Raw genomic sequence first — 71,586 nt, forward strand, 5'->3', positions numbered from 1 at the left:
TGGTGACTGAACAGCTGCGATGTAACTAACTTTCATTTTATAGCATTAATAATATAACATTATAATGTAAGATAATATTACTAGCTTTGATGGATTAATATCGCAATACTAACACTATGGGATCATATCCAAGATTCCCATAGGCCATGACATGAGTTTTCAAAATAATAATTTGTAAGCAGTAACAGTGAACCTCAGCCGGTCTGTAGCCCCACCACATCCATTTGCAATTTCTTTCATTTTTAATTTACAGTTTTATGTAGTTTAGTACTTTTATTTCATAGATTTCCCTCCCTCTAATTACAAAGAACGTTTGGAATTGTCTTGTAAGGCATAACAGACCATTAGGATTACTAAATTCAAAATGAATAACAGTTAAATCCCCTGTGATATTTCACAATAGCTCTCAGACACACAATGTTGCACAAACAAATCACACTAAATAGGGCAAGAAAGGGAAGAAAACAGCAAAGCCAGTTGGATAGGTTTTGTAGCGTAGGGCGGACAGACTGACTGGACGACAAAATGCTGGAGACAATACATGCTGTGTGTTATATGAACACACTCCATGCTTAGGCTAGAATTCTCCAGCCACCTCCCCTCTGTGCCCTAATTGGTGCAGAGTGCACATGGGCGTGCTTTAAGTTCCTCTCATGCCTGTCAGTCCCTGGTAAAGTCGCTGGGCCTTGGCATGGGTCAGCAGATGCGGGTATTAAAAAGGCTGTCAGTGAAGTAAAGGGCAGTGAAGGTTCTTCTGTGACAGAGTGTGTCTTAAAAAACAATTCAGACCAGCAGAGCCCAACCTGTTTACAAATCTGCAGTGTCCCCTGTGTGGCACTGACTCATGGGGAGCAGATTGTTGTCCACAAAACATCAGAGTGGCTGAGGAAGAGCTCCCACTCTTCCTCAGCCACTCTTCACACACACACACACACACACACACACACACACACATATATATATATATATACAGCCACTGTAGTGAAAGAGAATAAATAGTGGCACATTGAATGCCTCCCACCGGCATAACAGTGGTGCCCAACGTTCATTCAAGCCAGAAGGGAGCGGTTACTTTGGTGTGTGGCACAGAGCAATTGACGCGCCACAGTGGCCAGTTAACCTTCTATCACATAACACAGTCCATGCTCTGGCCAATGTCCTTATAGGATACCCTGGGTCCAGACATTCATGTGGACACCAGTCTGACACATGCCACCTACCTAAACATTGTTGCAAACCAAGGACACTCCAAACGCAACGGCTATGCCCTCGGGAATGTTTTGAGGTACTTGACAAACAAGATATTTAAAGTGCTGCCATGGCCTACAAGAAACAAGATGGCCATGTTTTAGGTGTTGAGCCAAAAAAAAAGAACTGCCTAAGATCCAAAGCATACCACCTCATCTGTAAAACATGGTGGTGGGGGTTGTTATGGCCTGGGCCTGTATGGCTGTCACTGGTACCGGTTTCATCTTCATCTTTGTTAATGATGTCATTACTAATGGCAGTAGCAAAAGGAATTCTGAGGTTCTGCGTAGGATCATCGGCTTAATTCAGGAAGCTCAGGCTCAAACAGTGCTTCATTTTACAGTAAGACAATGATAAAAGAAACTACAGTGACACTGAAGGTTTCACAATTAAAACTGAACAACGGAATCTGAACCCTGAATCCTGATCAATATGCCTTTCATATGCTGAAGAAAAAACAAGGAGGGGACTTGCCTCCAATACAAGCAGGAGCTGAAGATGATTGCAGTACAAGCCTGGCCTGATCCTCCTACAATTATTTATGAAGCATGACTAATTTTCTGTACATACTACAGCTATGTCCCATGCGCCATGATGCCTACATGTAATATATATATATATATATATATATATATATATATATATATATATATATATATATATTATCTCTCCTTGTCTCTCTCTACTCCCCCCCCCCCTCTCTCTCTATGGATGTAATTAGTCTGGTTGCTATGGGATACCTGGAGGTTCGAGGATTCTGTCGAGTTATAAAAAGCACACTTTGCATCAGCTAATCAGCCTGAAATTTCCTCTTTATCATGAAGACGGAACAGAGCAAAGGAGGTGTTGAGAGGAGAACAATGTGGAGAGGAAGGTGCGAACGGGTTTGGTTTGTGATGTTTCTTATAAAAAGTTTTGAACGCTTTGACCGTCAGAACACTCATCTGTCCTCAGCCTCTCTCTTAGAATCGCTGCATCTCTTCCAGCAAGGAAAGACATGACTACAACAACAAACACAGTCCTTACACAAGAGCACCCCTGAGTAATGTAATTCTGTATGAGGCACAGTCGTCACCACCACCCTCCGATGACTACTAAAGAAATGCTTCCAGGTAAAGCGTCCAGGGAACTGTGCAGGTGTGTCCAGGGAACTCTTTTTTCGTTTCCTGTTTATCCCTCTTTCCACTCCAGCTCCCCACAAGGACTCAGTTGGAAATTAGAGTGTTAGAAAGGAGGAGAGAGAGTAGAACAAACAAAGCATAAATAGAGAGAGGGATTAAGATAAGGAGGGAGAAAAGCATGAGAGAAAGACAATCTGAGAAAAGAGGTGGAGACAAAAAGAGCCTGTTTAAACTTGGCTTTAACGGCACTTTTGGTGATCGGGTCATATTTGGATTTCACTTGTCTGTATGAAACACCAGGTGTAGAAAAAAAAAGCCAGGTGTCTGCCAAAAAAATGTTGATATGAGTAATAGTCACTGTGGATCTTGGCTTTTATCTTCCTTGCTCTCTCTTTGCGTGTGTGCTCTCGTATTTGTGTGAACACATGCTTACAGGTAGATGAGAGCAGCATTTCCGGGCCTGTTTATATCTGACTTGGACCTACTTCAGAGCAGTGGTGGCTCAGCGGTTAGAGCTCCGGGCTGTTGATGACAGGGTTGTGGGTTCGATACCCAGGCTTGGCAAGCTGCCACTGTTGGGCCCTTGAGCAAGGCCCTTCACCCTCTTTGCTCCCCTGGGCGCCACAGCAATAGTTGCCCATTGCTCCAGGCACATGTGCTGACTGTCCACTGTGTGTGTTTCACTGGTGTGTATGTGTGTGTTCAGTGCACGGATGGGATAAAAGCAGAAGCCAAATGTTCATCTCTTCATAGAAATGCATTCTAATTATAAACACTGATATTTTTAAACAAACTCTGCTCTGGAGACTATGTTTTCTGCCATTTTCATCTGTGGGTAACTTAGGGCTGCAAAGTATAGATCAGTATAGATCAGAAATCACTCCGAATGCAAGAGTTGTCTCTACACAGTTTGCATACCGAACTGAAGTTTTTGACGAGCATGCAGATTGGCCAAGGGATGCTGTGACCCGCTGTGGTGGTGTCTGCTAACTCACCCTCCCTACTCCGCTCTGGCAGCTAGTGGATGATCTGCCTCAAAACAAGAGCCAGCGGCATCAGCTACAGTCCAGACATCCTGAGCGTTTTGTCTTAACACATAACATTTATATTATATATAGATAGAACAGTGGAGCAGGTGTGTGGCTGGCTAGATAACCTAAGCTAATGCACTCTGAACCACCCTCCTGCCGGAGGACCAGAGACTGTATACATATAAGACCTTTAATAGGACACGACTGTCACATTCAAATGCCCAACTAGCTTTAGCTCTTTAGCATTTTGTGATCATCTACTGGGTACCTGATCTGGTAGTGACAAAGGTTCTTTACTTTGGGATGACCTTCTATGACCTAACTCGGCTGCATCATAGGCATTGGGATACAGCTAGAGAGTGAAGAAGAGGAAAAGAAAAGAGAGAGAAAGCGAGAGACAAAAGAATTGGGGGAGAGACAGGCAAAGGAGGAAGGTTAGAGGGTAAAACATAAAGAGAGTGAAGAGGACAAAATAAAGCAAAAGAGAGAGAGAAATCTAAAGTATGTAAAAAAGAGAAGAGAAAGAGAGAGAAAAGGAAATGTTAGGATGTGAACCCTCCCTCACACAGTCTGTTGCTGCAGTGTACAATTACGCTACATGCTGACTCACTATCAGTGCTACTTCTTGCATAAAATCATATAAACTCATTTTAATATTCTCACTGAAGTCACACTCACACACATAGACTGTACTCATGCTTAGGCCACAATGTTTTTGTGTGTGTGTGTGAGTGAGTGAGTGAGCGAGAGAGAGCGAAAGAGAGAAGAAACAGAGAGAAAGGGCGCTGTGGCCACGGGCAGTAATCAGAGTAGATCGATACTAAAACGCATTACTGATGTTTTGCACTCAGCACTCAGACTCTTCTATGCAGCTTTTAATGAAACCTGTCTGTCTGCGCTCTGACCGCAGATACACACGACTGGAGTGTATCAGACTTTCAGCTGCAGTATCAAATATACACCCACAAGCTGAAGCTCTTTTGTTATGAGTGCAAACATTACACACTATTTGTCCAAAAGTACACTCTACAGACAAAAGTTTTGGGACACCTGCTCATTCATTGTCTCTTCTGATATCAAGGGTATTAACATAAATAATATCCTGCTTTTGCTGGAGTAACTGTCTATGTCACTGTCTGTCCGTCGAAGGCTTTCTACTAGATTGTGGAGCATGGCTGTGAGGATTAGACTTCATTCAGCAACAAGAGTGTTAGTGAGGTCAGGATGTTGAATGATCACCACTCCACCTCATCCCCAACCCCAAAAGTACTGGATGGAGCACCAACTATCATTCCAGAGAACACAGTTCCACTGCTTCACAGCTCAATGCTGGGGGGCTTTATACCCCTCTAGCCCATGCTTGGCATTAGGCATGGTTCCAATAGCTCTCTACAAGGACTAGACAAGCTCAGTGTGTGTGCATTTGCACATCTATGTGTGATGGGTGGGGGGTAAAATAGCTGAATGTATTAGAGGGGGGTCTACAAACATTTGGACATACAGTGTATGTCATTCTGATTCTGGGTGTACCCATTGCTGACACAGGCATTCAGTTGTACACACAAAGCTTGCATACTCTCCCCAGATCTGCATTTCCAATAGATTGGGATGCTCTGGAGCAGCTATGCAAAAGCCTAAAGTCACAATTAGCAATCCCAAACATCGCCTAGAGGAGTATATAGCCCCTCAGTATTGGGCTGTGGAGCAGGGGACCTGCATTCTCCATCAAAATCACCTGACCATACTGATGTTATTGTGGCTACATGTACTCAAATTCTCACAGCAATGTTCCACCATGTCAAGCCTTTCCTGAAGAGTAGAGGCAATTACCTCAGCACAGGAGAACAAACTCGATGAATGCTCTTGATTTAGGCAGAAATGTATGGGCAGGTGTCCACAAAATTATGAACATACAGTCCTGGCCAAAAATATTGCCACCCTTTTGTTTTTAGAAAATGCACTACTTTTCCCAGAAATGTGTTGCACATACAGAAACTTTGGTAATCACATTTCTTTCATTTGGAACAACACAAATCGGGTATCTTTCCACACAGAACCTCAGAAATCTACTGGTAAAACTGTCATCATCATGTGATGCTTCACATGTTCAACCAGTTTAAATGGAGAACATTTGAGTGGTCAGAAATCTAAAGTCCACATCTAACACCTGTTAAGAGATCTCAGCAGTTGGGATAAAGACACCCTCTAAATCTGAGACCTGGAGCAGTTGGCAAAAGAAGAGTGGTCCAAAATTCCAGTATAGAGGTGTAAGAAACGCATTAATGGTTACAGAAGCGATTGATTTCAGTTGTTTCCTAAGGACATGCTACTAAATGTTCATTTGAGAGTGCCAGTAATTTCATCCAGTCCATTTCTGGAGCTCGGTGTGGAACGCTATCAAATCTGGCTTGTTTTTCTCAGCCTAAATGCAAACAAAAAAATAATTAACACACGAATACCACAGCTTTTGTAATTGCAACAATGTCCTAGGATAAGTGGTGCATGTTCTGAAAGAAGTGCTGGGGTGCCAGTATTTTTGGCCATGGCTGTATAGTATGTTTGCTTAGCCTGCTTCTCCAAGACAAGCACATTTACCAAATAGGGTAATCTGAGCTGTTGCCCTGTGAAGAACAACAGGATAACTTCATTTAGTGCGGCTGCATGGGAAAGGACTGGAGAGAGACAAGTAGAGCAAAAATGAATTGTGTAAGGCCTGCTCCAAAAATACCCCCCTGCTGCCAACCCCCACCAGCAGGCAGTGCAGTGAGTCATCCTACCCCCTCACTCTCATCTCCAATATCACCGAGACAGGCTGGAGCACTCTGCTACTCAGCTGTGTTACAGTCATGCTCATGGCAAAAAGAGAGCACTTTCACAGCTGCATTAATGCACACATATCAATAGATAAATATCTATAGATTGGTTGGTCAAATAGAAAGATTCATCTGAGAGCTACACCATTCTGTCCTAATAACTGTTCCTCTTTAGGATCACTTTGAATATTTTGTCCTGTACAATTACTGTTGCAGAACTCCAGAACCATTTTTAGTTCCATAATCATTTTTCTGAAGATATGTGAGATCCCTCTACCACCATGTGCTATTTTCACATCTCAAACAATGCAGTACTGGATTCATAACACTGGAATCTTTTTGCGTAGACCTGAATCCTTCCTGCTTAGAGAGAATACTGGTTTTCACCATTATATCAAGGACCAGGCTGCATTTCCGCTCAGATTCACCACCCACGAGTGATCAATTCTGAATGCAATTATTGGCTCGAGGTGACCTTTCTGTGTTCTGCCCCCACACCTAGCTCACAAATGACCATGTCCCCTAGGAACAACCATCAAGAGGCAAATATAACTGGTGGAAACCTCTAAGGATTAACTGTTCCAATGGTTGCATTCTAGCACAGAATGAAGCACAGGAACATCCTAATATGGAATCTTGACATCTTCGATCCACCAGGTGCCCGATTGTAAAATGACACAAACAAAATTGTTGACAGTCACCAAATGTATACGCTTGCTTGAACGTATATGAGTTAGATAGAGAAGTACAACGGGAAACATGCCTTCAGGCATCCTTTGAACGTTCAGCTGAGGACTAGCAGTCTTTAAGCCAAGCTTCAACCCCTTACCTTTGTCCAAAGCCAAATGTTAAAGGGCAGAACAGATGGGATGAAGCATTGTCGTTACTATTTATGTTTCTTAAAATGGCCTGTAGCTGTTTAGAACAGGGGAATTCTGAACAGTTTGTGTCTTATCAGGTAGTCCATGGTGGAGTTTAAGATATGGTTTGGGTAATTATCCTGTAGAAGCTATCCGCTCTTTAGCTTCAGCCTTTTGACAAAGTGTTTGATATTTAAGGATTTGCTGGTATTCTGTTCACATGCAATACTGCCAGTGTCACTGGCTGCAACACAACGCCAAAGTATGATAGATCCAGCCCCAGGCTTCACAGTTGGCAAATGTTCTTTTCATGAAAATTTTCCAAATGTACCTTTGCTGACAATGGCCAAAAGGATCTATTTTAACTTCATTAGTCCACAGCACTTGTTCCCAAAACTCATCTGGCTTGTGGCATCTTTTGTCGCAATGCTACTTAAAATTGTGATTTTAATGTAATCATAATTAAGGTTTCTATATTATGACTCTTCCATGTAAATTATGTTTGGAACAGTGCACCACCACTCCTGACTTAACTTTCTGTAGTTTGTTGGTAATCATATGGAGATTTTGCCTGTCTTACCGGCATAGGTGCATTTTTCTTGGTCTTCTATGTTTCACATGACCTCTACAGTTCCTCTGAACCACAAATAATTAAACCGCATTAAATCTCCTTATATCCTTCAACTGCCTGGTGGCCATTGATTACTTTCATTTTCCCACTGCCATTTAGCAGTTCCTAGGTAAAATTTTTGAAGACCTGTCTAGACCTGATTTGCTAATTAAGAGACCTTATCTGAGACCTTGTCAAAAAAATGTATGACCCTTTGCAGCACTTAGTTGTTTAAACCTTTGCACTGGTCACATTGGTGATCTTAGGTTGGTGTGTTAGGATTTGCTGAAGTGTTGTGCTTTATGTTTGATTATCTTCAAAGGTTGTTTAGTATTTCTGAATAAAAAATAAAGTAACGTGTATTTTTGGCCAAGGGTGCCCAAACTTTTGCATACGACAGTATATTGAATTGCCAGTGATATTCTGACATGTGAAGTGTCTTTTAACTAGATTAAAAAAAGCACACCTGCTACATATCCCCATATTCAGCACCTGCACTACAAGCACTCTCTGGACTGGGAAGAAGAAGTCAGGCAAAGCTGAAGGAAGGGAGCATTCAAGGACTCAGTTAAGATCAGGACAGAACCCTCAGAGCCGGGGTAACTAATGCAAACAAGAAATTGAACCTTGTCTTTTTGGATAAAATGAGATGTAATTTGAAGAGTCTGCCAGAGACAGCAGAATGCAGCGTGTTGCCACTGGCAGGTGCAGACACTTGCTAAGATGGTGTGCCTTGATTCGACACTGCTTGAAAACCACTCATGTGACTCATCAGCATCAAAGTCACACAGAGCTGATTGTAAACATGACTCACTCTCTGCCTACTGATCCGACTATCACAAGTTCATCAAGACCAGAATTTATTACATCCTTTTTCTGCTACAACAAAACTTTACATTATGTTTTGTGATATAATGGGCATATACAGTATTCAATATTATTTAACCCCCTTTGGAAATTAATTGTTTTATGAAAATGGCCTGTAGATGTTTAGAACTGGGGATCGTGAGGGCCCTTCTGAAAAGTTCAGTTTTCAGGCAGTCCATGGTGGGGTTTAAGATATGGTTTGGGTAATTATCCTGTTGTAGAAGCCATTCTCGCTTCAGCCTTTTCACAGACGGTTAGACATTTAAATCCAGGATTTGCTGGTATTCTGTCCACATGCAATACTGCCAGTGTCACTGGCTGCAACACAACACTAAAGTAAGATAGATCCAGGCCCATGCTTCACAGTTGGCAAATGTTCTTTTCATTAAAATTCAGTTTCCAATTCTCCAAATGTACCTTTGCTGATTGTGGCCAGAAGGTTCTATTTTGCCTTCATCAGTCTGCAGCACTTGTTTCCAAAACTCATCTGGCTTGTCTAGATCTAGAACTGTGATTGGTGATAAGATCACAGTTATGGTTTCGATATTATGGCTTGATATTATGTTTGTGCAAGCAATGCTGCGCAGCGGAACAGTGAACCACCACGTAGAGAGTTAATTTTCCATTGGATTTTCTTTTATTAGCAAAATGTACAAACGTAGCTGTTATAAACCAATAAAACAAGAACCATTCAACCTCTCAACACAACTAATATAAACCACATTCAACACAAAATGCCACTTTTAATGATTACTGCAGCCTCAATCAACCCCTTCATGATGTGCATAAAAATGTCTTTTTCATTAATATACAGAACCTTGTATCTCCAAAATAGCAACTTTACAGGAGAAGAAAAAACCTTTCTTAACTTTCATTGAAAGTCAATGTAAAATTATTTACTCATTTAGGAACCTTTCAATTGGTCCATTCTCCATGAAATCTTCACACAATGTAAATAACTTCCAGATTCAAATTATATCAAACAGTGAAAAATGACAAAAATAGACATACAAGTTATTAAACTATTAATAGGAGCAATTATAATTTCTATGTGTAATAACTAAATAGTAGGCTCAAGAGGTTAAGGTGAAAAGATGTGGGTCTGCAAACACATTAAATCATCTTCGATGGAGGAGGCAGGTTAGCACCTGATCTAAAAAAAAACTTTCACATTCACACCCTTCTCCTGCAGAGAGAGAGCAGGGCTGAGGACAGTGCTTTGCAGCGCATTTCAGCAATGCAACAAAGGAGCCAGCGGGTCATAAGAGAACTCTGTCAGTGAGAGCAGTGAGAGAGCAGAGTGTGAACCCACAGCACTGTGGTCAAGTACTCCCACCACCCTTCACCACTTTGTCCAGCCTCATGAGCTAAGAGGTACTGACTTCAAGCACTGACCTTTTTAGTTCTAACCAGCCAAGAGACCACGGATGAGCAGGAGGCCATGTCTTCTCTCCATACGTCTTCACTACCTGCAGAGAGACAGCAGTCTACATTACTTCATATATACCTTTCATGCAAGTGTGCATGATCAGGTAACCAGTATTACCACATTAAGATCTTTACATTTTTTATTTTTGACTTTGATGTTTGAGTCAGTTGAGTCTTACAGACCTAAACTTTACATGTTACTGTCTGGGTACTAGCCTTGGACCTTGGACCTCCCTTCTACATCCCTAACCAACCTTTCCATCCAAAGTCCAACCACACTTTCACACACTTTCCTCACCCTCCACTAACAGAGATAAATCCTAGGCAAGAGGCCTATTATACCCCTATTATGTTCTGAGACATCCTGTCACGCATGTGCATAACCCGCCATTATCCACCCATAACCAGCCGTACTCGAGTTTCTGCAAATGTCGTTCATGAGACCTTTAGGAAGATGCATACATGCTTATAAATTCTAGCATATTAAAAAGCCAACCTGGTACGCATTTGCCTAGAAGGATTTTCAGTGCTTATTTGTGTTGGCCCCCATGTTGCAGACTTCAGTCAGCACTACAGAGTGAACCTCACAGCTCTGTGCATAGCTGTTGTATTCCTTCCTGACGCTTACTGCTCACACATCTCTCTTCTCATGTAGAGACATTTGCAGCTGACGCGGACATTCTGTTACAGACATGTGAAGGACACCCCATATGGAAGGCCCCTTCTATGAATGACAGCATTCAGCTACTTTAAGTTGCACCCATTGCTGACACAGATGTGCAAATGCACACACACAGCTTGTCTGGTCCCTATGAAGAAGTACTGCCAATAGAATATGACTCTCTGGAGCCTATTGGCACTATTCCTAATGACAGATATGAACTAGAGGGGTATAAAGCCCCCCAGCATTGAGCTGTGGAGCAGTAAAACTGTCTTCTCTGGAATGATGGTGAAGCTCTATCCAATACTTCTGGGATGAGTTGGGGAGTTGGGAATGAGGTGGGGTGGTGGTCATCCCATACCCTGTCCTCACTAACACTCTCGTTGCTGAATGCAAATAAATCCTCACAGCAATGCTCTGATATCTAATAGAAAACTCTATTTCCCTGGACAGTAGAGACAGTTACTTCAACAAAAGCAGGATAAACTCTTTTTTAATACCCTTGATTTCCAAAGAAACAATAAATGAGCAGGTGTCCCAATACTTTTGTACATATAGTGTATGTACATAAACTATTTTCTCATTTCAAAACCTGTATCTCATTTGTTATTTTAGCACTATCAAATACCTCATAACGAAGAAATAATTATGTACATATACTATTTTCTCAGTTATCACAGGAATCCTTTGGAGATCTTGTGGAGTCCATACTGCGTCAGTGTATATTTCCTCATGTACTAACTGTATGGCAGTTTATGTAATGCATTATGAAATTTCAATATATATCAACCTACAAATTCAAAATATTCTATACAGAGACAAGAGCTTATATGTAAAAGAAGAAAACTGCAATTCTCACATTAGATCACAAGCTTTACATCACAGCTACAAAGAAGGGCTCAGCCAACAAAGAACAATGATACACGTCTATATCAGGAATTCCCCCCACTATCTCCTCTCTTTGTAAGAAGTTATAGATTATGTAAGTATGCTGTACAGAGTGCTTGCCAGGGCTACATAGTTAGCTATATCTTGGATGAGTCACATATCCTCAGTGTGATATGGGCTTATTCATATTGCACACACTCCCCCAATCACACATTCTGTCACTCCTATTTATACTGCATCCTCGCCCCTGTCTGTCCAGCTCTCACAGCTTTACCCTGTTAATTAGATCTTAAGGAAAACCACAGGACAGAAGCAGGGAGTGCTATTCAATGGCTGTCTGGTGGAAATACTGATGAGAAATTTGTTGATGTCTTTGTACTCATTAGTGCTGCATGTGGAAATCTTGTATGTTTCTCTCTCCTGAATCTTGCGGTAGAAACACTCAGAACACCATGGCCATGACAGTCTCATCCAGACATGTGTAGGTGGGCACTTGCATACATGTCTAATGCATGTAGGTGCTTTAAAAGGTCATTTTCCTACAATTTCCTTGCAGATTTCTGCTCAAGGTCATTGTTTGTGTAGCTATTTACACAGAGCATACTTTGTAATCCTGTTTGAAATGACAATATTGCCACCTTTCTTCATCCTTTAGAAGAACCAGGCTCTTCTGAATGCTATATCTAAATGAGCTTGGTTCTAAATGCCTTCCCTGAATTGTACCTCAAAGTCTTAGGGGTCTTAGTTGAGCTAAGCGTAGCCCGATTACAACATGTCACCCAGGCTGATTTTAGTTGGACTATCTGAGGTAAATCTGAGCATGTGAACCATTAGATGGGTCCACGACTTCTGCAGTTATACACAAGTAATGACAGCTTTCTGACTCGAAAACAAAGGTCCATTTTCAGTACTGTTTTTAGCGTGCCCTCGCAAACTTTCACTCACCACTTGGAAATGCGTCACATCCACGTTGTACAAGCCTCTCTCAGCACGGGGGGTGGGGGGGGGGGGGGGGGGGCAACGAAGAATGGATTGTTCAGTTGGAGCTCAATCAAACATGAGTCAGAAAAGGTGAAAGAGTGATGAGGAGGAGCTAATGCTCTTGTTTAATATTTAGTCAGAATCTATAAGATATAAGATATAAGATGTTTAATACACTATATGTCCAAGTGATTGTAGATACCCCTTCTAATGACTGCTTTCAGCTACTTTAAGTTGCACCCATTGTTGACACAGATATGCAAATAAACACACACCCACACAGCTTGTCTAGTCCCTGTAGAAAAGTATTGACAATAGAATAGCTGATTAACGGGAACATATCTACACCATGCCTAAAAGGGTATAAAGCCCCCCCAGCATTGAACTGTGGAGCAGTGGACCTGTGTTCTCTGAAATGATGGTGCTCCATCCAATACTTTTGGGATGATCATCCAACATCCTGACCTCACTAACGTTCTTGTTGCTGAATGCAATCAAACCCCCACAGCAATCTAGTAGCAAGCCTTTTTCCCTGGACAATAGAAAGAGTTACTCCAAAAAAAAGCATAAGCTCATTTTAATACCCTTGATTTCAGAAGAAACAATGTATTAGCAGTTGTCCCAATACTTTTGTCCATATAGTGTAGCTATGCCCTGTCCTGTCACTTTAAAAAGTGACACATCAGAAACAGGAATAAGTACCCCTCCCCTCACACACACTTACAGATACACACACACATTTGTTCTCAATTCAAATATATTTTTCTGGTTGACCCAATTAGAGTCTCTGCTCAGTCTCCGGTCCAATCAAACCCGACCATGTGGTAGGAATCCCCGTCACCTTGGCAACTATGAGGTCACACTCCGTTCCAGTGAGCTCAGTCTCAGAGTGCACTGGCTGAAGGCCTTGTTAGAGGAGATATTAGCTAAAGGCTCACGAAACGAGAATTCTATCCCTTGCCGGAGCAGCTGCTCTGCATGCGTGTGTGTCTGAGGCGTTCATGCACGTACATTGCAGCACAAAACAGCCAGTGTGCATCCTAAGCTTGTTCTTCCTGCAGTTGTGTCGCGTTCAAAGGTTTACAGGGTATTCCCTCTGTCGTGTGTGTTGAATATCCCTGCGAATGCTGCTGCTGTGTGTGTGTGTGTGTGTGTGTGTTTGGTTTCATGTGCTGAATATAAAGCACTGCATCTCAGCAGCTCATTTCACACTCATCTCTAAATCAGCTTTCTGCTACATGATACACAAGCGGCTGCAGCGAGCAAAACTACCCCAGAACTCCCCTTGATTTCTGTAGATTAGAGAATGATCAGAAAGGGCTGTTTTCAATGTATATTATCCAAAAGGTGAGTGTCCAAATGTATCCAGACACCCTTTCTAATCAGTGAATATTAGTTCTTTAAGGTGCACCTATTTCTGACACAGGTGTACAGTTGATAATGGATGGGATAATAATGGGATGTGGGAATAATGGGAAGATCACCATTTCTAATGCCAAGCACTGGTAAGGGGGGTATGGGGTAACAAACCCCCCAACCCCAACACTGGGCCGTGGAACAGTGCATCTCTGAAGTAATGGAGCTCCATTTGATATCTTTGGGATGAGTTGGAGCAGGATCAGAACAGTGCTTCTGATAGAATGGGATGCTCTGGAGCAGCCACATATGAGCATAAGATCACCATATCTAATGCCAAGCACTGGTTTAAGGGCTACAAAGGACATGCTCCACAGTTCTGTAACTGTATGCTCTGGAGTGATGGAAGAATAAGTAGGATTTGTGATCCTCAGCTAATTACCCCACATCCTGTCCTTACTAACTGTTGTTGTGTCTGGATGCAATCAAATTCACATAACAATGTTGCACACACACACTCAGAGCTTGTATAACTTCCATAGACAGCACTGGTAATAAAAGGACTGGTGGGTCACCATCAATATGTTTGGAATGAGGTGCAGTGGGATTCAGGATCCTGAACTAATTACCCAACATCCAGTCCAGTACCGGTCCTCACTACAGTTGTTGTGGCTGAATGCAACCAAATCTTTATAACAATGTTGTAACATCTTGCATAAAGCCTTCCCAGAGGACTAGAAGGAGTTACTGCAGTGAAGGAGGGACACTGGAGTTAGACGTGTCTGTTCGTGCTGACTCAGAGGGAAAGGCGTGGCAGAAGAGGAGTGAGGAGAGCTGATTTGAAGATGATTATCTTCAACATGGAGATGAACTGCAGAGTTTTCCCAGGTCCTCCATTAGCCATTATTATTCTCTCTGTGGTTCCACTCTTCATCCATGTTTAACACAACATCCCTTTCACACAAAGGAAAGCACTCGCTCTTGTTAAAATGTTAATGACGGCACCAATAAATGAATCGAAAATGAAAATGGCCTTTGCATGTTTTATGAGGACTGTTGGCTGACTGCTGCACACAGAGGCCAAGAGACCAGCGAGCGCAGAGGAACTGCCAGCCAGGGAACGAGAACTAGAGCGCAGAAGGAGAGGAGAAAATAAAAAAGGAGAGCAAAAATATGGAGCAAAGGCGGAGAAAGAGAGGCAAGGCAGTGATGGCGAGCAGAGAAGAAGAGTTAAAAGCAGAAGAAAAGGAGGGTGTAGAGGACTGTCATTTCATCTCACACTTCCACTCCCCCTTGTCCCCTTTTGTTTTGCTTGGTGAAATGTTAATACGACATGGAGCACAGGGCAGAACCGAGGATCAAAAATAGGTCAGAAGGAAAAGAAAAGAGAGAGAAGAGGGGGTGAAGAACAGCTTGCTCCATGATTTAACACAGAAGAGGGAGAACGCGCGAGGGAGACACACACAATAAGAGCGAGAGAGAGAGAGAGAGAGAGAGAGAGAGAGAGAGAGAGAGAGAGAGAATGTGTGTGCATTTTTTCAGATACTAATGGTACTCTGAGGCTCATTACTGCATGCAGGCTGAACATCAGAACAACAGAATGAGTGTGAGCAATTATGGTGTGTGTGTGTGTGTGTGTGTGTGTGTGTGTGTTTGCTCGCTCCTGTGTGTTTGAATCTCAGCCCTCACTGCTGTAATACACACTAGGCCCTTGCATGCTTTTATGCAGTGTAGGTCAACTGCATACATCAGTACAGTTCAGGCCACTAAAAGGAACAGTTTTCCTTGCTGACACCAGTATCTCTCTCTCTCTCTCTCTCTCTCTCTCTCTCTCTAACACTTACACATACCCTTTTGCTCTCAATTTCTCTTCTTCGCCTTCACTCTCTTGCTGATGCTGGAGCTCACAGGGGACATGGTGGGGGGACGCAAAGCAGGGGCAGCATCTGAGGAACAGTATTATACAATCGGAGGGATAGTGTGTGTGTGTATGTGTGTGTGAGACAGAGACAGCGTGAGAGAGAATAAGAGCGGAACAAAGCAAGCTATCAAGAGAGCAAGCAAAAGCACGAAACAGGGGTTGAAATGCACTCTTTAATATATGGTTCTTCAAGGGTTCTTTTGACAACTCAAAGAACAATGTGAATGCTTTAATGGTTCTTTGCCTGTTTATCGGGTCCTTCATACTGGAGGAAAACCTTTTGAAGATGGTTTGAGATAGCACCAAAGCTACTATCATTACGAGTGAAAGAATCTTTTCCAGTGCTACAGAACCGTAGAAGAAAAGAACTGTGGAGGAAAAGATGGAGAGAGAGAGACAAAGTCAAGAAAAAGAGAGAGAGAGAGAGAGAGAGAGAGAGAGAGGAGAGAGAGAGAGAGAGAGAGAGAGAGAGAGAGAGAGAGAGAGAGAGAAACCGAGATGAAGAGAGGGACAGAACAAGCAATTAAGGGAGCTAGCAAGATTAAGAGATCGGGGGGATAGAGATACACTCTTTAAAAGAGTTTTCTTTAAGGGTTCTTTAGTAAACACAACGGTTCTATATAGACCTATGGGGGTTGAAGACACTCTTAAAAAAGGGTTCTTTGAGGATTTTAGTTAAGATGGTGGTTCTTTTTAGAACCATGACAACTCAAAGAGCTATTTGAATGCTAACTTGGTTCTTTGCATAGTTATAAATAGTTCAAATGGTTCTGGGCCAATGTTAAGTAAAAAAACCCTCTCAGTACTACACAAATCAGTTTTTAGCAGCAGAGTCACACACACACACATACACACACACACACACACACACACACACATACAGTATTCTTTGACATTTCTGGTTTTCCTTTCCTTAGTCACAGTTCAGCAGGGACCCCTACTGTTTGTACAATGCTTTAAAAATCAGCAGATGCTTTGCCACACTGCTATCACACACGTACGGATGTTAAAGATTCTGATCCGAGCTTGTGCAGGACAGATATCTTTGAACTAAACAGCTCAAACAGTGTGTGAAGCCCAGTGGTGGAGTTTAAAATTCCACTGAGCTCAGGCCACTGGCAGATCAAGCAAGCTAACTACATCAGACGCTACAGAGATCCTGCTTTGGGGGAGTGTAGTAAAAAAAAAACTGCATCTGCAATTACAGAAAGCAAGAGTGAGTGCTGAAGGAAATGTACCTGCAGGATGAATGTGTGGTGGTGAACGTGTGTGATAAGTGATGTCTTTTTGATGATCCTATAAAGTAAGAAACATCTATAGAAATATCTTGTTTGATCAGTATATTCATGGGATGAATTATACAGTACGGATGACCTATCTATGCTGAGCCCACAAATATGTTATGTTGTACCAACTGTGAGGTTGGGCAAGGTTTACACTGGTGAACAAACAAGAGCAATTTAATGAGAAACTGTAGCAATATTTGTTTAATTAATGTGGAGTTTTAAAATGCTGCACTAAAGTCCACCAAGCTGGACTGTTGTTACAGCTAATTATGACTAAGCATATTGTAAACTTGCTACTATGCTATTGATAGCATAATCACAAAATAAACATCTGATTTATTCTACATGTGATAAATTCTAATGCTTTAATTCTAAGTCATTATATATTTTTCTAAATATAGTTATTTAGACCGAACCTGAGCTTCTCATTACATTAAAGGGAATGTTTGTCAGCCTTCTGCAAAGGTCATCCACCCTAACATGACATAGAGTAGGAAAAGGTCATTGTGATGTCATACACATTATAACGCCCTATGCAACTGACCTTCAGAGCACTGTAATGTGTATGACATCCTAATGCCCTGCACCTGTTACTGTATTATAGGTAACACTTTAATAATGCATTGTGACTTCATATACATTTCATATACATTACATATAGGTTACTTATACTGTAAGTAAAAATTCCAATAATTCCAAAATACTATATTATAAGTACATAATAATATTATAAATAACAATTTCATAATTCATTGTGATGTCATAGACATTACATTTGCTAGTATTAAAAGTAACAGTTTCAAAAGGCAGTGTGATGTCATAGATATTAGATTACTTATACTGTAAGTAAGAATTTCATAATGCATTGTGATGTCATAGGCATAAGCATAGGATTGCTTGTACTATAAGTAACATTTCCAAAAGATATTGTGATGTCATACACTTTACATTTCCTTACACTGTAAGTAAGAATTCCATAATGCATTGTGATGTCATAGGCATTACAGTACTTTTATTATAAGTAACCATTCCAAAAGGCATTGTGATGACATACACTTTACATTATCCTTAAAGTTAAAAGTCTCCTTTTAGATCACAGTTTACTGCACACACTGCAACACTTTGCGGTAAAAGCCTGTGTGCCCAAATGTTCACTCTCCTCCTGACCTCATAATCGCAAGTTTGGCCCCTTTATTATATGAAAGCAATTTGCACTTCATGTAATTTTCATTTGGTGCCTGTGTGTTCAGGATGGCCCTTGCCTGTAATACTGCATTAATGGATTATGCTTTTATCCAGCTTGCTGCTCTGCAGCCCCTAGCCCTCATTAGCAAACCCAGAACTGGAGGAAGAGAAGTTCTGCTCTCCAAGGAGGTCAGTCCAGTCCCCTGTATCTCGTCTGTAAGTTTCTTGTGCATCCGGCGGAGAGTTATCTTCATCGCTCTCTCTCTCTCTGTCTATCTCTCTCTCTTACAATCTGCTCTTTTTGTTATATTAATCACTCCTAGAGAGAAAGCTAGAGAGAGAGTGAGAGAGAGAGAGAGAGAGAGAGAGAGAGAGATGGGAGGGGGCTGGGGCACTGGACAGTAGAATGTACAGTATGTATGGAGCTTTCTCTCATGCCACTGCCTAGCACTATATGAAAAGTGTTAACATTCAGTCCTCCCACCCTTCAACACTCAAAGGCGAAAAGCATCCAAGGCCAATCTATTCTATTCTATTCTCTCTCTCTCTCTCTCTCTCTCTCTCTCTCTCTCTCTCTCTGTCTCTCTCTCTCTCTCTCTCTCTCTCTTTCTCTCTCACACACACACACACGCACACACACTCTCTCTCTCTAGCTTTAGCTCTAATTATACTGAGAAGTAGGCTGCTGTTCTAGTTCAGAGCACCCAAGTGGGTGGCCTGATTCACCATCAATGGAAGGACAGAGGCAGGACAGAAGCAGGATGGCAGGATGTGTGTGTGTACGCATGACAAGGTTTTCTGCTGCTAATTAAAGTGTTTCTAATGAGCTATGCAGATGTACATCAATCAGCCATAACATTAGTACCACCTTCTTAATACTGAGTAGGTCCAACTTGTGCTGCCCCAACAGAGGTGGCCATTTGAGGCATGTACTCCACAAGACCTCTGAATGTGTCCTTGATTTCTGGCACCAAGACCTGCAGGTTGTGAGGTGGGGCCTCCATGATCACATTAATAAGCCTTTGGTGCCCACGACCCTGTTGCTGGTTCACCAGTTGACCATTCTTGGTCCACATTTGGTAGGTAGTGACACAGGGGGAAAAAAAACCTGCCTGATGTTTTGGAGATCCTTATGCTTGACCATTTGTTCTGCTATAAACACATCACCTTCAAGAAATGACTGTTTACTTGCTGCCTAATATGTAGGTCCCACCCCTTGACAGATGCCACTGCGGATATTTTTCACTTCACCTGTCAGTGGTGCTAATGTTATGGCTGATCGGTGTAAATATTCAGTATACTACCAAAATATAATTACCTAATCATTTTCATCCCTGACAGTAGCAAATCTGGTGTGAAACCATATTTAGCTCATTTGAAGTAACTACGCAGATACTCCATCAAGAACAAATCGGCCAATCAGATCCCTCACATATTATATTGCTGGGTCTCCTCTGTTTAAACTTATATAGCTCAAATGAGGCCTTAGACAGACCAGCAGTCTTTCAGCAGTATCTGCAGTGGTTGCAAGTGAAAAATGTTTGTCTGATTGGGTGGACTGCATGTTCTTTCTCTTGCTCATGCACACACACACACACACACACACACACACACACACACACACACACATTCACTGTGTTGTTTACAAAGCCACAAATCTAATTCCATCTTGAGTGGTTGCTCAGCAACCCAGTCATAAGGGCCCAGTTTCCCAAAAGATCATCATATCTGATACAGAGAGCTTTCAAAGCAATGTCCTAATTACAGTCTTACAGTTGTGTTTGTGCTAGAATGCTTCTGAGAAACCAGGCCCAGCTCAGACAGGCTGTTCCTTCCAGTAGGCTCTTCCGTTATCAGCGGACACACAAACACACACACACACACACACACACACACACACACACAAACACACACACAAACACACACACACACACACACTCATTATAGCCATTTCATCTCCACTCCACATCCATCCTCTGGGTAGAAAAGCTTAATTTAATAATAAAAGTCAGTACATTAAAAATAGAAATATAGACGATCCCATAGAAGTAAGAAAAAGAACAGAGAGAGAGAGAGAGAGACCTTTGCCAACATGTTGACTTGCATAAGAGCAGGTTTCAGTGAAGCTGAGGCTGAGGTTGCTAAGCAACCGCATCCGTGCAGCAGCTGCATTGCGACATAGAGTTGGGAATATGCTGTGTGAAGTTGACCGCTTCCCCACGCGCTTACCCCTCGTGACATTTCATTAGAAAGGTGCGGGTCTTGAGCAGCACTGAACGCTGCACTGCTATGTGGGTCACCTCCAACACTGATCCAGCGACCTGAGCTTCCACAAAGTTTCGGGGATGAGCAAACCCTCACAGATAAACAAACACGAGCACGCACGGGCTGCAGCTCACGCGCCAGCCTGTCTAGATTGTGATATGCTGACTCACTCCTTGTTTGGAGGAGTCACGTGGGTGGAAAAGAGCGGAGTATGGAGAGCAAGGGGAGGCTGTTTCAGGGGCTGCAGGAAATCTGCAAAACTGTTGGCCAAACTGGTGTTCTCTGGGTATGTCGCAGGTCTTAAATCCACAGCAGATAAACAGAGAGAGAGAGATGTAGTCGTTTTATAATGCTTAAACACAACTTGGCAGGAAACACACCTACATTTGGCACCAAAGCACACATCCTACAGCTCCCCTTAGCAAAGCTATCCAACACTATCTGCAGGTGCAGGATTCAACACTAGCTTCCCTCTGGTCTGTCTCATTAGACTGCACTGACACCTGCTGGTCACTGAGAGAAACGGCAGCCCACTGGCGCGCACTACTTGAACAAATGCTTGAACGTTGTAGAAACGTTCAGCAATTTTCCAGGAAGGTTAGCAGAATGTGCAGAATTAATGTTGCAGATGGATGGATCATTTATTTAAAACTAGAAAATAATATTTTCTGAATTTGCACTGATAATAAAAAAATTATGTTCTTGCATTATTTTTTTATGTTTACCAAATGTGAAAAACCTCAACTTCAGTTATGAGAATAAATGAATACATGTTTAAAAACATTCTGAAAACAAGACAAATAAAAAAAACAAATAACCAAAATATAATTACTTTTTTTATCACTAATTACTTTTTTGTCTGTCTGTAATCTGGAGTGAATGACCCTCAGTATTAGTAGCCATATTTAAATCTCAGGGATAAAATAACAAAGCCAGTGAACAGACGTGGTCACGCTCTGTGTTGTTATTGTTAGGGCATGCTGCAACTTTTGTGCAATGCTGACTTTCTGTACATCTGGCCTATGAATAGTAATTTGAGCTACGTGCGGGAATTTGAAGTAACTACGCAGAAACTTCATCAAGAACAAATCGCCCAATCAGATCCCTCACATATTACACTGGCGAGTCTCCTCTGTTCAAACTAATACGACTCAAATAAGGCCTAAGACAAACCATGTCTTTCAGCAGTAAAAAAAACTAAACAAAACAGGAACATCCTGAAAACTTCACTGACAAATCAAAAAGACCAAAAGTTGTACTAACCAGAATGTTCTAGCTAGGTCATTTGTAAACGTCACTTACACCAATAAGAGTCCCTGGGCAAGACTCCTAACACTAGGTTGGCCCACCTCTGTAATACGAGTAACCTTGTAAGTCGCTCTGGATAAGAGCGTCAGCTAATTACCATAAATGTAAATGTAAATGTAAACGTAAATCCAGATTTAGTGAAGTAAACGTGGAAAATTTGTGTAGAATGTGTTCATTATTCTTACTCTTTTCCTATATCCTTTGTGCATTTGTGTATTTGCTTTTTTGTCAGTCTGTAATACTATAAAGTACGAAAGAGAGCCAACGGCTGTTTAAGGGAATAGTGTGAAGTGCGTATACAGTATTTACCTGGCATAGATGCCACAGGACATAGAACTGCATCCAGTTTTGAATTAAAATGTGTATTAAAATCTATGGCTGGTTAAAAAAATAATAATAATTAACACTCAGAACAATTTCAACATAAGTTGTCTTACCAGTTTAGTAGAATTCAGCATATACTTACCTCTTACTAGTTTTCCTTCATCTGAGAGGGAGCAAAGGTACAGGTGGTGGTGCAGAAATTCAACTCAAGTATGTAGTCTAGTATCTAATATGTTGGTTGGTTGTTTTAAAAGGAACCAAATAACACTTCTTTAAATGACCGGTGAAACATTATTTGTTAAAAATAAGAAAGAAAGTTTAATATACCACTAATGCTTCAATTTGTATCTTATTGTAAGACCTGATTAAGAAGAAACACAGGTAATATGATAAGCAGGACTATTTTACTACTCTGCACTAGAATGTTGTGGTGGTGATGATTTTTCTGTGGTACGTTTATTAGTTATTGTTTCCGAAAACAAGCAAAAAGAAACATTATTAAAACAAAACAAATCTATTGTTATAATCTCCTGTGTGTTTGGGTCAGAACTGGGCTAAATAGATAAACTAATTGTTGTGTTTCTTCACAGTAGCTTATTAATGTAATGCGTTCAGAACAGCAGCGGGCCTAGAACAGGGCTGTTCAGCTTGTTAGGTTTAATGGCTTGTCCAGAAGGTCTCCGCCCCTTTTGAATAGGGAGATTTTTCAGTGTGAAAACGCAGTGTGTCATACTGAAATGGTCAGTAAGCTGCTCTCCCCTCACTGACATGACTTCACCTGGAAACCTGGTGCTCTTTTTGTTGTTGTTCGTGGGACGATCACACGCTTGTAAGTATATTGTAATACAAACGGCTTACATTTAAAGCAGCTTGTGTCCTGTACCATTGCTAAAGGTCAGTCCCTGTTGAAAGCCGTTTTTGAGGTCAGGTTTTCCAAACTTAATTTGATCCTTTTTTACTTTATTTGTTATATTTTCATATCAAATCTTAACAACCTTCTTTTGTTAATGTTTGAGGCTCCTGTGGCTCTCTGAGCTGGGTCACTTGTGATGAACCTTCATGCCAGTGTTATATCAATGTTGGTGAAGGGCAAAGGCAAATTCTTAACTGCACTGCAGGTATGTGGTTTGTTGGAAGTATTGGTCTTCTCTGAATGTTTATACACTGTTCAGTTTCTTACATATGCAGGCTCCCGTTTGTGCTCCCTTTAAAAAGGGGTTCTTCAAGGTTCTTCATAATAAAATAATTTATTTAAAAAAAATTATATATATATATATATATATATATATATATATATATATATATATATATATATATATATATATATATATATTATTTGGATTATGGAATCATACATCTCAGACCACTGGAATGCGTAAATGCTTCTTTGACTGGTTTAATGGTTCTTCCATGAGTTAAAGAACGTATGTAGAACCCTTTTCTGCTAACTGCTAACTCTGTTTCACTTACTCTACTCAGTTTCCCAACTAATGTAAAGTTGACTTGAACTTCGACTGACCTTTTCCGTTCTCTTTTCTTTTCTTCGTCAGAGATTCCAAAATGCTTTCTGATGAAGGCAGAGATGTACCGCCTTCGACATCCTTCATCCTCGCAGAATAAGCCCACAGAAACAGCTCTGGCTGATAGCGATGAACTTTACGATCCAGATTGTGAGTCCAACGGGCTCTTCAAGGCCAAGCAGTGTAATAACATTGATGTCTGCTGGTGTGTCGACAGTGCGGGAGTGCACACCTCTGACAAGGGTGACAGAAACCTGAATTGTGATGAGCTGGTGGAGACAGAGTAGGTGTGATGCCATGTGAAATAATGGAATCAAATACTGAAGTAACTGTGTGGTTTCTAATGGTTTCTTGTGATTGCATCTCCGGTACTTTATAGTTTTTACTCTATGTTGAGTTTTACTGACTCCAAATAGCATCAGCATTGATATGAAGAAGCTGAGATTTCTGAATATTGAATGTTCTTTTTCCTCCTTTTTCTTTTTCCACAGCCAGGGTCGTAACCAGTTGAACCACAAAAAGATCAGTAAACCCCTAGAGACTTCCCCGCTGCAGAGGTGAGTTGTGGGCATCTTGTGACTTTGTTAAAGCTTTGATGTATTGTGTCTTTTCCTCATGTACAGTTAATAATAAACAAGTACCAAGACATTGTGGTGGTAATTGGGATATGGTTACTTATTTACAGTTTTCTTGCCCATGCCATTCAGGACCAGAAGCAGGTCAGCAAGATGAAGGTCAAGGTCAGAACATATTGTATCTAAAATATTAAGTTAAGCCCTTAAAGCCTGTATTTAATTTGTTTTGTTACCAAATAATAGTTATAGCATTAGGGCTAATAACTGATTAATAAACCTTGCATGTCGGGGGTTAATTATAAATTAGTATCAGTTAGTGTTATTCATTTCTGTCATATTATCCACTGCTAAACTCTAGAGGATGCTACAAAGGGTTCTGTGATACCATAGAAGAACCATTTTTGAAAGAAATGTGACTGTGAAGAAACTTTAAGTTGATAAAGAACCTTTAAAGAAAATGAACACAACTTATACAAACTGATTCTCTATGAGACACAAGAAAGGTTCTTCTATTGCATAATTCAAAGAACCCCTTATTTTGGGTACTTTCCTTCTAGATTTACGTCAAATAATGCATTTAAACATACAATAAAAACCTGTATTTACTTTCTGCTGGTAATTCTTTACTTTACACTTTACACATGCCACATTGTGTTTCTGTAGTATGATGCTAATGCCCGTCTCATCACTCTGGATTTGAAAAATGACATTGGAGATCATACACAGGACCTGTCTGGATTGGGCTATTACATGAAGGAAGATGTGAGAACGTCAGCTTACAAATATAACTATTAAAAATAAGATTATTTAGTGTGTTTATTTATTGGTGATTTTGAACTTTCTCAGATTGACCAAATGATGTTTGAGGGCACAGGTCAAAAGCTGGAGATAGACAACATTGTGGTATACTATGAGGAGGAGGAGAAGGAGGAAGAGGAGGAGGAGGCACCCACTGCTGGAATGCAGAAGCTCACATTTGGAATCCTTACGATCACTGTTGTGCTCGTCCTGGCCGCTGTTCTTGGGCTTCTCTTTCTGGTTGGTCACCATGTAAGACAGATTTCTACAGATATGTATTGTACTGTAGTGTGCATTGTTTTGCCATGTATGGAAAGCTAATTTTCCTCTCCTCTTTAGTTCCTGGTCAGAAGACAAAAGCGAGGCCAATATGAAAAGGCTCAGGTCAGTTCACTGATGATATTCTTTTTATGAATCTTCATAAAAATTATGAATAAAGTGCCTAGAGGTCAATGTCTTTCTTAATAATGAAGCGGATATTTAATATTCTATAGAATTCTTAATATTGTTGCTGTCGAGCAAACACCTTGTATCTCAAAAAGAACAGCTTTACAAGAGAAGGATCAAGTCATTTTGGAGCATTTCTATTAGTTCATTCGTCATAACGTGTGGACACAATATAAGACCTATCAACTGCCAGGTTCACATTGTGTCAGAAAGTAAAAAATAAAAAATAAAAGCAAAAATGGAGAGGCAAGGTTTTGCGTGATCTTTGTCCTAAACTTGAATTAAGAGAAAATAGCTTAAACTAAGTCAAATGAAGTGTTTATGCTGCTGTAGGAATCAGGCTGATGTACTGAGTATTGCAGATATGCATGTTTTGATTATTTTTTTGTTTTTTTGTTTTTTTGTCAGACGAGTGAAATGGAGGACATTTAGACTTTTAGCTGAACTTCCGGTCGGTGGAATCTGGAACACCTGACAACACATTGTAACAGTTTGTGTGGATTCAGATCAGGACATTTTACTCTTTCAGGTCAGCAAGATCAAGGTCAAGGTCAGGACCGGCAAAAACATATTTGACAATATATTTGAAATATTAAGTTAATCCCTTAGACCTCTGTATTTAAGCCCACACTTCATCAATCTCATAACTACATTACTGTCAAAATTAACAACACATTTCATAGGTCCCAAAGTAGAACCCTGTGGTATTCCACAAGATTAGTTACCAAATACTAGTTTCTGCATTAGGATTAATAACTGAATAATAAACATACTATGTAAGAGGTTATTTATCAATTATTTTATGTGAATTCAGACCAGGAATTTTTTCTCCTTCTGTTTTCCTCTTTGAGATGCTGTAATAAATCTAAACTGAAACTCTACTTAATACTAAATTGTAGTGTAATAAGTTGTTTGTTTGATTGTTTAAATGTGTGCTAAGAATTTATTATTATGATGCCAATTATTACTACAGTCTTATTCAGTAAGGTTCTGGATATGTGGCATTTATGTGTGGGGGATTCTAGTTTGTGCTACACTGCTCTTTCTGTACACAGATATTAAACAAGTCCATTGGAATAAATACACATAAAGTGAATGTGTTTTCTTAATCATTTACAAAGCTCTCCTCAAGGAAGCCCAGCGTTTACAGTTACCATCCAATACCTAGTTCATCCTAAGGTTAATCAGGTGAACTTAATGAACTGAACACATCTATAAGAGGTCTGGAGGTCTGAGACGTCAGCAACCTAACTTCTTCTAACTGTGTTCTTCTAACCAGCAGATCAGTGACTGCACTGACTTCTGTATTTATGCCCCCATCTACTGCAACATCTCTGAGAATGTTTAACGAAGAATTTCACTGCAGACAAACTTCTTGTGTCTATAATAAAAATGATGAACGTTTTTAATCTGTGGGTTCTTGTTTTTGCTCGATATGAAAGAGCCTTCATTTATTATGCTATTAGCCCAGGCTCTTAACTATCTGCCACACGGACTCAACTATCAACTATTTGCCACTATTAATATTACCACTATTACCTATCATTACTGCCATGACTATATTAAGTTATACTACACCATGATTTTATTTAATATTATGATTATGATCAGTTCAACAGTATAGATGGTTTGGTAACTTTTATCAATACTTAATAGTATAATCATAAATATAATCATAAAGTAATCATAAATAGTTCTATTCAGAGGAGGATGGATCGGGTCCCCCTTGTGAGTCTTGGTTCCCAAGGTTTCTTCCTCCAGCTCTGAGGGAGTTTTTCCTTGCCACTGTCGCCGTTGCTTTGCTCACTGGGGGTCTTAGATTTTTCATGTTTTTTTATGTTATTTATTTTTCTTTTTTTCTGTCTTTTACTAATTACCAATTATGTAAAACTACTGTGTGACAACAACAGTTGTAAAAAGTGCTATACAAATAAATTTGACTTAACTTGACTTGACTATTAGTCACAAAAACACAAACAAATCCCAGGTCCACATATCTATAAATTAACTATGAATTGCAGTAGTAAAGGAGTGCTATGTAACTCTTTCTGCAACTAGAGACCGCACTAGAGCACCAGCATCTCAGACCATATTCAGTCACACCTCCCTTGTCCTGCTGGCGGCCTCAGTATGGTGTTGCAGCCCAGAGAAAGCTGCTGCTTAACACAGACAAGCATTAAATAAGGACAAAGCTTTTTATAACATTTATAGTATCTCTGATAAAGAGGCAGCGATTTTGCAGAGTCTGTGCCGTGATCTTTGTGACCACTGCTTCTCCCCATGTCCTGCCTGAGTTTGTTTCTGTGTGATTTTTTTGTGAACCATGCCAAGGCCAGTTGTTGGCATCACAGCTAGCACACTCCAAGTCTGCTGAGCCCGACTGCTGGTTCTGTTTTCAGCGCGGCTCCAACCCAGCTGTTGCCCAGCTGTTAGCAATGTGGCTATCCAGCTCCAAACTTCCAAACTATTGAAAACTGTATTGTAGCAATGCATTGATTTTAGATTGATTTATAGATTTTAGACAGATTTATAGATTGGACTTTCTTGAGTAGAGGAATATTTGGACAGTGACTTTTCTTCTGCATTCTGCCATCTTCCATGCACAATGCTATGTGGGTGGTCACTGACCTGTCTCTTGGGGAGGGCCTATGTTTCCACAAGGCGGGGCTGATAGACACCTGTGGAATTAGCTAGCATTTTTATTGCTTATTGCTTATTTAATTGCAGATATCCAATCATTTTTTATTTGTAAAATTGTAATTATATAAAAGAGAGAATGTGATTAATATCAAGATGTCTTCCTGGCAGTATTTAGTCAGAAAGAGTTTATCTGATATTATTACAAATTTAAAAAAATCTGAAATAAGAGTTTTAGTAGGGGCGATGCATTACATAGATCCTTTATTTAAGTTTAGTAGTAAAAATGATGGCTTATATCGCTGGTAGCGTTTTAGATGTGCTGTAGGTGGCAGCGTTCAATCCGCCACACTGCTGCGTTAGAAGGGCACAGAGGGAGGAAGCCCCGCCCCTCGCTGTGTCGGTGGCGGGAGATTCCAGCATGGCGGTGCAGCCGAAGCAGAATCTGTCCATGGACAGCGCTTCCGAAAACGGGTTCATAAACTTCTACTTTTCTATGCCCGAAAAACCAGACACTACAGTGCGAGTGTTTGACCGTAATGATTACTACACCGTGCATGGAAAAGATGCGCTCTTTGCTGCTAAAGAAGTCTTCAAGACTAATGGAGTCATCAAACACCTCGGCTCAGGTGAGGTAGCGAGGGCTCTTGCTCAGCCAGGCGGGGACTAGAAACTTAACACTCTTACCAGCATCTCAAGCTTCTCCTTTAAAGTTCTTTTCAGAAGATTGTATCTTCTTCACCGCTTTGCAGAAATGGCTAACGCCGTTTGCTAGCTGGCCTCTTGTGGCTGGCTAACGGATTAGCTCTCACGCTGCTCGTGTCTCAAGTCGACAGTTCTGTAAACAAGGGCATCAAGCAAGTGCCCTTAAATATGCTGTGTATTATTAGCTAGTTAAGTCCTTTTTAATAGCTTATGTACCAAGTAATATGTTTCTATTCTATATATTATATGTTTTATGGCCTTTGTTACTTTAAATAAATAAATAATTAATTATAATAATTAAAAGAAAAATATCAGCCTGGAGGTAATTTAGCTACACCTCAGGCTTAAGGCCACAGTACCCCAACCAGCTAAACACAAAGATAACCTTCTAGTGTTTGCTTTTACTTTACACACACATACATACATACATACATACACACACTTATTTTATTTAATTATTAAAAATGTAAAGTTAGTTACTACTGTAAACTAATGAACTTATTATTTAATAACCAGATAATAAAATTAGATTAATGTGTCACATGTAGGGTCATATGTGGTACATCCACTACTGAAATAAAATTAAAGAAAATAATAAAATATATATATATATAATATTTGTTTAAATTATATATATATATATATATATATATATATATATATATATATATATATATTGTTTTTTGTTTCTATTTTATCTCAGTAGTGGATGTACCACATATGACCCTACATGTGACACATTAATCTAATTTTATTATCTGGTTATTAAATAATAAGTTCATTAGTTTACAGTAGTAACTAACTTTACATTTTTAATAATTAAATAAATTAAATTAAATAAAGTGTGTGTGTGTGTATATATGTATGTATGTATGTATGTATGTGTGTGTGTGTAAAGTAACAGCAAACACTAGAAGGTTATCTTTGTGTTTAGCTGGTTGGGGTACTGTGGCCTTAAGCCTGAGGTGTAAAAGACCTCCAGGCTGATTGGTTGCCCATGAGCAGTGCAGGGCGAGACCTCTTATAACACAAGTATGATCAAGCAGAGCTGCACAGCTGTGTGTGATGGTGATGGGGGGGAAATGTATGTAAATGAGTTTGGTTTCGTGACGTCATATGTGCACTGCATTTGAAAAGGCTGGTTTTAATAAGTAGTTTGCATGTTTGGACTGTAGAGTGATCAGAGCGCTTTGAGAAGTTACCCATGTTTACTACATAAGCTCTTTTATTTGAAAATGAGCAAGGAAGATTAAGCTGTGCCATATGTCAGTGTCATGAGACTTCGTGGAAGTATATGGACTGGGATGTGGTGTTGTAGTTCGTCCACTAATTTATATTTTGGGGTGTGTTGTGGAATTTAGGGGTCGACTGTACATTGGGGCAAAAACGAAGATTCAAGTATCCCCATGACTTTCGTTGAGGCTGTAGGAAAACAATCATTGATTGAAGGTGTGATTTAGTTAGTTAGTACTTTTGTTCTGTAACAGTTTTAAGCACTAATCTACACTTACCATTTACTGTAATCCCATTCCCAACCTCATTTGTGTGTGTGTGTGTGTCGACATGCAGCATTCTTGAGAATTTATTGTTCTACAGTATTTGGTCTCAGTTCTGGTCCTGGAGTAGGACTGCTTTGCGCGGTCCCTTTCCCCAGCATGCCTAATGTAACTAATGAAGAAGTCCTTCCTGTGTTGAAGCAAAGAACACTAGAGCGGGCAGGGAAGTGGTTCTCCAGGACCAGGCTTGAGAGCCACTGCTCTATTATAGTAACATTTTGCTGTGCTTGTCCTGAACTGCAGGAAGCAGGAGGTTGGAAGGTGTGGTCCTGAGTAAGATGAACTTTGAGTCATTTGTGAGGGACCTTCTGCTGGTCAGGCAGTACCGTGTGGAAGTATACAAGAATAAGGCAGGCGGCAAAAGCAGCAAGGATCATGACTGGCAAATCGCCTACAAGGTAAAAAACCAAGAGTGCCCAAAATGCCTGGTTTAGCTGTGAGTATGTAATGGAAAGTTATTTTTTACTTAATTTAATTTAAGTCCATTTATTTACACATTTTTTTCTTTGCTTGTCGTTTGCTTCTATTTTAGGCCTCTCCAGGGAACTTGACCCAGTTTGAGGAGATTCTGTTTGGTGGGGGAGGTCTGGGGGAAGGCGCTACTGGTGTGGTGGGAATCCGTTTAGGCACAGGAGGTGATGGACAGCGTGTTGTGGGTGTCGGATATGTGGACTCCACTCTCCGAAAAATGGGTGTCTGCGAGTTTCCAGATAATGACCAGTTCTCTAATCTAGAAGCTCTCCTAGTGCAGATTGGTCCCAAGGAGTGTGTGCTTCCTGGGGGCGATATGGCTGGAGATGTTGGCAAACTTAGACAGGTAACTGCTGTCCGGCATACAAATATGACTGAAGAGTGTTTACTGTGTTTGATCTCGTGATGAGGAACTGATTGTTGTTTTTGTTTGTGTTTATGCTTTAGGTGATACAGCGTGGCGGCATCCTCCTTTCAGACAGAAAGAAGACAGAGTTCACAACTAAAGACATAGTTCAGGATCTGAACCGCTTGCTAAAGGCTCGCAAGGGAGAGTCTGTGTCGAGCGCTGCACTTCCAGAAATGGAAAGACAGGTCTGTGAATTTGAGATTGGGTTTTTTAGGACACCTATCATGTATAGATATTTTTAGTATTTTAGTATCTGAATCTCATCTATTGAAAGCAGTGATTAGGGTGGCTTACAGGTGGGCAAATGTGGGATTTTTGGAATTAATATACACTATGTCCAAATGTTTAGACACATATGGAAGGCCAACATGTGGAGAAAAGAATGATGTACATATATTCCCTAAAGTGAGATGTTTTATTGTTAATATATAAACGTATATTAGATGTAAACTATATCCAGATGTTTGTGGACACCCCTTATAATAAATGACTGCATTCAGCTACTTTAAGTTGCAGTCATTACTGACACAGATGTGCAAATCCACGCACACTGTTTGTCTAGTTCCTGTTGAGAAGTACCGTCAATCGAATAGGACTCTCATCTGAAGCAGATAAACATGAACCTATTGGCACCATACTTAATGCCGGACATAAGCTAGAGGGGTTTAAAGCCCACCCAGCATTGAGCTGTGGAACTGTGTTCTCTGCAATGAGGGCGGTGCTCCATACAAAAGTTTGGGATGAGTTGGGAATGAGGTGAGGTGGCGGATCATCCCATATCTTGTCCTCACTAATGCTCTTGTCCATGTCCCAATACTTTTGTCCATGTAGTGTATACATATTTAAATAATAACAAATAATTTTTTGATATTTTAGTGTGGCAGTGCTTTCAAATTCTGGCAACATTAATAGTGAGGTGTACTTTTACAAACCAAGCTTTTCCCACATGTAAGAGATGATGTGCCCTTATGTAATTTGTCCAGGAATAACTAACCAAGAATGTGTAACATTAGTAGGCCACTTATTATTTTCTGTGCTGACATTATGCCTATTGTGTATTTCTGTCCCATGACCTGTCAAAAGAAATCAAGCAATTAGTAAAATGTTCTGCAGTTTGCACAGATCGGATGTCTGTAAATAAATCTCTTAACTCTAAGGTGCTTATTTTTAAGCTGTATCATGAATCATTTCTCATGAAGCTTTCATAGGAAACTTTAATCTCCAATTGATCTTCACAATAATTGCACACAGCTTACAGAATGTAGTCATAGTCCTACATATTTAACACGGATGATAAGTAAATGCTTTTGGTTGCTGCTTTTTTTCAGATCGCTGTGTCCTGTTTGGCAGCAGTCATCAAATATCTGGACCTTCTGTCAGATGAGGCCAATTTTGGTTCCTTCAAGATGACCGCCTTCGATCTCAACCAGTACATGCGTTTGGACAATGCTGCCGTGCAGGCTCTTAACCTCTTTCAGGTTAGACATTGCCACTGTAGTGGTCTGTTAAGTTGTTGGGTAGGATTTCTGTTTTTTATGCACAGTTCCTCTGCAGGTTTCAGCTGCAGGTCTGTAGAGCCTCCAAGTCATAATGTAGACTTGCTCAGGTGGCTGTCCCAGTTTTAAGCCTCTAAGCCATGTTTAAGAGTTGCTTTGGCAGCGACCCAAGTAACCTCTGAGCCACAATGCAGGGGTGTGTAGACAGCATGCATCTCAACTGAGCCGTGGTGGAAAGTCTTAATTGGTCTAACAGAACAAACCAAAACTGATATGAAACAGCAGACAGTTCCTTAGCCTTGCACCAGTGTACTTGCATCTGATCACTTAGGTATAACGCTGCAGTTTATTCTCTATGATGCGTTTTTCTCACTGATAAAGAATGGTCTAAAGCATTTCTGTCCCCTTCTAGGGTGGTTCTGATGATCCTACAGGTACCCATTCTCTGGCAGGGCTGTTGAACAAGTGCCGTACTCCTCAAGGCCAGCGACTGGTCAACCAGTGGCTCAAACAGCCTCTGATTGACAAAAACAAGATTGAGGAAAGGTGAGGATCTAAAACTATTGACATGGACCAGCTGGCGTTTGAGTATGACCAAAATACCAAAAGTGTAGTTTAGGTGTATGCTGTTCTTCATGATGGAGAGACAGCGAGGCAGACACCCCCAGTTCTTATGCTGTTAACCAAGAGCTGTTTAGCCAATTCTCTGCCGCTGTCCAGCTAAATACCCCCATCTAGTGGTGTGAATTGGTATTGCACACTACCAGTGTTTTCTATTGCACATAAGATAAATTCTGCACAGTGTGAACTTAAGTATATATGGGGTGTCTATTATTATGTCCCTGGCTTAATTATTTATCCATTATGGATTTTCTGATATAGAAATGCACCGTACCTCATTATAGCATGTCCACATTCCTAAGTTGCTGGCTTAAATGGATGTGCAGCAGCTTGGAACATCATGGCACATTATGCTTCTGTATTAATGGTGACCGGCCAGCTCTGCTCTTTTATCAACAGAGGGATAATTAAGCCACTCAAAGGGACTTTCCCAACCCAGAGATACACTATATGTCCAAATGTTTATGGATACCCCTTCTAATGCATGCATTCGGCTGCTTTAAGTTGCACCCATTGTTGACACAGATGTGCAAATGCACACATCTACATACACATTGTCTAGTACCTGTAGAGGAGTATTGCCAGTAGAATGAGAGACTCAAAGTGGTATGAAGTGGAACTGTATTTTCTAGGATGATTGTGCACCATCCAGTACCTTTGGGAGGAGTTTGGGTTAGAGGAAAGCAAGTAGAAAGCCTTCCTTGATTTCAGAAGAAACAATGATGGCCTTACTTTTGCCTGTATAGTGTATGTGTTCAAATGGAATCTGACTGCTGATCCATTTGCTGATATTGTAGTGTAATGGTGGAGCTTTCAAATTGTGCACTTACCATTTGTGTATGCGGTTATGTGTTTAAATGGTCCTTGTTAGTAAACACTTCATTATAATAACTAATTTTGCAATTAAACAAATTATCTAAGGGAAATATAGAATGTTATGGAATGTGTAGTGTATGATATAATGTAGTGTATGGTGGAAATATTTTATTTATTTTTTTTCTGTTTACAGGCTAGACCTTGTGGAGAGTTTTGTAGAGGATTCAGAGCTGAGACAAAGCTGTCAGGAGGACCTGCTGCGGCGCTTTCCTGACCTGAACCGTCTGGCTAAGAAGCTCCAGCGGCAGAGTGCCAATCTGCAGGACTGTTACCGGGTTTACCAGGCTGTGGGCCAGCTGCCGGGTCTTGTGCTGGCCCTTGAGAGGCACACTGGTAAGATGATGAATCTTTTATCCATTGTGCAGTTCTCTGAATCATTATTGCATTTGTGATTCAGTTTTGTTGATATTCTGTTCATATAAAATCCTATAAAACATTTATTGATCACAATAATTTATTTCTTCCTAATAATTTTCTATAGCATTCAGTTAAAACAGAATTGTACAATTTTTTCTGCATCATTCAATTGCTGAATTGATAAAAGCCATGGTTTCAAAGTTTTTATGTGAAATGCTGAATTGTAGAGGAATGTTAGATTGGATTTCCTTTCCTTCAGTTTCGCTATATGAAATGTTGATAATGGTAAAATAGTGGAAAAAATGTGTGATGCGTAAAAGCATCACAAAACTATTGGAAAACCTCTTGGATATCAAGTAGTGTATTCATAACCATTTTATGTAAAATGTGATGTACGTTTAAGAAGCATAAAACTCCTGGATGCACCACTCCCTTCATTACCACTGTGAACAATTTAGACAGTCCTCTAGAACATAACTGCATGAAACCACTCTGAGAGACTTACATTTTAATAACTTGCAGAAATGTAGAAGTGGTGGAGTTGGGGAACGCCAGCAACTTTGAGACCTTCAATTAGTTCAGTTCAATTACAGTTAGAACTTCATTTCCAACAACAAAAAAGGTAGAATGCTTTTCTTAGGGCCTTAAATAGCTTGGTCTGTTATTTTAATGTACGTACTATTGCATTTACTGAATCTTTTCCTACCACTGACAGGAAAGCATCAAGTCCTGTTGACTGGGGTGTTCATTTCACCCTTCAATGACCTCGTCTCAGACTTCTCCAAGTTTCAGGAGATGATTGAAACCACACTGGACATGAACCAGGTCAGCTAATGATATATAGCATCCCTGCTGTTCTGTACATTGTGTTCTTTTTGCAGTTATGCTGTTAATGCTCATGATGGTCTTCCTGCAGATTGATCACCACGAATTCCTGGTTAAGCCCTCATTTGACCCCACATTGAGTGAACTAAGGGAGAGCATGGACCAGCTGGAGAAAAGCATGCAGTCTGCTCTCAACAGTGCAGCTCGTGAGCTTGGTGAGAATGACCTGTTATCTTTAACCTTCTCTCTTTGTTGATCTTTTCACATACTGCTGGATTTCCTCCTCAAGCCTTTTTCTTGACTGTGCTGCAGGTCTGGATGCAGGCAAGACAATGAAGCTGGAATCCAATGCACAGATGGGCTACTACTTTCGTGTCACCTGCAAAGAGGAGAAGACTCTGCGCAATAATAAGAAGTTCACAACTCTTGATGTGCAGAAGAATGGAGTGCGCTTCACCAACAGGTGAGGAATTGGTTGTTATGATGAGTTTAGGGTAATTTTGATTGAGCATGATCTTGATAAACATGCTGCTGGTTATGCTATTGAGATAAAGGTCCTCAACATCAGCTTTGTAATGATCATCAGCACAATAAATCCGAACACTAGATAGCAGTGTTGTAGAAGCCCTTTGAGCTTCAAGTATGGCTCGGCTTGACCCGCCATCCCTTAAGATTGAAGCGGCCAGGCTTTTTTCTGTCCTGGCACCGAAGTGGTGGAACGAACTTCCACTGGGTGTCCAAATGCCGACTGAAGACTCACCTCTTCCAAGAGTACTTGGGTGAAGAGTAGAGTATCATGGTCTCTATATTGACTTAGAGATATCTTTGAATTTTTTTGTCTATTCAAACTAGCTGAGGTTATTGTTGAGTAAATAGCGAAGCACTTTTGTAAGTCGCTCTGAATAAGAGTGTCTGCCAAATGTCATAAATGTAGTCTGAGCCCTCTAATTGCATAATTTTTGTAAAAAAAAAAAAATTATTTTTTATTTAATTGACGTTACATTACATTTATGGCATTTAGCTGACACTCTCATCCAAAGCAACTTGCAAGATTACTCATGTTACAGCGGTGGGTCAATGCAGTGTAAAGAGTCTTGTCCAAAGGTGTGGTGCACCACTGTTGCGCCACAAAAACACAGTATATCAATATATCATGTTGCTTACAGTATCACAAAATATTAAAATAAATTGATTCATAAACCTGTATTAGATGGGTATTGTATGGCCAGGTTCTTGTCAATGCACAGCCCTAATAGGGATGCACTGTAATCAATCATATTGGTTTTGGTAGATAATTGCTTAGGTCTGCATCGGGCAGATGAGTAGATGTGTAATGTTTTAATCTGATATTTATTTTACTCCAGAAAAAGCTCCATTCAGCATATGCTAAAATGAGCTGAAAAGTTCCCATATTCATATTCACTCTGTCAAGTTTTACTGTACTGAAAAACTGTACTCTGTACTCCTTATTTACTCATGACAAAATTTGTATGTAATTTCAATAAATCTGTTGACTCCACCTTGCAGTAAGCTGAGTTCTCTGAATGAGGAATACACTAAAAACAGGGAGGAGTATGAGGAGGCTCAGAATGCCATCGTTAAAGAAATAATCAGCATCGCTGCAGGTGAGGAGCATGTCTGTGTTTGTGTCAGTGATTCTGTCCCTTTGTACACTTTCATTGGAAAAACTGGTATCTGTATTTGTACTGTAGGCTATGTGGAGCCACTGCAGACACTGAATGAGGTGATTGCCCAGCTGGATGCTGTGGTCAGCTTTGCGGTGGTGTCCCATGCGGCGCCTGTGCCTTATGTGAGACCAAAGATACTGGAGAAAGGCAGTGGAAAGTTAATCCTGAAGGGATCTCGACATCCTTGTGTAGAAGCTCAAGATGATGTGGCCTTCATCCCCAATGATGTGACCTTCACTAAAGGAGAACAGATGTTCCACATTATTACAGGTTCTCCATTATTTGATCATTCAATTTTATGGTTCATTGAAGCTGATGATTATGATAGTATGGCCATTGATAAAGGATGTTGGAGATATTGTATGATGTTGGGTACAATATATAATATGTAAATATCTTTATAAAGCACAAATATATTCTATTAAAATTTTTACACTGCAATGTTTTGTCCTCTTTCTAGGTCCAAATATGGGTGGTAAATCCACGTACATCCGTCAGGTGGGTGTGATTGTGCTTATGGCGCAGATTGGCTGCTTCGTGCCATGTGATGAGGCTGAAGTGAGCGTGGTGGACTGTGTGCTGGCCCGTGTGGGTGCAGGGGACAGCCAGATCAAAGGGGTGTCCACCTTTATGGCAGAAATGCTAGAGACTGCTGCTATCTTACGGTCAGTACCTAGGAAAGCTCATTCTCTTTAGTTTCTTTTAAGGTTATTATTATTAATTATAAGATTCAGGATATCAGTGCTGGCTTAAATATAATTTTATACGCTTTGAATACATACAGATTAATGAAACCTCCCTTGAAAATGATTTAGATTTCATAATTAACCATAATTTCAAGTATGGTTGTTACTACAGTTTAAAATACGCCAACAAGCCAAAACACCATTGAGACCATGGGGTTGGGGACTGGTCTGCAGCCATGCAGCAGGGTGTGATGCACTGTGTGTTGTAAGCTGTTTCTCCCTTAACCTTCATTGAAGATTTTGGAGACTTGTCAAACCAGCCCTTCTGCTGGCTCCACCTAAATGGGATGGCCTATGTTGCCCTCACCCAATGCCTCACCCAGCCTTTCACGCCCAATACTTGCATGCCAATTTTGAATTTGTCCTTAGACCACAAAGGAGCACCCCACAAATCAGTTGTCTGGCCATAACAACCATTGTCAGTTGCTCAGGTCTTTCTGACCATTTCTACTGCATCCAACATGTTGACTGTGAGAACCTACTGTTCAGTTACTGTCCGACATGGCGGTAACATGTACACTATCTGGTCCTGTTTTTTTTCTTTTAATCATGAGCATACATTTCAGTTAATTATCAAGTGTTGTGTTTTTAAGCTGATGTGTTTGATCCCTTTTTTTTTTCCCCCAATCTCTCAGTTCTGCCACTGAGGACTCTCTGATCATAATTGATGAGTTGGGCCGTGGCACGTCCACATACGATGGCTTTGGCTTGGCTTGGGCCATCTCGGAGTACATTGCCACACGTCTCAAATCCTTCTGCCTTTTTGCTACTCACTTCCATGAGCTGACTGCTCTGGCACAGCAAGTGCCTACGGTCTACAACCTCCACGTCACTGCACTGACTACTGACAGCACTCTTACCATGCTCTACAGGGTGAAAAAGGGTGAGGTGGATTTGTTCCTAATGTACAGTAGACAGTCGGTTCATTAAGTGTCCGTTTCCTCATTCGGAATTCCTTTACTTTATTAGGTGTGTGTGACCAGAGCTTTGGGATTCATGTAGCCGAGTTAGCTAACTTTCCCAAACACGTAATTGCTAACGCACGAGAAAAAGCTCTGGAGCTTGAGGAGTTCCAGAACATCTCCAGAGTTGATGAGGAAGGAGCAGACGCAGGGCCCGAAGCCAAGAAGCGCTGCCTCGAGAAACAGGTAGGCAATTTTGAGTGGTTTTTATGTGTGTACTCTGCAATTTTGTGACCGCCTTTTTTTTGCAATAGCTAAAAGCACATTTCTCTTGTGGTAATTTACTTGTAGGAAGGAGAGAAGATCATTGAGTCTTTCCTGGCTAAGGTGAAGTCGCTGTCAGTTGAGGGCATGACTGATGAAGCCATCAAAGCAGAGCTGTGTAAACTGAAGGCTGATGTGGTGGCTCAGAACAACAGCTTTGTTAATGAGATTGTTTCCCGAGCAGCGAATGTGAAGATGGTTTCGTTATAACTGAGAACTGTGTAGAGGCTTGGATGCACAATTTGGATTTCCACCGCTTTGTGATGCACAACCTATAGCTTAAGAGTATTTTGTATTTCATAACTGTTCTTTCTGTGTTTTTTCCCTGTATGTAGAGACTACTGCCTGTCTTCCAGCTTTTTTTTCTTATAGTAAACACATTCTTCCTATTTGTATTTTGTTGTTGTGTGCTGTGATCATTTAGTGCTTTATTATAGAGCAGAGTTGTTTTGAATGAAATTTTGCCATCTAGTGGATGAATCATCATACGTCCTAGAACTGGCCGTGCCTATTCAAATAGTAGTAGTTTTTTTTTTTTTTGGTTTTTTTTTTTTGTCCCATCTAAAAATACAACAGTAAGACGGTTGCACTTAAAATAACAAAACAACGATTTCAGATTTTGCCACCAAATAATGTTTCTATGGGATTTGTTTTACTAGATATTCTAGTATCTGCATATGCTCCAGATACATCCTGCAGTTAGTCATTTAAACATGTTTTTCACAAATACAATATTGTTTGACAGTTAATACTGCATAGATTTGGATCTGTTCTGATTGGGACTACACTTTGATACCAGTACATTCTTCAAAGTAATAAATGAGCAGCATCCACACCATAATAAGCATATTATTTAAGCAACAAACACATAATTGCCAAAAGTATTCACTCACCCATCCAGATCATTAAATTCAGGTGTTCCATTCAATTCCATGGTGTCAGGTGTATAAAACCAAGCACTTAGGCATGCAGGCAACATTTGGGACAGAATGTGTCGCTCGCAGGAGCTCAGTGAATTTCAGCATAGTACCGGGATCGAATGCTACCTGTGCAGTCCAGTATAAGTCCAGTCATAAAATTTCCTTGCTACAAAATTTTCCACAGTCAACTGTGGGTGGTATTATAACAAAGTGGGAACGGCAGCCACAAAGTAGTAGGCCATATAAATGACATACCGGGGTCAGCAGATGCTGAAGCGCATTGTGCACGGAGGTCGCCAACTTTCTGCAGAGTCAATCGCTACAGACCTTACTTAATGTGGCCTTCAGATTAGCTCAAGAACAGTGTGTAGAGAGATTCTTGGAATGGGTTTCCAAGACCGCAGCTGCATCCAGGCCTTACATCACCAAGCGCAATGCAAAGTGTCGGATGCAGTGGTGTAAAGCACGCTGCCACTGCACTCCAGACGTGATCTCTAGAGTGACAAATCACGCTTCTCTGTCTCTCAATCCAATGGAGAAGTCTGAATTTGGCGGTTGCCATGAGAAGATAACTTGTCTGACTGCATTGGGCCAAGTGTAAAGTTTGGTGGAGGGGGGATTATGGTGTGGGGCTGTTTTTTCTGGAGTTGGATTTGGTCCCTTAGTTTCAGTAAAAGGAACTTTTAATGCTTTCAGCACACCAAGAGATTTTGGTCTATTTCATGTTCCCAACTTTGCGGGAACAGTTTGGGGACGGCCTCTTCCTGTTTCAACATGACTGCACACCAGTGCACAAAGCAAGGTCTATACAGACATGTGTGAGGGAGGTTGGCGTAGAAGAACTTGACTGGCCTGCACAGAGTCCTGACTTTAACCCGATAGAACACCTTTGGGGCGAATTAGAGCGGAGACCATGAGCCAGACCTTCTCATTCAACATCAGTGTCTGACCTCACGGATGCACTTCTGGAAGAATGTTAAATGCCAACAAACACACTCCTAAACCTCGTGGAAAGCCTTCCCAAAAGAGTTGAAGCTGTTATAGCTGCAAAGGGTGGCCCGACATCATAGTTATACCTTATGGATTAAGAATGGGATGTCACTCAAGTTCATATGCGTGTGAAGGCAGATGAGCAAATACTTTTGGCAATATAGTGTATATAAACGTTTGGCCACCCCTGATCAACTGAGTAAAAGGGTTTACAAAGTACAGATATGTGGAACAAAACGACATGAATCGAGCTTATATAAGCATGTTCTCTGTGAGGAACATAAACTTATTTTGACTAAGAAAATCAACAGGCATGTAATTTGACCAACGGTACTCAGACCGTACAGTCACAGTCAAACCTGGTACAGCATATTGGATACTTTGACAAACCAAAGCCTATAAACTGGTAATAAAATAGATTGTTTTGGAAACATATCAGTTGCAGTGTATTTATTTTATACAGGGAACAAATTCTTTAGTGATGTACTTTCATTAGTTGTGTCAAGTAGTAGTATTTTTAGTAGTATTAGTTTAGGATATTTTGTAGTTTACTTTTAAATATTATAGTTTCTTTTACTGAATTACATTTCCAAAGCAAAAACCAAACCCTTTTACTGCTTATATTTCATAAAGTTTCTAAATACTCATTACAAATCTCAAGATGCTTAACTCATGCTGTCATTCATGCCAATCTATACTCATTTATTATGAATCACATGCATATATATATATATATAATTTTTTTTACAGTATTTGCATGTATATATTTGAGTATAGGTAAGTGTATGTGTACTAGCTTTTAGCTTTTACTTACATTTTTACTTGATATTTCCCTTTTTCAAGATATTTTACTTGGACTTATATACAGAACTTTAAAATCTATGTGCATTTTAATCAACAAAAGAATAAATACAATAAACAGGCCTTAAAATATACGCTTTAAGATTTGAACTGTAAAATTGTAACGTTTCTATGTGCGTTTATTTGATGTATTTACTATAACCCGCACCTTATATAGACATTTTATAAAAATTAATATATCGATCAATTTGTTTTTTGCTTTATTAACAAAATGATCATTGGTGTGCATTAATTATTTAATTCGTTCATTAATGTGCTCGTGTTTTTACAGGTCAGAGAGGACTGGCAGCTCCAGTGTTCAGAGCTGCTTAGTAAAGGACGCTTGTGTGAAGTGAACCCTTCTTATATTTTAAAGATATCAGTAAGCAGCAGCAGCAGCAGCAGCCAGGGGACATTATCATTTGTAAAGTGAGGGCCCACCGCTTTGCTTCCTATGCCATTGGTGAACAGGGATCCCTTGTGATTTCCCCCCCTTTCCTTTTGCTCGTGTCCCCGTGTGTGTTAATGGCTCCTCCTGCAAGAGAGAGACGGAGCTTGCACCGAAGAGCACAGGGGGGAGCTGTCCGCGAACACCCCAAAAAAAGACCAGCTCGCACAGAGTTGGCGTTATTTTAAGTGTTTACGCCGGCGAGTAGCTTTATTGTAAAAGGAGGGACCTTATGTTAGCGCACAGAAGAGCGTTGTAATTTTTTGGAGGAGAAAAAAATTCTACTCGCCAAATGAACTCCGTCAGAGCGACCAGCAGAAGACCAAGGAGAGTGAGGCCGCGCCCGGTGCAGCCGGAAAGGAACAACGGCGAAAGAGGTGAGGCGAGCCGCGGAGAACACGGAGCGCGACGGTGTTTATTTTCGGTCTGCTCGACTCGCTTCGTTTGTCGTACCGTGTGAGAAACCATCCGTTACAGAGTCGCCAGGACTGGAGCAGGTCTGGCAGGAAACGTCGAGGCTGCGAGACGGTGGGCACGAAGGCCAGGCCGCGCTTTGTTTGGCTTCATTGGCCACAAATATGAAGTAGCCTGTCGGCTAACTGTGAGATCTGCGCTAACGGCTCATGGTCCACTTTCGGGTCAACAAAGCGCAGATGAAACCCCCCCAGTCAGTGGTATTTTGGAAGGGCTGTTTTTAGGGGTTAACAGGGGTAGCCAAAACGAGTGTTTGGACATTAAACATGCGTTGCGCAGCTGGTTAGCTAGCCAGTGGGCTGCCATTTTGGGGGGTGTAGTTAGAATAGCTAGCTAGAAGTGAAATCAGCTTGGCTAATGCTAGCTAGCTGACTCGTTAGCTAATAGCTAGCTAGCAACAGTGCAGTTTCGCTAGCCACGCAAACAAAACATCTCCCGCAGGAAGCAGGAGCGTGTCTATACTTGCAGGTTGGCTACGTTTATTAGAGTAAATGAGGGGCAGAAGTTTTTCCGTTCATTCTTTATTCACCCTAAACTGCCTGTGTTTACACAGGGCCCGATCCGGTAGCAGAGTCAAGGCGACCAGCAGCGGTGGCAAATCCAGGTCCAGAAAGTCAAAATCCAGCCCCGGGTTTTGTTCGGACTGCCCGGGCGGCTCTTCCGCAGCTCTACGACAGAGCTAGTTGGAAGGAAATCCTGGGGTGGATTTTTACTTTCCTGGATTTGCTAGATACCTCTTTGGCTACCAGCTAGCTACGCACTTGCTTTCACACCGAATTAACTGTGGAGAAAACTTCCTATTTTTTGGGGTTGCCTTAAATTATGTCAAGTAATTGTCACGCATATTTCTGTTGTTTGCCGTTAACGTGAAGCTGTTGTGTGGCAGCAGGTAAAATAGCTGCCCGTCTCAGTCGACGAGGCCTCCATTGGCTTCCCTGCAGCCACAGACCAACGTTACATGATGGCTATATCAATGATAATCAATTAGAAACCTTTGTCTTGACCTTTTAGACCAACGTGCAGCCTCAAATAACGTGTGTTTTCTTGCTTATGCCACCAAATATGTAATGGGTATCGTCGCACGTCCTGAGGCATTGTTGGTTAGGTCTTTGTGCTCATGGATCACAGACATTTTGGCTTAATTGCATGAAAGTGACGATTGACTTGATCGCCAGTTTATCTGGTATTATTAGCTGCCAGTAAATGTGTAGTCCACCGAGGTTGAAAGGTGTAGTCTTGCTAGATTACCAGAGGTTATTTTTCTTGATTAAAATGAAGAGTGGTGGATTTTAAACACTATAAAGCTCAGCATCAGCTGTGCAGTGCCTTATCTGTCAATGTAAATGAAGTGTGGTCCATGCAATCTGGACTTGAAAAGTGCTAAAATAGTAGTGCACTTATCTAAGACTGTGCATGCAAATTTAAATGGGTGTGTTGTTTTGCAGAGGGGTGTTGTAGAATTGGTTGATATGATCATGTTGGACTTTACTGGTGCAAAATGCTTGGTGCTTGGTCTGTTAGTAGGTTTAGGGGGCATCTAACCGCATATGTTGCTGCAGCCATGTAAACGAATGATCACACTGCAATAGCAGGATCTAATCATGTGGTAAACAATGTGAGCTTCACCACTTAATGTCCCAAACGTAGTCAAAGATCTGAGGTATTTTGCTCCTTCCACCAACAGCAAGCTTTCCAAACATGACTGTGTTCTAGAAGTATGAGACCCGTTGATACTGCTGAAATGAATCTAAATACTGGTATACTTGATGTACACACAAACCCTCAAAAGTATCCTTAACTTTTTTTTTTTAATGGTTCATTTGGGTAGGTGTTTGTGAGATCCAAAGTCTTTGCACTGCTGCAACTAGTGTATAGATAGGTAATTAACTTGCTGGGCAGATCAATACAAATTAAGTGTTTTGCTATGTTTTTTTTTAAATCATCCTTTAGTGATTGTCTGCTATCAGTGATTGTAGGAAAACTGCAATTTCCACAAGTCATATTTCAGAGAGGGCACAGTGATCAGCTTGAGTTGATGCAGAGCCATAAATAGTCATTATTATTTGTCTCTTCTTATTCATTGTTGACTCTTGGATGTTGTCTGCAGGTACCAGTTGTGCTGTAGGGAAGACACACTGTAGGCATCTCGGTTAATGACAGGTGGAGGTGTTGATACAGGTAGGGCTTCTGCAGTCAGTGCACAGTACAGCTTTCCTGCAAAGTCTTTGCCAGGTAGAACACTACGGGTAATGCTTTGAGGGAGCCAGAAGATATCCAGAAGATCCCTTTGAATGTTTGGAGTGTGTTGTTTCTAACCAGGATTAGTGTAATGTGAAAGTGTACACATTACTGTTTACTCACATTGCTTTTAAATTCTAGGTATCAGAGTTTGTGGGTCATGACTTTCCCCATCATCAACCAAATGAAGTGTTTTCCTTTCTACCTTGTGTTTAGAAAAGGCCGCTGGTTTTCGTTTTAGGGCTCAGATGGTTTACCTATGAGTGTGTGTCTATTTTTACATGCCTGTCCTGCTCTGTTCCTACTAATCCAGTTGTGACTTTTTTGTGGACTTCTCTAGAGCTGTGAGGTAGGCTGCACCACTTTTGCAGGAGGACAGAATTGTAAAAGAGATTCTGTCTTAATTTTGCTAAGCCGTCTCTCGATGTCTGCCAGATTGTGTCTCTTTCTCTCCTTTTCTCTTCATCTCCCACCTCATCTAGGTGCTATTTGCTGCATACCCATTACTGTAAGTTGATAAATGCCAAGCTGATTGAGTTTTTTTCTTTCTGCAGATGAGGACGTCCCTGCAGATATGGTTGCAGAAGAATCTGGTCCAGGAGCTCAAAACAGTCCATACCAACTCCGTAGAAAGTCCTTGTTGCCTAAGAGAACTGCGTGTCCCACAAAGAGCAGTATGGAGGTAAACAACAATCTGACCACACTAGAAATTTGGCTATGTTTAAGTCTAACTTTTGATTAAATATATTTCTTTTTCTTAACATTGTTGTTGATAATAGTGTTATGTTATGTAGATTGTGTTTAACCATGTTCTTCCTGTTTTTAGGGAGCCTCCACTTCAGCTACAGAAAACTTTGGCCACAGAGCAAAACGCGCTAGAGTGTCAGGAAAGTCCCAAGACCTTCCAGGTGAGTTCAGAAACTGATGATGACTCTTTGCAAATGTATTGGTGATTATGCTAAACATATGGGCTGTGGCAGGACGAGTGCAGTTAGACCAACAAAATGCAGTACACATGGTTTTCCTGATTCTTCTGTAAATGATGGTTTAATGTGTAACAAATTGTAATGGGTCATTCAGGTGAAACAAAGATGCCTGTATTTTGGTAACCAAAGCTCTGGTAGGAAAATAGCATATGCTTTGTGTAGGCATTCTTATAGTATTCACAGCCTTATAATTCACAGCCGTATTTGACCAAATCACTAGAAGAGGAGCTGTAAGTGAGAAATTAAGCAAATTAAACTGTGGATTGTGCCTTCCACACTCTGTGTGTGATTACTACATGGATATATGCATAAACAAACATTTCCTCATGCTCTTTAAAGGACTGAAAAAGTGAAACTCGGCAGTCGAATGTTTGTGTCTTTGGACCTTTTAAATGCGTTACCTGAAGATTGGTCTGTAATACACAAGACCTATACTTGATTGTTTGTCCTCTATTCTCGCTTCAGCTGCCCCTGCAGAACAATATCTCCAAGAGAAGCTTCCAGATGAAGTGGTCCTGAAGATTTTCTCCTACCTGCTGGAACAGGACCTGTGCCAGGCTGCGTGTGTGTGCAAGCGTTTCAGCGAGCTAGCTAATGACCCCATTCTCTGGTGAGCAATGCGTCTTGCGCCGTTTAGTTTTTATAGGTAATATTTGAAGTTTTGTTTATCCTGGTTCGGGTCTTTACTTCACAATTAGGGTTATGTGTTTTAATATATAAAGAAAGAAAAGCAGAGTTGGGCTCTGGGTAGAAACTGAAGCAAGGTCACTATGCTGTGTTAGTAAAACATAATGTATTATTCAGCTAATGTTCAGCAAAGAGCCTCCCAGGAGCCTTATTACAGTATTTGAAGTGCATGGAGATAAGAGTACAAGATTCATGCTTGTACACTCTAGGTGCTTTCTCCAAGTCATTGCTTTCTAATTGTCTGATTATAAAGATTTTCCAGTACAGTGTGTTACTTTACCTTTGTTCAGTAAGGGTAAACGGTCAGCAGTTTAATGTTATTCCTTCATGTATTCTGTAGGAAGAGATTGTACATGGAGGTGTTTGAGTACACACGGCCCATGATGCACCCAGAGCCAGGAAAATTCTACCAGATAAACCCTGAAGAATATGAGCAGCCCAACCCATGGAAGGAAAGCTTTCAGCAACTGGTATGAGTGTCTCTGTGAGGGAGCAGCAGGCCCTCTAAAATCCGAGCACCATTCTTTCATGGTGATAGCACTAGTTCATGTGTTTGTAATTTGTTGCGCGGAGCAGTGTTCATAGTATCCGCCCTTCGAAGAGTCATGAATAAATAGTGAACATGTTGCTTTCATTCTTTTGAGCCCATGTAGCTGGTTCACAACTCCTTTTTCCTTTGGCTTTTTTTGCAGTATAAAGGAGCACATGTAAAGCCTGGTTTTGCAGAACATTTCTACAGTAATCCAGCAAGATACAAAGGCAGAGAGAATATGCTGGTATGAGTTTTCTTGTTCCTTCATTGTGTGACATCAGTGGTGCTGTTTGACTGTTTCCTAAATAAAATGTACGCCTTATTTATAAATGGTCTTTTAATCTGGTTTGCAGTACTACGACACCATTGAGGATGCTTTGGGGGGTGTACAAGAGGCCCACTTTGATGGGCTGATTTTTGTTCATTCTGGCATCTACACAGATGAGTGGATCTACATTGAATCTCCTATCACGATGATTGGTGCAGGTAAATCTGGTCGACCTATTTTTAAAAGGAGGAAGTCAGACGTTTGTCAGAAGTGTGCCAAGTAGCTCATTTTTCTTTTTCCTTTTTTTTTGTGCACAGCCCCAGGAAAGGTCGCTGATAAAGTCGTTATTGAGAACACTAGAGATTCAACGTTTGTGTTTATGGAGGGTTCAGAAGATGCATATGTGGGTTATATGACCATTAGGGTAAGTTCTGTTAAATTGTAGTAGGCATAAGACCTCTGCCCCCTTCTGCTGCTTGATCTGCTTTATATAGTTGTCATGATCATCACCAGGATAACTCCAACTTTCCATTTCCCCCACAGTTCAATCCTGATGATAAATCAGCCCAGCATCACAATGCACACCACTGCTTGGAGATCACAGTGAACTGCAGCCCCAACATTGACCACTGCATTATCCGCAGCACCTGCACAGGTAACCCCTCAGCTTTGTTGCGCTTTGCCTGCCCCATATTTGCTGTTTAACAACAGCAGTGACTGCAAATGGAGGCATCCTATGGATATTGCACTCTTGGTGTGATTACTTTGCAAAAGTGTTTTGTGTAGGAACTATAAAAATGTAACATTTTCTAAGCACATTGTAATGTGCATGTATGGACTGACTTTTTTGAGTTTAAGAAAGCACCTCTTTGTGTATTTAGGCAGTGTAAACATTCTTAGACTATGTACTTTGCTAAATGATATTCTCCATATGTCTGTTACAGTGGGCTCAGCAGTGTGTGTAAGTGGCCAAGGTGCATGTCCTACCATAAAGCACTGCAACATCAGCGACTGTGAAAATGTAGGGCTCTACATCACTGATCACGCCCAGGTAAGAACACCACCACTCGTTTACACAGAGCTTTTTTTTTTTATTGGTTTTGTTTTGTTTGTTTCTTGGAGCTCTAAGCATCATCCTTCATGGCGCCATCAATAACGCAGTATAAATACTGCCACTGGGGGAGGACTTCACAAAGCATGCTTTCAGTTGCTTTCTGGCTATTTAAAATACAAAATGATTGGACACGTTTGACTTTTGCCACAAGTTTAGTAGCTTTCTGGTTCCAACATTGTTGTTTGGTTTAAACTAAGTGATCTGTCTGTTTTGTGAAATGCCCCTCCGAGGAGCTGGACCTGTTTATGCATCTAATTCTTGTTCAAACTTGTTCATGCATGTAATCAGCCTTGTGAGAACTCATAAGATTGAGGTGATTCATCCTGAAAATTGGTGTAACTTCCATTTTGTGGTAAACTGCATAGACATGAGCGCTTAATTTTGGACAAGAAATGACTTCAAATCAAGACTGAGTAATAAAAAATTAAGTTTGAGTTAAGTCATAGTATAAAGCACTAGCAAATAATGATGCAGTAATCTAATTCTCTTTATATCCAGCTATTTAAACAGTGGTGTGAAATGTTAACATTGAGTAGGCCTACAGTGATATAAATGGGCCCTGTAACAATAACTTTTCCTAACTTCTTTTTCCTTATAATGTTCAAATGAGCTTCACAAAATGGTGTGTGTGTGTGTGTGTGTGTGTGTGTGTGTGTGTGTGTGTGTGTGTGTGTGTGTGTGTGTGTGTGTGTGTGTGGCACCACTAGATTGGGTTTTTTAAACATATTGTGATCATTTACTCCTAAAAATGTAATTGTCTGGAACAAAAGTCATTAATTCTTTGTTTATAATCCACTGGGGATTTAAAACTCCAAATGTAAAATTGGATCAGATTTGGATCAGTTTATTATATTTTCTGGCCCCTGTCTGTATTTCCCATTACATGTTTACTTCTGCTGTAGGAGAGAGAGGGCAAATTTCTTCTCTCGTGTATGTAGTGGATCAGGGCCATAATTTCAGTGCCTCTTGGGGTCTGATATATACAGTGCTGTTTAAAGAATTGACTGCAGGGGGCTCTGTTTCAAAGGTTTTCAGAAGCTCTTTGCTAGCAGCTGTGGGTTTTTTGTTCTATTTATTTTCCATACAGAGGTACTGTCATATTTATGATGCATACTTTTATGTTAAGTTGCCATTTTCACAAAATGGTGAGAAAAGCATGCGTGAGTGCATTGAAACGGTTAAATGTTTTCATAATTATTCCGTGTTTATTTATTAATTGATAAATATTCTGTCTAACAGCCATTGCCAGCACTAGGTGAATGCAGTGTTAGATCAGTTTTACAGAAATAAAAATAATTAATTGTTAATCCCCTTGTGGTATTTGAAAACTAGTGGAGTTTTGCTTCTGTCGTTATGGGCAGTCGGACTCGTATTACAAATTTTGCACCTTTGTGTAATTACACGGCTGCAGCGCTGTAAAACTTTAGTACAGTAAAATTTACCATTATCAGTAGTGTCGAAATGTTTGTGTACTTGTTTGACTGAAAAATATGCATTTTCTAGGGCATTTATGAAGATAATGAAATCTCAAACAATGCTCTGGCGGGAATCTGGGTGAAAAACCATGGCAACCCTATCATCAGGAGGAACCATATCCATCACGGCAGAGACGTGGGCGTGTTTACATTCGACCATGGCATGGTAATTTTTCCAAATAGCTACTCAATTTCTATCTCTGTTATACTTCCTTTCCAGCAGTGAGTGGCTTGATTTACCTCTAATTGTTTGTCTCCCCCTACAGGGCTACTTTGAGAGCTGCAACATCCACAGAAACAGAATTGCAGGTTTCGAAGTGAAGGCATATGCCAACCCCACAGTGGTACGCTGTGAAATTCATCACGGCCAAACAGGAGGCATCTACGTTCATGAGAAGGGCCGGGGACAGTTCATAGAGAATAAGATCTATGCCAACAATTTTGCTGGCGTGTGGATCACCTCCAACAGTGACCCCACGATTAGGTCAGTGTTCTTTGCTATTGACCTGTCCTCCTCCTGTGTGTAAATGATTAGTAAACATGTAAAGCTTATGTGTATGTTCTGATGACCAAGAACGTAACTTGCTTTAGTCCATATTTTGTTGGAAAGTCGTTTGAAAATGTAACATTTTATTGGAAATATGTAATATGCTACGATCAATTATTTCTTAGTTTATTCATATTATTTTTTTTTGCCTTCTAGGGGTAATGCCATCTTCAATGGAAACCAAGGAGGTGTTTACATATTTGGAGACGGCAGGGGTCTCATAGAGGGAAACGATATTTATGGAAATGCCCTGGCTGGCATTCAGATCAGAACTAACAGCTGCCCTATAGTCAGACACAACAAGATCCATGATGGACAGCATGGAGGCATCTATGTAGTGAGTATTCACAATGCAGAATGTATTCATTTGAATATTGCTGGTCTGGTTGAAAATGTTTGTGAACACCCCTTCTAATGAAAGCATTCAGCTCCTTTAGCTAGGTTGCACTCATTGCTGACACGGATGCAGATGCGCACACACAGCGTGTCTAATCCCTTTAGAGAAGTATTTTCATTAGAGTAGGACTCTCTAGACCAAATAAGAACCTGTTGGTGCTTTCTGTAATGCCAGTGTGTGGTACAAAGCCCCCCAGCAATGAGTTGTGGAACGATGTTTTGTGAAATGATGGTGCACCATCCAGTTTTGTTTTGTTTTTTGGAATTAGGTGGGGTGGTCTTTTGTCCGTTTAGTGTATCTATTACCAGTTTATAGATAAATGCTTGTTATTTGGGACCTAGATGAATGATACCTGCATGTTTCTGTAGCACGAGAAGGGCCAAGGTGTTATTGAGGAGAATGAAGTGTACAGCAACACTCTGGCTGGAGTGTGGGTGACCACAGGGAGTACACCCGTGCTCAGAAGGAACAGGATACATAGTGGCAAACAGGTACCTAACCTGAACTTATTTACTAGGCAGTCTCTAACTGTGATCGCTTGTGTACTTGTACTCAGAGTTTTGATTGTTTTTAATAGGTTGGAGTGTACTTCTATGATAATGGGCATGGAGTATTGGAAGACAACGACATCTACAACCACATGTACTCTGGGGTCCAGATCAGGTGGGGTGGTTTATCAGTTGGTGATCCTGTTTCTGCCTTGCTTTGTCTTTGTCCTAAATATATTATATGGATTGTATAGTCCAATTCCCTACATTGTGATCCTTTTGTCTTCACGCAGAACTGGGAGCAACCCTAAAATTAGACGGAACAAAATCTGGGGAGGGCAGAATGGAGGAATTCTTGTTTACAACTCGGGTAAGTAATATAGTTTTTCTGAAGAGGTACTACAGGTATCTCATTTTCCCTGTGTTACACCTTCAGAACTGCTTCTGGAGCAATTGTAAATATATGTGCGGTTTGGAAAGTAAACACCTATACTTAAAATATGCATTGTTCCTGTGTTTAACATTGTGGTGGTCTGTCTTTAGGGCTAGGCTTCATTGAGGACAATGAGATCTTTGACAATGCCATGGCAGGGGTGTGGATTAAGACAGACAGTAACCCCACACTGCGCCGGAATAAAATCCATGACGGCCGGGATGGCGGTATCTGCATATTTAATGGTGGGAGAGGTAAGAGAGGATTATTATTTTGTCATTTAATTATCATTTATCATTTTATTTAGTGTTTTTTTTTAATGCAAAGTCACAGACATTTAATAGTTTTAAATGTCCATGAATGTTTATGAAATTGCATCTGGGTGTAATTGGTTGCATTTGGTTATGACACAGGACTGTTGGAGGAGAATGACATCTTCAGGAATGCCCAGGCTGGTGTTCTCATAAGTACAAACAGTCACCCAGTGTTGCGAAAGAACCGAATATTTGACGGCTTTGCTGCAGGTAAGTTGTAGAGCTGCTCAATAGGATTGAGTTGATCTTGTGTGCTTGTTTTTTTGTTAGTATTACATTGTCATTTATTTAACAGTGCTTCTCATTTATTTTCATTCCTTCTAGGCATCGAGATCACAAATCATGCCACAGCAACTTTAGAAGGCAATCAGATATTCAACAACAGATTTGGGGGGCTCTTTCTAGCTTCTGGTGTCAATGTCACTATGAAAGGTAAATATCATTCACTTCAGCTCAGCTGTTTGGCTGTTGTTTATCGGTATCATCTAATGGAGTTGTTTCTTATTCCTTTAGATAACAAAATCTTGAACAATCAGGATGCCATAGAGAAGGCTGTGAGCAGAGGTCAGTGCCTGTACAAGATTTCCAGTTACACCAGCTATCCCATGCACGATTTTTACAGGTATGGTAACTGGTCTGTAGTAGTTGCCTTAAAGAAGCGGAAAGGGGTTAAGGTTACTGTTTATTAACATAATTGCTCCTCTTGATCTTTCCCTTGATTCAGGTGCCACACCTGTAATACAACGGACAGAAATGCAATCTGTGTGAACTGTATCAAGAAATGCCACCAAGGGCATGATGTCGAGTTTATACGGCATGATAGGTCAGTGTTTTGTTTATTGTTTGTTTTATTGTTTCTTGACAAATATTGTCTGGCTTTCTCGCTTGTAGTCCAGTATGCCATTAGTGCTACTTATTTGCTGCAGCGACTTTAAAGGTTACATTCTCTTTCTGCACTTTCATTCGAATTACAGAATTACAAGAGTTGTTCAATTTAATCCAGGACATGTTGACTAATCCATGCACAGCTGGTCTAATCCCATCTGTAATCTGCTCCATCTAGGTTTTTCTGTGACTGTGGTGCGGGTACTTTGTCAAACCCTTGCACGTTAGCTGGAGAGCCAACACACGATACGGACACTCTGTATGACTCTGCGCCTCCTATAGAGTCTAACACGTTACAACACAACTGAGGCTGAACCTGCCCTCCATCTCAGCACCCTGGTCTTTAATTGAACCTGCCTACAAAACGAGAGCTTCTGCCACTTTGGGCTTGGAAAGACTCTGTGTAAAGTGACAGGACAGCGAAATCTTTCACTTCAGTTGTTCTATGGGAAAGAAAACCAATTCAGGAGATATGTGGAACTCCTTCGGAAAGCTGCCTCTTTGCTGGATAGAGATCTGTCTGTGTGTTGCTAAATGAAAAGTGTTCTGATGCAAATGGAAGCAAGAGATTCCCTGTTCTTTTTTTCCCTTTCTCTCCCCCCCCCCCCCCCCCTTTTTTTTTTTTTTTTTTTCCAGTTGTGCAAAATGGCTCTTGACCTACAAAGAGTTAATGGTTGAGTAGAGCTTTGGAAGAGTTAAGAGTTGCACAGAGAAGCAATATGTTGACTCAGGATTCTGGAGATTAAGAGATGAGACTTCAGAGGCGTCACGTTTTGGAAGAAGAACGATGGAAAACGTCCTAGGTCTTTCCAAACCGATAACCCTGTGCAGTCTCTGTGATGTGTGCAGGTTCAAGCGGAGAAGTTCTACTGCAGTTTTGTACAGATGTAACAGTGGCCAGAAACACTTGGAGCCATTAACCCCTCCCTCAGGGAAGCTTCCTGGATAGGAGGGAGAGCCATGATAACATGGCTTCCTTGGCAACTGTTTCTAGGTAACAGATGTGCTGATTATATGTACGGTATAAAAAAAAAAAGAAAGTTACAAAAAAATGTGGTTAGCACTTGCTTTTTTTTTTTAATATGTTAATGTTATTCTGATCAACAAATATGATTTTAATGCTTTCTCATGTAGTTTTGTATTTTCAAGCAAAAAAATCTTACTGTATTTGAATGTCTTTTATTTTATTATATATTATAATTATTATTGTTATTAATATTTTCATTAGCGCACGTTAGGCTTGTAATCATACTGTGTCTCAGCATATAAATTCTTTCTGTGAAAGAGGATTAACAAGAAAAAAAAAAAGATTTGGAAAACTTAACACTAAAATGTCCTCCAGCTATGGTTTTCGATATGCGAGGTGTGAAGCGGTTGTTTGTGCAGGTTTTTTGTTTTTGTGTGTGACTGTGACTCTTCTAGCCTACTTGTATCCCACTGCTCAGTGTTTGCGTCACCTTTCACTGCCTGTTTTTCCTTTTTTAAGACGATGCCTGTTAAAGTTTGAAAAACTGATTTCCAAACAGAATTAAAAGTCCCAAAGGCAATGCAAATGTTCATGTGGAATATTATCAGTGTGAAGTCTTGCTTCACTCTTTACCTTTGTTTCTATAGATATATATATATATATATATTTTTTAGTCGTTTTATCAACGTGACATTGATGGAAAATGTCCCCCTGTTGATCTATTTTAGTTTTTCTTTTGGGTCCATGGCCCCTCATGTGCCTGTGTTTGAGTGCTACACAGAATTGAAAAGCATTGCTGGAGTTTGCTATGTTATAAAGGCCCTGGCCTCTTAGCTGAGACACATATCTCTACAGCCTCGTTGTCTTTTGCCCCTCAGATTCATCCCCATCTATGTGTAATGTGGTGACTGTGGCTTCTCATGCCGCCTGAATTGTATGCATGTACCATAACATCTAGACTTAATATATTGTGAAGTATTCAATAACCATTATGTAGATGCTAGTATGAATTTAAAAAGGGTTTAATTTCCTAGAAAAAAAAGGAAAAAGGAAACTGGTCATTTTTAAGAAAATAAACTTTATTAGATCAATGTTGTTTCATTGTAGTTCATGTGATTGGTTAATCTCTGCCTTTGACAGAACAATCCTGTTCAAGCTTATTGATACTGGAGTTGTTTCCATAATTGAGGCAGATATTTCGAGAAAAATGGCGAAATTCATACCCAACTTTCACACCACACATGAGACCAACACTGTCGCTTGTGGACTGTTAGGAATGCAACATCCGGATGCATTGCTTGTTGTGAAGTTAATGTGGTTAAAGTGTCTTCATTACTGCCCTTAAACTTCGCCTTTTTCCTTACTTATCAATACAATGAATGTTTAAAAATACCTTGAGACTGACCAGCCTTCAAGAGCTGGTCAAACACCGCTTGATTGTAGGTAAAATACAATCCTGTCGTTTTCAGAGGTGTGGCCTTCCTGAAACAAGCCAGTGTGCTGAGCTGTCTGTATGCAAAGCAAATATTGTGAGAGCAAAGTCCTTAAATCATCAACGCTCTGCACTATTGGAGGATTTTACTGCTGCTTGTCTCAGCAGGTTATCCTGTAACTGATAAGACATGTAGGTCGTTATTGACTCAATTCATAAAGGCCAGGCTTTTCTCAATAACCAGGTAAATATGGGTGTTCTCTGGGCAAACAAGCTAAATAAGGACTCTCCAGATTCTCCAACAGACGCTGTAGTAGCTGACTGAAAGCAGTCTGACGGCTTTTTGATTAATCAGACACTGTCTGTATTCTTTGAATTACCCTCTTATAGATAATAGGTTATATATAATCCTTACTGCTCCAAACCTTGATATTCTTGGTGTAACAAGAACAGTATTCAGTCCAGTAAATATTACAGTATTTTTATTGATGAGCTTTTTTCTTTGTTATTGTGAAACAGCAGCTTGCAGTCACTGAATTTCAGAGGCCGTAATCCGCGCCCTTGCTCTGTGGCCTAAATCTATTAAATAAGCGAGACTTGCATTTAGATTCTCACAAACCTTCCTTTGTTTGGCCTGGAGTGGTTTCTGGTGTTTCTGCTAAACAGCATAATTGTAGGGGTTTTTTTTTATTATTATTTTTGCAATTATACTCCAACCATAACCATTAAGCCCGTCATAAACTACATTAGGATATTCTGATGAGGTCATTACGCATACATAGTCACAGTGGTACTGTGCAAACTGTAGCCATCAACACTATTATAAGTAGTCCCATGTCTTGGATTTTGGAGTTTAATGTAGTGTGTAAACATGTCTCCTGTTCACTCCCTGATCCCTCCGCCTGTTCTGAATGCGTTGTTTTAGTGATGTCATGCTGAAGTTATAGGAATTGCTTCAACCAAGTGTACCTTAAAATAGGCGCAATACAGGGCCGTTTACATATGTCGACCATGAAGACACAGTAACACGAACAGCCTGTTTGATTGTATGGTATAAACCGAGGTTGGAAATTGTTATGTAAAAATGATTTGTGACTGTTTTTGGAACATACAACCACACAGACTGAATTAGTTGAGTCAAGGGGAAATGATAAACCAGTAGAAAAATGTAAGACATGGGCTCTTTAAAAGACAAGCACATTTATTAACGTTTTCCATTAGAAGTGGTATATTCAATTAGACAGTTGACCATTACTGGAAGCCTGGACTCAAGTGCTTCACTGATTGGAAACATGAATTGTTTGCACATACTCTTGGTCTTGAACTGCTAGCTATGGACGTGAGTGGTATTGGTCCTGTGGTTTGGATATTTAGCTAAAGCGTATATTTAAGGTAGGTCTACCTCATCCAAACCTTTTCTTTTACAAATATTTGATATTAAAAACACTCCCAAAAAGCACATACTTAGGAAGCACATACTGTACACCTACCCTAATCGCGTGGTAGGAGTGCAATGCATAAAATCATGCAGATACAGGCCAGCATCTTCAGGTAATGTTCACATCAACCAATCAGAATGGGGAACAAATGTGACCTCTGTGATTTTGAGTGTGGCATGATTGTTGCATTCAGACAGGCTGGTTTGAGTATTTCTAGAACTGCTGATCTGCTGATTTTCAGCACAACAGTCTCAAGAGGGGATAAATATGGAAAACTACATCCAGTAAGCAGCAGATCTGTGGAAGGCAATACCTTGTTGACGAGAGAGGTAAATGGAGAACGGCCAGACCGTCTGAAAGGCTATGGTAACTCAAGAATCTCACTCCGTACAACTGTGGGAAGCAGAACAGCATCTCAGAGTGCACAACATGTCCAACCTTGAGGCAGATGGGCTACAACAGCTTAAGACCACATCAGGTTTCACGTCTGTCAGTCAAGAACAGAAAGCTGAGGCTGCAGCAGGCTCACCAAAGCTCACCAAAACTGAGCAGTCTGGAGACTGGGAAAAACATAGCTTGATGATTCCTGATTTCTGCTGAGGCACACAGATGGTAGGGTCAGAATGTTGGGGCAACACCATGAATCCATGGACCAAACCTGTCTTGTGTCAACAGGCCAGGCTGGTGGAGGAGGTATTGATTTTGTGGGCAATGTTTTCTGGGCCCACTTTGGGCCTGTTGATACCAATCAATAATCACTATTTAAAAATGGTTGCTGATCATGTGCATCCCTTTATGTCTATGAGTTACCCATCTTCTAACGATGGGTCTTCTAGATTGACAGGAAAGATGATCTTCTAGATTGACAGAAAAGATGATCTTCTAGATTGACAGGATAAATGTTCCTGAAAAATCTGCAGGAATTGTGTAAAGCAATCATGTGAACATGGACCAGAATATGAAAGGAATGTTTCCAACATCTTGTGGAATCCATACCACGAAGAACTGAGGCTATTTACTAATACCTCAGTATTAGTGTAGTATAAAGTATAAAGTGCTTGGTGAGTGTAAATAATTAAGTGGAGTAAGTGCTAGTGCCAGTAAGATTGACAATGTCTGTCTGGAGAAAGTAATCTGAGTTAAACTACTGAGAAAATGGGTTTACCCCAGAAAACCCTGAAGCCGAACCACATAGGCAACATCTGTCTTACATAATATAACGTAATAATTAAGAACCTTCTTCATGACTTGGTTTAACTGGTGTATTTATCTGGTGACAGCGGGTTATGGGTTCGATACCCGGGCTCAGCAAGCTGCCACTGTTGGGCCCGTGAGCAAGCCCCTTTACCCTTTACTTTACTGCTCCCCGGGTGCTGGAGTTGGCTGCCCACCGCTCTGGGTGTGTGTGTGAACTCACTGCCCCAATCTCACCAGAGTGTGTGTGAGTGTGTGTTCACTACCACAGATGGGTTAAATGCGGAGGACACATTTCGCTGTGCAGTGTACACTGTACAGTGACAAATACATGCACCAAAGACCAAAGACCACAAAAGTCATTCCAGCAGGTCTCCAGTTTCTCTAATGAGAATGTCATGTGAATATTTTAGTGAAACCATCTAACTGAACTCATTTACCACCAGTGTCCTCATTGCCCTCTACTGAAGCAGACAAACGTGCTCAAAAGCCCCTATTGCAGCCCACCCATTCTCCACTCCCCTCAGCACAGATCAAACATGGGTTTATAATGATATTTAATTACAGTATCCCTTTTTTAGGACCTAAACACAGGTACACAAGATGCTTCTAGTATGTTTAGAGAATCTAGAATCTGCAGAATCCTTCTATCTCCATCTATCTAGGGTTTATATGGGAGAGTTAAATCTGAGTTGACCACTAAATGGGCAGATAATGAGGAGGATTGGGTCAATAACAGACTCACGTGGTTATCCTCAGCTCAGTCATTGTAAGCAGCGCATCAATTATGTAAGTTTGGCGGGTAAACGGCAGAACGAGCTCTACGTCACGACACACAAAATTCCATTTCAGGATCTGCCTCCTCCCTCTTCCTCCTCCTCCTCCTCCTCCTCCCTTCTCTACACTGAATGATGTCACGAGGTATCCGACCTCGTTTTCATGTAAGCTAAACACTCCCTCAAAAATATGTGTGTGTGTGTGTGTGTGTGTGTGTGCGTGAGCAGGAACAACAAAATATGTCTCTAGCTGATATATATTTAATCGCGTTCACGCAAAAGCAAAAAACGTGTATCTCCTAAATCCTAATTTTGCAGAACTTTCCATTGAAGTCTATATCAAATTATAAATAAGTTATTTCAAGTCCACAAGTCATTTTAGAGCATTTCTATTGGTCCATTCTACACGAAATGTGGACACAGTATATAAAGACATAACTTCTTTTTTTTTATTATAAAGATAAAAATATTAAGAACAGCTAGAGTCACATTATGACGATATAAAGATAATATAATGCATCATTATAATATATATCTTGCTTTTTGTCATAATGTTAGTTATTTATATTTGTATATTTATAGTTTTTATTTGATATATTATTTTTATTATATATACATACATATATATTAATATAATAATAATGTAATAATTTATTATTTTTTTATCAATGCAACTGTAATAGCAAGGGCACGCGTGACGTCACCGGGTCTGTTTTAAACGCATTTCTCGAATATAACTGTACTGATTAAATCGTTCCGATTAAAAAACACCAAACACAAAACAACACACGAGCAGAAGCAGCAGCAGCAGTTGAAGCAGCAGCAGCAGCAGCAGTGCGCCGCCAGTACGGAGTGAATGGCGAGCGCCGATTGCTTAGGTTTGATCAAAAAAATAAAAAAGTGCTACCGCGCTGCGGCAGTTGTCAGGGGAGATCGGAGAGCCGCGCTGTGATTGGCTGAAGTGACCCTGTTGCCTTGGCGACGGCGGGGGGGTTTGGTAGCGTTGCTGTGCAGCGTGATCTCTGCGCCGCGCTGCGTGTATGGAGGAAGCAGCTGCTGATCTTTTGACACACACACACACACTCTCTCTCTCTCTCTCTCTCTCTCACACACACACACACACACACAGATAGACCCAGCACAACACGGGAGAAAAGAACAGGCGACTGCATGAACGCAGCGAGGCTCCGTCGTCGGACACGACCTTAGAATGCACGAGTGTAAGTGAACGTCCTGTGATCGATCGTGTGTGTTTGTCCCCAGCAGGGCTGAACCCGACCACAGCGCCACATTTACACCAACACGCTCCAGATTACGATACAACAGCGTGTGGGAGATATTTAGCAACCCCAAAGCGCACGGTAGGGGCTGTCAGTAACTAAAATACACACATTTCTTTGTTGTTTTTCCTCTGAAATGGTTGAACTGGCGATTTACTTCTGTTGTGTTTCAGCATAAAAAAAAATCCCACGAATGTGGGACCATGTGATCCAGCAGGCTAACTAAGTTGATTCAGAGGAATGCTCCGCGTTGTGTGGTTGAGCTTACACAACACCATTAAACGGTGTATTTTAATGTATTTGATCAGAGCTGTACATTTTCACGGCGATTAAATCACACGTGTTACCGGAGAGCTATTTTTACACGAGCTGTGCTCTATTTCAGTGGAGCCACGCATTAGCTAGCCCCTTTGCTACCAGGGCTAGCCTAGCCGGACTCGGTGTCAGAGCTTTTTGGGCTTCGGGCTGCTGGTTTTCCTGTTTGCTTTTTTTTTTTTTTTATTTATTTTTTTTTAAGACTCTGTCGGTTCCTACTTACGATTACGCCCGTTTACGTTATCGGACACTTAATAGTGAATTCCGGTTCAATGTACGCCAAGTTAGCCGATTTAAGTTGAAGTACTTTAGCGACTTTATTTTGTTGACTCATCATCTATTCAAAGGGGAACAGTATTAAACCACACGCGTCGAGCAAACACGAAAATACAGGCGATAAATGGGTGGATAGTGAAAGGTTATTAGTGAAGGTGACAGTGTTGTCCATTTTGCTTCGAGTGGTGAGAATCTAGGACAGCTATGTAAGAGGAGAGAGTAGAGGGTGGGGGCTGCTATTGTTACTTTTTGTTTTCCTTTCCCTGTGCTTGTCTAAAAAGCCGGGCCCGGTTTTTTTTTTTGGTTTTAAAGTGAAGGTGAAACTGATCTCTCGATAACAAAATGTGTCCCGTTCAGACAGGCGGTGTATCCGGCAGGCTGGCCTGATTATACGCGTGTGAGTGACACTGACACGTGGTCAGAAGGAGCTCATAGCTGAGCAGGACGAGAAGGCGACTCCTGTCACGTGATCGCAGCGTTTAGTTCTGCTTTCATGGCCGAGAGAATATCAGCTTCAACAGCCCACACTGTAAACACACAGACACCCCCTCCACCATCACCACACCACAACACACACACACACACACACACACACACACACAGAGAGAGAGAGAGAGTTGGACACTCACCAGGAAGGTGTTTCACAAAACAGTTAGACTGACAGTGTAGGCGCTCCGCTCCTGTCCTGGTGGACACACTTCACTTTAGGCTTATGTGGCTAAACTGAGAAATCCTGCTGGGCAGCAAATAAAGCTCCAGTCGCTCAGTGAGCATTGCTTTACGTAAACAGAGGCCCTACATGTTTATCTTGCTTGATCAACTCAGTTCAGTACATCAGTCATCTGACTTAACTCGGCTATCGCAGATGTCCTCATTGCCCTCTAATGAAGTAGACAAACATGTGCCTTCAAACCCCCTCTTGCAGCCCCCCATACTCTGTTTCCCTCACCACTGATCAATGATTTGCACAGTGCAAAGCAACATGTATAGAAGATACCTGCGGTAACTGCGTTTGGTGTATGCTTAGGCTCAAGTTATCTGGCTTAATGGAGGAATTCTGCTGGGCAGTGGGTGAAGGTGAACAGGAAGTTCTTGATGTTTATTTTGCTGATCATCGGCCCTGTTTGGAGTTGGAGTGTCTCAATACAATAGTCGCTCAGTACAGGAAATCTTCAGGAGTGCTTGGAAAAATGTCCGCTATATATGCCTGAATATGTTCATTTTACGTACACGTTTTCCCTGAACTGTCTCACACTGATTTCTGAGCCGCATATAAACACTAAACTATGCTGCTCCTTTATGGTTCCCCAATCCTAACTCACTTGCCATGATACAGTAATACAATATGATACTATATGACACATGGTATTATACTGCTTGCTTTTTTGGCTGTCAGTCAGCTCATTTTACCATTGAAAGCACACCCACAGCTGACTGTCCATCAGCTTATCAGCTCTGAGCTAAATCACTGAGGCCATGTTTTTATGATTTGGTTGGTGCGATGCCAGTTGGTTCAGAAAGGGATTTGTCCAGTGTGTTTTTCTCAAGACCTGACTACAGCACTGGATTAATGAACAGAGCGATAGCCGCCTCTTTATTGCCACTCTCTGGAGGGCTCTTGTAGGGCACATCAAATGATCCCTTGCTTATTGCTGCTCTCCTGACACCAGGCCGGGAAATTAATTAGTCTCATTATGGCTCTCACAATGACGGATCTGTTCTGGCTTTTGCTCACATGAATGTGTTCTTGTCCTTTCTCTCAAAGACTGAGAAAATGCAGAGTAGGGGGGTTTTGCTGTAAAAGTGTGTTTGAAGAATGTAGTTGCTGGAAAACTATCACCCCTAAATCAGAGCCTAAACACCAACATCTTTGGATTAATGCATGTGTCTCATTATCCACTAGAGCCACTGTCTTGACTGTGTGGTGAAAATCCCCTCTCCCATATTAAAGAGGTGCTTTGGACTGTCAGCCCAAAAATTAATTCATATATATTTTTTAATACTCCCGTGTGACAGAACTCTGGGCTCATCAAAGCGGACCATTTTGCACCTCCAAAACCCGCACTTCCACAACTGAACAGGCAGGCCCGACTTATGTCCCAGCGTTCACCCGCCAACTGACGACTGTGTCCTTTGTCTGAAGACCCCTCCTCCTCCCATCTCCTCGTTATGGCCCAGCTGCACATATTTATCATCTGCAGTTAGCCTCTTTTTGTTTCTCAGGCCCTCAACGGACAGACTGCGAGGTGAAGCTCGTGTCCCCAGGAGGCCAGAACGCTTTGGTTGCCATGGCTACGTGGTGACACCGGCTTGTGGTAATCAAATATAGGCGCTGCTCTAGATTTCAGTTGCAAATGTGAGCCCCCAAGTTTGACTAGGTGGCGTCGCACCCCGAGCGTGCCCCAACCCCCACCACCACCACCCTCCGTGGGCCTAGCCTGGAGTGCTCAGTCTTCTCTCCCTTTCTCTGTCGTTCTCTTCTCTTTCCTTCTGAAGGATTTAGGACTTTGGAGCAGCCGGCAGGGCCATCAGGGCCCCTCTGCCCATTGACACTGATGCTAATGTCGAGCGCTGCCTTGATGCAAAGATCCAGCCCCAGCCCTGTAGCCCCCGTGTCACCCTGGTTACAATGGCCTCCATTGTTTGGGTCACTTCTGCCTGAATAAACTGGGTGTGTTTAATTGAGATGGCAGGGTGTGAGAGTGACACAGGATGGGGAGCAGGCAGCACGCTGGTAGGGCAGCCTGCGCTGTGACTGTGCTATATGTGTGTACTTAAGCAGTTTTGTCTGCTACAGGAAGCAGCCGGAAATAGCTTTTTTTTCATAATTGATAAGTGGGTGCTACATCCTGCCATGCGTTAGCGTGATGGCAATTGCATCATTACTTCAGCATCTGAACAACTTTATTTTTGTCTTATTGAGATCTTTTGTTTATTTATGGGAAAAGTTAAAGAGACTGCAGCTACAGTGCCTATGTGCTGAACAGGGCCAGTGAGACGATAACAGTCACAGTTAAAAGGACCTTCCAGTCAAGCATCAATCAGTAAAACATCAATCGGATATTAATGGTTAAAAGTGTAAAACAAGAGTAATCACCAGTAGCATTGTTGCCACTGGGGATGGCATAATGATGGCAATATGGCATAAATGCAATATCATGGTACTTCAAAAAATGTCCATGTGACAATTTTATCCCTGTATGTTATGTTGAAATGAAAAAAAAAAAGTGTGTGATTTTCACTGAACATTTTACACACTGCACTAAATCTTGCTAACCAGGCCGGATTATGCGCTGTATGTAGTTGATCAGACATACTGACCACTGACCTGATTTTCCATGACAACAATGGTGTGGCTGTCTTTCTTTACTTTGTGTTAGAACTGAAGGTGCAACAGTCTGTCCGCTGATGTATATTACAACTACAGCGATAATACACATGCATTGAGTAGTATAATATGCTCAGATAGAGGGTGTCACAATTTGCCTAAACAAAAGTGTTATGAGCACAACACAAAAAGATCTGAATGTTGTGGGGCACCATATAACTTTTATCCACTGCCTTCCAAAAAAGAGAACCTGGGTCTATGGCTGAGGAGCTAAATCTAAAACGTTCACCCATAGAAATGGTGAAGTGGACACATCCAGTGCTTGTGAGGCTCTTAGGTTAGCTCTAAACCTAGCACCTTACCTAACAGCCTCACGAGCACATGTCGTGTTTGCTTCACTGGGGCTTCCTAATAGAGTTTCCATCTTCATAAAATGGTGAGAGCAGACGTGTGGATGTTTGGATGGATGGTTTAAGCGTAGCGCCTTCAACCATAGACACAGGTCTTCTTCTTCTTTGGATATGGTGCCCCACAACACGCCCAGTCTTTTTGTACTATGCTCTTAAAAAGCTCTAAATAAGGTTAAAAGAGTGTAGCCTACCTCAGACCACATTCACACTGAATACAATATCATAAACCATCCAATACAAAGGCGGAAGCAGCAAACGCCTGAAACTGGGCGTAGAGAAATGAGGTGGATATCCATGGTATTGTCAGAAATCACATATTGGGACATATTGTTGTGTAATTTATGGGCATAACTGTACATATTGTATTGTTGCCCAGCTCCAGTCAATCCTGATACCTGATATTGTCCATATTGTTACTGGCATGCAAAACCTTGTTTCTCCATTCTCTATATTTTAACACAGTAATCCAGAACCACCTAAACATTCTGCTCTCCTCCTCTGTAATAAATACCTAATCATATATCAGTGTAAAATATCAGCCAGATCTACGCAGCATTTGTTTAAAGCTAATATCTGCTGATCCTGATATGAGTCCGTCATCACTATGCACCCCAAGTTACAATTCAGGTCCATGTGAATATGGTGAATTCTGAAGTAGGACCAAGGCCAGCTTCTGCATTCAGTTTAAAATGTTTTGATGATGTTTTGAGACTCACTCTGAAACCGGAGTCAGTTTGATGCAATGTCCTCAAGGTTTTAGGATTACAGCTTTTCAGATTCCAGAGCACTTTCTTATGAATGTGTCTAAGTAGCTTGGATTCTGAAACGTAACCACGTGTTGTGGGAAATTAGGACCCTAAACAAATAACCAACAACTGAGACTTTGTGCTGTACGAGGCAGTGTGGGTGAAACGTAACGCTGCTCAGTGGAATTTGAGAGCGTGTCAGAATTTCTTGCAGAAGGAAAGGCAGCAAATCCATTACTTTCCGTCAGGCATCTTCACGGTGTCAGGGACCCTGCCAAGGAGAATATCTAAATTCAGGATGGATTTGTAAGTGAAAAAAGTTGTGGTGTCCATAGCAGTTATTAATCTCCAGCTGCTGTGTAATGAGGGGTAGGTGACCTTCCTGCTGAGCTGTCAGATCAACTTCTTTCAGCGCTGTTTCTACCGAAACATCAGGAGCCAGTGACTCACACCTGACGCTCTGCAGACCAGTCCTGACAGCGCTAAGAACGTGCAGCGCAGGAAACCCTCCCTGCAAGACTTTCTGGCGGAGCCCCTTTGGTTAAGGTGGGACGATTAGACATTCTGGGCCATGCAGAGCCTGTTTCAGCAGAGTGTCACCATGCTGTTTTATTACAAGCGAGCAATTGCTTCTCCATCCCCCAAGTAAGAGAAGCAGTTCGGAGGAATTAATCCTCACTTAAACACTGATGGAAATTAGGCCGCCAGAGCTGGATGACGAGAGGGGAAAAGGTGGATGTTGGATATTTTTAGAAGACACGTCTCTTTTTGCCTTATCTCTTCAGGGAAGTGATAGACCTGTATCTGATTCACTGGCAGTACTTCTCATTGTTATTGGCTTTGACTTGATTTGATGTTTAGAATGGAAAATCGTTACTGACTTCCTTTTGTCTACAATTCTCATTTATAGCCACTAAGAAAAAAAAACAGCAGTGGCTTGCTTTGTTGTTGCGTTTGTTGGAAAGTTCCATGCCCATAGCTTGGCTATTCAAATGAGCGAGTGTGTGTGTGTGTTTTGAAACTGCTCCACCCATAGACATTGTGCATGTTTGTGTTTGAAGTGGCTGCAAACCATTGAGTGCTGTCATTAGCATTGTCTCTTTTGTGGATGGAGAGCTTGTAGATGTGCTGATGAGCTTGCAGGAGCAGGTTGGCTTTGTCTTGCTAATGGAGGTTAATGAGAGCCAGAGTGTGATGCTGGGATCAAGGCAGAGACAGGGAAAGCAGGGCATCTGATACAAGCAGCTTTAAACTATGCTTTAGACTGGATAAGCTGCTATTGTATTACTTGTTATGGGGGAGAAGGGACCATTTCAAGTGCCCACTTTTCTCCATGAGGGACAATATCATATTATATCATGTAACATCTGTAGTCATATAACACACAAGATACATAATCATATAACATACAATATCCTATGACATGCAACATATGCACTGTATATCCATATCCATGTTTGTAGACCTTGTAATGACTGCATTCAACCACTTTGTGTTGCACCCATTGCTGACATGTCTAGTCCCTGTATATCGTGCTCCATCCAATTCTTTTAGGATGAGTTGGGGAGCTGGAGATGAGGTGATGTGGTGATCATCCAATGTTCTAACCTCACTAACACTCTTGTCGCCGAATGCAATCAAATCCTCAGCAATGCTCCAAAATCTAGTAGAAAGCAGTTCCCTGGGCAGTAGAGACAGCTACTCCAACAAAAGCATTTTCTTGATTTCAGAAGAAACAATGAATGAGCAGGCGTCCCAAAACATTTGTCCATATATTGTATAATCATCATGTAATATGTCAGGTCTTTAATCATGTAACTTCTATAAGCATGACTTGTCACCTCTATAATCATATAAAAACTAACACCTATACTCCTGATGTAACTTCTTATTATCTATTATCATGTAACGTGTAATATCTTCAACTATGTAACATGTATGCTCTAACATCATATGATGTAACCTTCATAATCACATAACGTATAACAGGGTTGTGGGTTCGATTCCCGGGCTCGGCAAGCTGCCACTGTTGGGCCCTTGAGCAAGGCCCTTTACCCTCTCTGCTCCCCGGGCGCTGGAGTTGGCTGCCCACCGCTCTGGGTGTGTGTGTGTACTCACTGCCCCTAACACATGTGTGTGTGTGAGTGTGTTCACTACCAGATGGGTTAAATGCGGAGGACACATTTCGCTGTACACTGTACAGTGACAAATACGTGCACCTTTACCTTTACCTTACCTTTACATCTATAATCATTCCATATCTTTAATCATGTAACATCTATATGTCATATCTGTAATCATGACCTATATCATGACATGACACCTCTGTAACCTTTTTATGTAACCTCAGTAACCATATAACACAACATCTATAATCCTAACGTTACATCTTTAATCATACACGTAACACCTGTAATCATATAACATCTGTGATCATATAGCACATAACACCTGTAATCATGTAACATCTGTGATCATATAGCACATAACACCTGTAATCATGTAACATCTGTGATCATATAGCACATAACACCTGTAATCATATAACATCTGTGATCATATAGCACATAACACCTGTAATCATGTAACATCTGTGATCATATAGCACATAACACCTGTAATCATATAACATCTGTGATCATATAGCACATAACACCTGTAATCATGTAACATGTGATGTGATATATAACATCTAGTTTAACCCAAGACATTCATTGTTTTGTGGTTGCTGTGTTTTAGTGGGCAACTGCCCAAACTATGTTTTCTCTTGTTCTACAGCGGCTGATCATTTTGTCAACAAGAAGAGTTTCTCACATGAACAGGAAGAGTTTTTTTTAACTTGTGTCTGGGGTGATTTAGAAAAAAAAGTCTTGAAAGAGGAAGAAGCACCCCTCCCCTTTCCTTCTCCCCTGTTCCACTTTCCAAAGAGGGAGAGCGAGAGAGAGACATGGAGACAGACAGAGTGAAGGAGAGAGGTAGGCTGGAGAGAAAGAGAGAGAAAGAGAGAGAGTGATTCAGAGCAGCACTTTAGGTGATTATTTATTTATTGATGTGCTGTATGGTTTCCATGGCAGTGGCTCGTTTGAGTGGTTGTACCGGTAGGGAGAAAGAGAGAGAGGCAGTCACTTTTCCCCGCCAGCCAGACCTCCTTTGCTTGAGCTGATTATTTATTCATCAGTGTATTCTGCGTGATTTCCGTGGCTGTCCATCAGTGGAAGCCATTTAGTCTGCATCTGAGCAGCGCTCTGATTGGTCTGCTCAGGCTGTTGTCTCTCTCCAGGACTCCAGGGGCTTCCTGTTCCTCCGGGCTGTCTGGGGCCGCCTCGCTGCCCGCGGCGATGACCAGGGAGATGGAGCCTGGCTCTAACACAGCCTCTTTGTCCTTCGCTGTCATTCTTGTTTGGCAGAGGGCATTACTGAGCCGTGAATACATGCGCAGGGTTTTGTGCGGCGTTTCTTCGTGGCTTCGTTCTGTGAGGCTTCGCTGAATACACAGGAATACATACACATGCGCACTCACACACACACACACACACACACACACACACAATGTGGTTGTTCTGGTGTGGTTGCGAACTGAAGGAGAGGATCAGAGTCCTTTCAGGCACTCGAGTAGCCTTCTAAGAGGCCCTTAACTTTGTCCTGAGAACCCCCTGAAAAGCCTCTCAATTCTCCTAAGGAAGGAGAGGGCGAGGAGAGCAAGGGATAGTCACAGTGGCTACACTGTGTCCCTACAACTGTCCAAACTAGTGTCCAACCAATCAGGGTGATTTCATGAGTTAGATAAAAATGGAAATAGAGAGCGAGAAAGAGAAAGAGGAAGAGGAGGTGGGGGAGAGGCAGCAGAACTACCGTTACCATAGCGATACTCCTAAATCCACTATAGTTCCCACAATACCCTGCAAATTCAGACTGTACTTGCTAATGGTTTACAGCATAAGGTTTCCAGGTGGAACTAATGCTTGTGAGATTTGGTTCTGCATTACATTCCCAGCCTTCCTTCACCACACGGGCTCTTCTTCTATAGCTTATCACGTTCTGGCCATTCTTCATACGACTGCATCTACTGATCAGTGGTGTCCATAACATGACAATTCGGTACTAATATGCATACTCTTACACTCCTACTAATTAGATGTTCTCCTTTCCTCCTCTTATGTGTCTCTCCATGTACTGGTGAAGGACACACATTATGTTTCAAATAGCTTCTCAATAAGAACTTATTGAATACACCCCCCTCCTCCAATAAAACCTGAAATCACCTCTTGAATTTCGTAATTTGAGCATAGGTTTGTGTATTGGAGATGATCTGATCTGACCTGCTTTAAAAAGGGCTTTAAAAGGGTATCTGCTTTTATAGTCTGAGACACTTCCTATTCTCGGTTTTGTTGTAGCAGAGCACTCTGTGGGCACCCATCCTCTAGGCACTATTAACAGACATAATTCTCAGCTGTCGCAGTAAGGAACTCAAAAACTACCCTAAACCTATTTACAGTGAAGAAAACACAATCTGTTGAATCTGCTGATAAGTGCGCTGACGTTACCAGTAAGCAGCCAAAACCAGGCTAAAGCTGTCCTCTTACTCTACCTCTCCGTTCCACCTTTAGTGATGCAGCAGTTACGTTCTGCTGTTGAAGTGTATACAAGAACTGCTGCACTATTTAAGGCGGAATGGAGAGTTAGAATTAGAAGCCAACTTTAGCTTAGTTTTGGCTGCTAGCTGGTTACATGTTACCGAAATAAGGTCACAAATAAACAATGTTAACAACAATGGTACTTTTCGAAAAAGAGCAGCAGGCAGCAAGGTGGAACAGAAAGTTTGGGTTAAGACTCAGAGCCGCATTGTAAAAGTGACGCAGCAAAAACAAACAGTACACAGAGCTACAGGTTTAAAGTGTTTTAGTTAATATGTCAGAAAAGGATGATTTGGTACACACATGCTAGAAAAGCAAAAATGCAGCTCATTCAGTCATACACAGTAATCGACAAACAGGAACAGCTATCAGTTTAAAGTGTGTATCGCTACACGCACAGAAACGCAAAGTGGCCAACAGTCAGCATTAGGGTACTCTGATCGGATCAGGAGGCAAAAAAACCCCCAAAACTTATAGGACATCCCTAGTGTGTATAGCGTAGGCCCCTCCCTCCCCATCCCACTAGCTCTTTTTGCTCTCAGAACCAGTACATTACCAAACATGTTCCATTCACTTCGATTCACTAACGCATTCAGCTCTTTCACTGTATTGTACCCTGAATTCATATTCGCCATGAACGCTTGGTAAACAGGATGTGACGTCCTCAGCATGAACTGAGGCAACCACGTCTTCTTCTGAGTCATATAAACATATGTGACTGTATTGTGTTTTTTTTTTTTTTGGGGGGACTTTTGCTCACAAAACTAAACCAGATTTTTCACATTCCCGGCTGTAGTTTAGACATCACTGTATTTCCTAGTCATCTGTCAACTTCTGTTCACATCTGAGACCTCCTGACGATTTCCTTAAAAATGTAGTAATTCTAATGCCTGCTTGTGTTTACATCTAATGTAATTACTGTTAAATATCTAGGTAAGAGTGCAAGGGTCAAAGGGGCTGAAGGGATGAACCTTGACCCGTTGATAGGTGCACGTATTTGTCACTGTACAGTGTACACTGTGGCGGTGGACAGCCAACTCCAGCGCCCAGGGAGCAAAGAGGGTAAAGGGCCTTGCTCAAGGGCCCAACAGTGGCAGCTTGCCAAGCCCGGGAATCGAACCCACAACCCTGTTATTGATAGCCCAGCGCTCTAACCGCTGAGCCACCACTGCCCCATGTCAATACAGTTTAAAGGTTCAATAGACTGTTTAAATGTTCATTTATAAAAACATAACATAAAGCAAGTGGCTACATCAAAACATGTCAGTTAAGTTTGCACAATTTTGATGATAAATCACAACCGATAAAATGCTAAAGATTATTTTAGACCAAAGACCTGAAAGGCCGATGACTTGTCAAGCTAAGTAAACACCAACAATTTCTCTCCCCACTGAGGATTCATGTATTGCCAGGACTTTCATCCATAAACACTGTGTTTCATTCATAAACACTTATACAGTACAGTCACACTTATGTTTGCCTTTGTCTCCACAGATCCTCCTGGTTTAATGGGTCCAATAATCGGCATGTCTCCAGATAAGAAAGCAGAATCTCCAGGATCTCAGGGTGTGTGTGGAGCAGGGACTCTTCCAGAAGCAGAGAGTGCCTCAAGTCCTATGGCCACTAGCCTGGACCGGATTGGCCCCG

General features: G+C 41.2%; 4 protein-coding genes across 6 annotated transcripts in view; all 4 read left to right on the forward strand.

The window, feature by feature from the left end:
* The first annotated feature begins 22,921 nt into the window (after positions 1–22,921).
* Positions 22,922–25,925, forward strand: LOC140544290 (epithelial cell adhesion molecule-like). Its single transcript, XM_072667758.1, has 9 exons — positions 22,922–22,982; positions 23,170–23,271; positions 23,704–23,956; positions 24,165–24,230; positions 24,359–24,413; positions 24,912–25,010; positions 25,095–25,286; positions 25,386–25,430; positions 25,902–25,925. The coding sequence occupies exons 1-9, from the start codon at positions 22,922–22,924 to the stop codon at positions 25,923–25,925; spliced, it is 897 nt and encodes a 298-aa protein (XP_072523859.1).
* A 2,619-nt stretch (positions 25,926–28,544) lies between these two features.
* msh2 (mutS homolog 2 (E. coli)) lies at positions 28,545–39,503 on the forward strand. 2 transcript variants are annotated; one of them, XM_072666837.1, is made up of 17 exons: positions 28,721–28,759; positions 30,197–30,284; positions 30,635–30,789; positions 30,924–31,208; positions 31,310–31,456; positions 32,600–32,749; positions 33,180–33,313; positions 34,398–34,597; positions 35,337–35,446; positions 35,538–35,661; positions 35,759–35,909; positions 36,974–37,071; positions 37,159–37,404; positions 37,595–37,799; positions 38,516–38,763; positions 38,850–39,028; positions 39,134–39,503. In XM_072666837.1, exons 1-17 carry the CDS (start codon positions 28,733–28,735, stop codon positions 39,314–39,316), a joined length of 2,730 nt encoding a protein of 909 aa, XP_072522938.1. In that variant the 5' UTR covers positions 28,721–28,732; the 3' UTR covers positions 39,317–39,503. The 2 variants fall into 2 exon arrangements, with proteins under 2 accessions (XP_072522937.1, XP_072522938.1); XM_072666836.1 differs by lacking the exon at positions 30,197–30,284 and having other exon boundaries at positions 28,545–28,759.
* A 2,880-nt stretch (positions 39,504–42,383) lies between these two features.
* Positions 42,384–55,200, forward strand: fbxo11b (F-box protein 11b). Of its 2 annotated transcripts, none has more exons than XM_072666931.1 (22): positions 42,384–42,681; positions 45,571–45,698; positions 45,843–45,924; positions 46,468–46,612; positions 47,030–47,159; positions 47,382–47,465; positions 47,575–47,707; positions 47,807–47,913; positions 48,033–48,144; positions 48,434–48,540; positions 50,107–50,244; positions 50,345–50,562; positions 50,782–50,962; positions 51,391–51,513; positions 51,600–51,685; positions 51,804–51,880; positions 52,054–52,197; positions 52,357–52,467; positions 52,582–52,689; positions 52,771–52,879; positions 52,982–53,080; positions 53,321–55,200. In XM_072666931.1, the coding sequence occupies exons 1-22, from the start codon at positions 42,597–42,599 to the stop codon at positions 53,448–53,450; spliced, it is 2,637 nt and encodes an 878-aa protein (XP_072523032.1). In that variant the 5' UTR covers positions 42,384–42,596; the 3' UTR covers positions 53,451–55,200. The 2 variants fall into 2 exon arrangements, with proteins under 2 accessions (XP_072523032.1, XP_072523033.1); XM_072666932.1 differs by lacking the exon at positions 42,384–42,681 and adding an exon at positions 43,221–43,607.
* Positions 55,201–59,986: 4,786 nt separating this feature from the next.
* Positions 59,987–71,586, forward strand: part of foxn2b (forkhead box N2b) — a 19,185-nt gene continuing 7,585 nt past the window's right edge. The window contains exons 1-2 of the mRNA XM_072667640.1: positions 59,987–60,170; positions 71,434–71,586. The exon at positions 71,434–71,586 is cut by the window's right edge and continues 446 nt beyond it. Of these exons, the coding sequence (XP_072523741.1) occupies positions 60,161–60,170; positions 71,434–71,586 (163 nt within the window). The 5' untranslated portion in view covers positions 59,987–60,160. The remainder of the gene's footprint in view (positions 60,171–71,433) is intronic.

The sequence above is a fragment of the Salminus brasiliensis genome, chromosome 22, assembly GCF_030463535.1.
Source record: "Salminus brasiliensis chromosome 22, fSalBra1.hap2, whole genome shotgun sequence".
Classification (NCBI taxonomy): domain Eukaryota; kingdom Metazoa; phylum Chordata; class Actinopteri; order Characiformes; family Bryconidae; genus Salminus; species Salminus brasiliensis.

Excerpts from the sequence above, each read along its gene's own strand:
- LOC140544290 (XM_072667758.1), top strand. The coding sequence starts at position 22,922 with ATGACTTCACCTGGAAACCTGGTGCTCTTTTTGTTGTTGTTCGTGGGA. Across the intron at positions 25,011-25,094 it reads GCTATTACATGAAGGAAGAT|ATTGACCAAATGATGTTTGA; the intron begins GTGAGAACGTCA and ends GAACTTTCTCAG. Across the intron at positions 25,431-25,901 it reads GCCAATATGAAAAGGCTCAG|ACGAGTGAAATGGAGGACAT; the intron begins GTCAGTTCACTG and ends TTTTTTTGTCAG.
- msh2 (XM_072666836.1), top strand. The coding sequence starts at position 28,552 with ATGGCGGTGCAGCCGAAGCAGAATCTGTCCATGGACAGCGCTTCCGAA. Across the intron at positions 35,447-35,537 it reads CCACACTGGACATGAACCAG|ATTGATCACCACGAATTCCT; the intron begins GTCAGCTAATGA and ends GTCTTCCTGCAG. Across the intron at positions 38,764-38,849 it reads GCTCTACAGGGTGAAAAAGG|GTGTGTGTGACCAGAGCTTT; the intron begins GTGAGGTGGATT and ends TTACTTTATTAG.
- fbxo11b (XM_072666931.1), top strand. The coding sequence starts at position 42,597 with ATGAACTCCGTCAGAGCGACCAGCAGAAGACCAAGGAGAGTGAGGCCG. Across the intron at positions 47,466-47,574 it reads AAGGCAGAGAGAATATGCTG|TACTACGACACCATTGAGGA; the intron begins GTATGAGTTTTC and ends TCTGGTTTGCAG. Across the intron at positions 52,468-52,581 it reads ATTTGACGGCTTTGCTGCAG|GCATCGAGATCACAAATCAT; the intron begins GTAAGTTGTAGA and ends CATTCCTTCTAG.